Below are 72,089 nucleotides of genomic sequence, written 5' to 3' on the forward strand. Positions count from 1 at the left end.
GAGAAATAATAATATCACACCACAGAGAATTTTAAAGAAAACACATTAATAGGGACAAAGAAGGATCATATGTGTGTGTCATATTAAAAAGAATAATCCACACTCAGTAACATACTCAAAATATATAAAGTGTGAAAACTCAGAATAATGTGGAAAATTTGATTTTTTTCCTTAATGATAGGAAATTTTAATGTACTTCTTTTCTATATATAATCCTGCTCCCCCCAAAATACATAATGGATGTTCCATGTGTATTTGAAAAGTTGAATATGCATTGGATCACGAAGGAAGTCAAAAATTCAACAAAGTTAAAAAAACCAGTGTTAGACTAGGGACTATATTCTCCTGCCATAGTGCATTTGAATTAGAAACCAAAATTAAAAAGATATTTTTAATGTTTGGAAATACATATACTCCCAAATAACTTACATTAAAGAGGAAATCACAATGTAAATGAAAAAATACTAAGACTTGCACCGTATCAGAATGCTACACAGTGAAGCTTATAGGAAATGACTATAACTTGAAGGTGAATACAGAAACTTAAATTCACTTACTTGAAAAAAATTAAAATTAAATGGGTTAGATATTAAGCTTAAGAAGTTAGAAAAGGCAGAGTAAAAGGAAGTTGATAATATACGAGCAGAAAATTTATTGAACTAGACAAAAAGGAAATGAGATCAATACAGCAAAAGCTATTTTGAAAAATGTAATAAAATAGATATTTATTTGGTAAAACTGACTACAGAGAGAGAGCAAGAGAGAAATTTCAATATATTAAGTTGGAAAAAGAAGACCTAGGACAAAGAATTTTTAAAAGTATAAGAAAACCTATGAACAACTTTATGCCAGTACATTTGAAAACTCTGCGAAATGGACAAGCTTTTTAAAATTATAACTACCAAATATGAGTCAGGAAGAAAAACAAAACATGACTAGTCCAGTAACTATGAAAGAAATGGACTTGGTGATCAAATCTCAGTGCCTAATCCACTCCCACCAAAAAGAAAGAATCACCAGGCCACAGGAATTCACAGGTAAGTCTTGGCAGAGCTTCACTGGCTCCCCAGCTTTAGACACACTGAAGTGGGTAGGTACAGAACTGCAAAAATAATGCTGTTTCCTCCAGTCAAGGGATTTTTACAACTTGAACTCGGGACCCCTTGAAATCTCTACCTTCAAGGGGTCAGTGAGGTCAAAACTGTCTTCATAATAAATTAAGACATTCTTTGCCATTTTGCTCTCATTTCTTCCCCAGCATACAGGGCAATTCCAGAGGCCACGTGACAAGTGAACCTGCAGTAGAAACAGAATGTAAATCCAGCTGTCTTCAGTTAAGCCAGACATTACAGAGACTTGAAAAAATATCAGAACAATGCCAGTCTTTTCACAAATATTTTTGGGAAAACTTGAGGTTTTTTTCCTTTGTTGTTAAAAAAATATGTATGTTAGCATGTAAAACAAAAATTTATGTTGTTTTTTTTTTCCTGAGGGCTTTTTTTAAGTTATTAATTGAACATTTAATGGTGCTGTAGGGCCAATTATTATCCTTTTATAGGTGGGGAAACTGAGGTGTGAAGACATTTAGTTACTTGCCCAGGGCTACACCACAGGCAGTGCTGGGCTGGACCCCAGCAGGCTCTTTACCCGCCAGGGGATTTCTAACGACCCGCAGAGCCTACATCCAATGGTGGAGCCAGACTGAAGTCCCTGATTCGTTTCTCCTCCCTTCTTTCCAGCGGTCCCTCGCGCGGGCTGTCCTGAGAGCACCACCCCCACCCCACCCCCTGCTCCTGGAGTCTCTGCCCCATATCCTCCCCTTTCTCAGTCCCCTCTCTCCTTCTGTGGAAGCATATCCTCAAATAACATTCTCAGGAAGGTAGATCAGAGGAAATGCGAGTCCTTGTGTGGCAGAAGCAGCCACAGCATCCCCTGTCCCAGCACCCTGGCTGGCCCTCGGCAACAGGACTTCCCCTTATTCACATCAAGAGACAGGGTCCCTTTCTTCCCCCGGACGCTGTGGTAGCGTCGGGATTCACTCGGGTCGGAGGGCTCTTAATGACACGTCGTGAACAGCGGACTGAACAATGCTGGTGTGCGGCCTTGACCTCTGTTTCTGCTCTGAGAACCGCTTCTGTGCCGGGAGGTGCGGACTTGCTCTAGGGAGGCCCGCGTCATCCTGGCTGGCCACCAGCAGCCTGGAGGTGGGGTGAAAAGCCCAACAAGACCTGCGGTAAACAGCCCCCGGGGCCAGCCAAGGCACAAAGCCTCAGGCCAGGTCAAGGGTGTCTCGGTCACTACGTTTTGGGGTGGTTGTCAGGTGGGAGTAGGCAGGGAGACAGCTCACAGGCCCGGAACCTTCTTACGCTTGCTGGATGGCAGGCTGGGGGGTGCTCGGCGGGCGTTTCCCCCTTGGGAGTCCGCTGGGGGCCGTGCGGTCCGCAGCTGCCCTGAGCAGGCCACGAGCCACGGCTGGTCTTGTTAATGTCGGCACGCGTGTTTTACATTTCTGAGGTATTGCTCGTTCGGGAGCCCCCGGTTCTTTTTTCAGAGCACGCAGTTCTGTTTTAGGGGCAAAGTGGCTTTGCAGGGAGGGGGCTTTGGGGTCCTGCATTTTCTCTTTTTTCTTTGTGGGTTTTTTTTTCTTTTCAGTCGTGGGACCTCCTAGCAGGCACTGTCTTCGGGGTCTGGTCTGCTCTCCTTTCCGCTCCTGTATGCGAGGGAGGTCGGAGGTCAGGAGGAACCCCCAACACGCTCTGTCCCCGTTAACTTCCAGAGCTGTCCGAACATCCGAACCTCAGGCCCCTGCAAGGAAGTCCTCTTGCCTCTGAGCAGACCGGTCCTGCTGTCGCTCTGCCATCTGGAGGGACAGCTGGGGGAGCCCCCGTGTCACCTGCCGTCCTGCCCTTGTGCCCCCCTCTCTGTGATGCTGGATCGGGGCGGCCATGCCAGGCCATCCCTGATCGGCCTGTTTTCTGGCCCTCGCTTCATCCCCACCCAGCCGTCCTGCCAAGTCAGTCCTGACCTCCGCCAGGAGTTGGTCAGTCCCTTGTCTTCAGACTGTTATTTCTCCTGTCCTCTTTGCCACATGAGGCAGATATGCTGCAGGGGCTGCAGGTGGACGGCTCACCAAGAGGCCATGGTGTGACGGGCCACAAGCTGGGCTGGCTGGACACGTGGGGCCCCTGCCTGTGGAGGCCCGTCTGGCCTAGGGCCGGGCGGCACCTGGCAGCCTGTCACTACAGCTCTGGCTGGAAATGAACCAGGAGGGGCTGCATCCGGAGCCCAGCGCAGGCATCAGCTGCAGAGCCAGCTCGGGGTCCACTCGGCCATTGGAGGGAGGCACCCCCGGCCTCTACCCTGTCGCCCCTTTCTGGAGTCTCATGGTTCTCAGCACGTGCACAGCTCAGAGCATCCCTCTAGGGCTGACCTGGGGCGGCAGCCAAGGAAGGCTCCCCGGAGGACCCTGAGGCAGGGAGGCCCCAGGAGGCCGGTAGGGGAGCGGCAGGGTGTGGGGGCTGAGTCCTGCGCCCCATGCCTCCCAGCCTGCCAGGGGCCAGCAGAGGCCCAGAGATGTTTGATGAGGAGAGAGAAGAGGTCCATGTTTAGTGTTATTTTAAATTAATAATTTTTTCTTAATTTCTCAGTTTTAATGTGTAATATGATAAATATTATTCACTATAACCCCCATTTAAAGAAAAATTCTTTGGGGTCCTCAGTAACTTTTTAAGGGCTGAGATTAAAATATTTGAGCTCTAGTCAACGTCTCTGCTTTTTTTCCAACCTTGATTTAGCATTTTTCCATGAATTAGTAGCAACAATTCATTCTTGCTCCAAAGTGTTCCTAAGGAAGAACTCTCACCTATTATGTATTTTGAAACCCTTAGTTCTTCAGGGATGGAGTTTAAACTGGAAGGAGGGGGCAATGTCTTCTCTAATTTTGCCTTGAAGTGAGTAGGTATTTAACAAATACTGAATGAGTGTCTCCTCTTTCAGGTAATTAGTATTTACATGGGGATCACAGTGAATCTAGCAGATGCTTGGGAACCTTACAAAGCTGCAAAAACTGCTTTAAACAATACTCTAGACCTTTCAAATGTCAGAGAACAGGTAGGTCTGGCTAATCGAGAAGGATTCTGTAAAAACTGTAAGCCTGCTTTCTGGGGTAGGAAATGAGTTAAGTACATTTCCCAAGGAATTTGGGTGATGTCCACATAGACATTTCAGTGCAATGATTAATGAAAGGTGAATTTTTCACATCCAAATAAGATAGGTGATTACAGGTTTTTAACTTACGTGAGTATTTGTAAATGAGAGACTTGGGTTCTAAGGAGGAGTCAGCATCCTAAGATGAATCAGTAGGTCATATGGCTCCAGTTGGCTTCACTTATTCTTGTTAAACACCTTCTCCTATGGATAGAAGTGCTTTCACAATGAGCTGGAATTTTAGTCTTTTCATTAGTAGGACAAATGTTGAGGATGGTAACCGAAGGTGTACAACATGCCCTACCATGCCCTGTCATTGTAATTTCAGTTCATTTCTGATGTGCAAAATAAGCAGCAAGACTCAAGACATTGATCTCTAAATGGCTGCATTCTGTCCCTTTGATTAGCGCACAAGGCAGAAGAAAATACCTGAGTAAACAGAGGAATAAAAAATAAAGCCTTTTAATAGGGAAATACCCTTGACATTTCTAAACAGTTGCCTTCCTCAGCCTGGCTGCCTGAGTTTTTCAGTTTCTAGTGGGGATGGAGCAATATTGACTCAACTTCAGCATGTTTTATTCAAATAACTTGAATTCCATAAATAATTCACAAAAGACAGTATCACCGTTGGCATATCTCCTAGAAATATATTAGAGAAAGTGTCACTTCCTATGCTTACTGGCATCATAGCATTAATTTTTCATTACTTAAATTACTTTCTAAAACTGCAATTGCTTATTGGCAACATTTTAAGAGGTTCTCAAAGTCTTCTGATGAAACACCTTATAATAGTTTTAAACTAAACTGACTAGGTTAAGGCTGTTTTAACATTTAACTCTTGCTTCAGGTAAAGCAGACAACCAAATTTTTAAAAGGCTGGTTTGAAAATTCAGTTTTGCCCTCCCGCAGTGTACTTTGTCAAGCTTTCCTATGCCTGCAGAAGTCTCATCTCCTGAGGTTTCTGCTCTGCTCTGCTCTCTCATCGGCAATAACAGGGAGAAAGGCAATCGAGCTGCTCCCTTTATGTCTCTTTTCTGTCCAAGTTAAGAATAGAAAGGGTCCTAGGAACCGCTTGATTCTCTTCTCCAGTTTACATTTGAAGAAACCAACATGCAAAGGTTAAATCTGAATTCACACCAATAGTTAATGTAAGCACAGCCAGAATTCGGATTTAGAGTTCTCTTAATTCTAAGTCCAGTGCTCTTTCAAAAGTGTCCAATAAACCACTCGCCTTTGAGCCTTATCCACTGTAGCCTGTATGTTACTCATCTCATGTAGAAATGTTATCTGTCAAGGGATCAATTTGAATGTGATTCACTTTCAAGATAAATAATTTTCTTTTTTCATGTAATTCAAGTTTTTTTTTAATTTTCAAAGGCAAGCAGATATGCAACTATCAGTGAAAGAGTACATGCTCAAGTGCAACAATTTCTGAAAGGTTATTTGAGGGAGGAGATGGTTCTGGACAATATCCCAAGGCTTCTGAACTGCCTGAGAGACTGAAATGTTGCCATCCAGTGGCTAATGCTGCATACAGCTGACTCAGGTAATGGAAGAAAGGGGTGGCCACTTATAGCACCCTATAGAAAGGCCTTCAGAATTAAGATCTCCTGCATGATGCAAAGCTGGTTAGCCCTTGGTTGAGAATCAAGTTGCTTTTCTAAGTTGTTTGTGTGTCTACTTGGAAAAGTCAACAGCCCACCTGAACAGCCCCCTATCACATACTGTTAGGTGCTAGGGAACATGAAGAAATTTACCTCCACATTCAAGGAACTTGTCACTGGTCACATTGGGGAGATTGGACGTATATGTATGAAAAAGTATAGCTGCAGATCTGCAAAAGGCAGAATAATGCATTCCCACCCCCTCTCTCAAGCATGCCCATGGCCTAATCTCTTCAACATGGGGCATGGTAGCAAAGGGGGAGTAAGGTTGCAGGTGCAACTAATGTTGCTGGTCAGCTGACTTTGAAGTAAGGAGATTATCCTGGATTTTCTTAGTGGGTCTAGTATATTCATATAAGAATCCTTAAACTGAGAAGGAAGCAGAAGAGTCAAAACTAGAGAAACCCATCATGGAAGAGACTCAGCAGGCCACTGCTGGCTGTAAAGATGGGACAGTCCACGAGCCAAGGAGCACGGGCAACCTCTAGATGCTGAAGAAGACAAGAGAACAGATTTTCCCCTAGATGCCCCCAAAGGAACCCAGCCCTGCTGACTCCCTGATTTTCTTTAGCCCAGTGAGACCAGTGGCAGACTTCTCATCTCTGGAACTGCAAGAGAATAAATTTGTGTCATTTTAAGCCACTGAGTTTGTGGTAATTTGTTGCAGCCACCATGGAAAACTAGTCAAAGGGCCAAGCCAGGAAACAAAAGCCAGATGTGTGAAACAGACGGTTGATGGGATCTGAGTCCAGAGCAGGAGAGACAGTGGAGGGGCGGAGGTGACTGGGGCAGGCTCCACGCAGGAGGCAGGAGCTGACCGCCCCTTGCTAGGACTTTGAAGTAAAAAGAATTCTAGACTGGAGAAACAATAGAAAAAAGGTGTGATTTTGGAAGTACAAAAAACATGGGCCCATTGAGCTAGACAAGAGTGCTTAATTACAGAAAGTTGGATCTTAGTGTTTTCTGGGTCATGGTCCTCTTTGAGGCCCCATGGGCCATCAAGTCTAGTTGTTTCACAGATTACATGAGATGCCTCCACAGGGTCTGAGAGACCATGACTTTAAAGCCCCTGGTTTAATAGAAAAATAAGTGGGTTAAGCTAACCGGAGTTTGTTCAGAGCTGATGCAGTTCCTTATATGTAGTAAGTGCTTGATCAACATAACTCAGGGATTCGTTCATCCAGAGCTGTGTGCCCCTTCCCCTAAGACCCCTAAGAATCGTGTTGTTCAGCATCCCTGGAGAGCCTCTGCTTTACTTTTTTCATCAACGGTTTTCTTGAGAACCTACCCTGAGAAGGGTACTGCTTTCAACACTTCCTTGTTCTCTCAGGTAAAGCTGTGTCTCTAAAAAACTGTTCACACCAGACTATTCTGCAGCCTGCCCTGTAACACAGTAGCCCCATCTCAAGACTCTCAGGCAAGGTGTTCTTCAGTCCCCCTCGCTGCCACGTGTCCGCTTCATGGGGGTGGGGCAGGGAGGACAGGGGTTGGATTTCTTCATCCCTCACAGCTGAAAATGAAATTTCTCCTCAGCCTTCTCTCTTCATGCTAGAAATCTCCGTCTTCTAAACTCTTCCTCATAAGCGATGCTTCAAGTTTTGTTTTGTTTTTCTGCCTTTTGCATGTTGGCCTAGAGCTTGCTCCAAATTAGTTTACTCAGAGCATGAATACCATGGCTAAAGTTCTAATCATCTAATGGACCTGTTTTTAGTTGAGTTTATTTTTTACATAAACTCCAGTTCTAATTTGAGGATTTTACTACGTTGACTCAGTTTGTAATCTTCTTTACCAAGAGTCTTACTTTCTCAGGCATATAAACAACTCAAGCCCTTGATTTATCCTATCATAAAACTAACTGCTGTTTTACAGTGAGTCAGCCTCATCTTCATCTTCCTATGTCTGTGCCTGACAGTCGAGCCTGCATTCGGGGAGCCAGTGTTCTCCTGGATTGCACCCCTCCAGGGGCAACCTCAGTCTGCCAGAGTTCTCTGCTTTTATCTTCAGCCACATCTGTTTTCCGTGTTTGTCCCTGACCACTGTCTGACCTGACTGCGCAAGGTCATAACTTACCAGAAACAAACGGTTTACCTATCTGGTTGTGAGTCATATGTGGGAAAAGTAACTGCTTATTTAGCTTTTCTGGTGTTGTGATCATGGTGTGCAGGAAGAAAGGCATATTTCTCATACTCCCTCTGGTTGACCTGCTACAGGCATTTCACACAGGCTCTGGATGCTTCCGCAGTGCCTTGTAGCTGCTGAGGAAGCACACTCGGAGTCAACATCATCTAGGCAAGGCCGGCCTGCTGCAGTCTGACCCCAAGGTCGCCAGGATTCCCGCCGTTCTCTGGGTGTGAATTCTAGAGGGTCAGATCTTCTAGGGGAGATCAGGCGTGACAATTGGAACCAAGCCTGGCTTCTACCACGGAATTAATTGTCAATGTGTAGAGCTGTCCCCTGTCCAAAAATGAAAGCCAATTAATACCAGAATGTTTCTTGAATTACAAGTAGTATATAGACAGGTGGAAGTCCTTACAAGGTTGCCTTTTGCTTTTTAGTTAGGCAAATGTGAAGCTGAAAAAAATTGTCTATGTAAATAAATACCTTCCCTGATAAGTCCTGGAAAACACATGGTAAGTCGCCACTGCAGTTTCCCTTGAAAACTGAGCCCCTCTCCAGGTTGTCATGGTCTCCTTCTGATGGAGAAACTTAGAAATCAATATATTAAATGGCCTTCTGCAGGCTTCCCCGTAACTGAAGCACCAGAAACGCCCCTGACATACACTCATACAGCATCGTCATTCTGGACATGCCCGACACCCTGAGGTACCAGACGGAGGGCCGGGAAAGCAAGGACGTGCATGTGTGGTACTAGAACAGCTGCCAGGGACCTTGGACCTTATCAGCTGTGACCTTTTTGACAGTATTTATGGTCTTAAATTTTTGATTTTGACTATTTGTACTTTGACTTCTAAATATTTTTGCCTTATCCTATTTTCTCACTCTTTCTTAGAGAAGTAATTGTGCCCATAAGCCAATTGCAGCAAATAATGGCAGTTTTTTATTCTCTCTACTTTTTCTTTTTTAACATGTTGTTTATTTTGTTTGAAATAGTTTAGCTTGGCGGCAGCTGGCAGGCTGAACAGGGAATCAGGACATCAGTGATACGGTCACTCACTGCTGTTTTGGAAGCTTGGTCTAGTCTCCCTGGGCCTCGGTAGTGGACAGTCCAGAAAACTGAGTGCCGGCCATACCCTCTGGCCTTTACAAGGAACAGAAGAGTCCCAGGTCTGGTTGGCAGTGCCACATGTTCGTGTGGGTATCCCTTTCTTCTGCTGTGTCTGGGCACCCCAAGACCACTCCAGCTTCAGTAATTTGCTAGGAGGACTCAGCATATACTAGTACTCATGGCTATAATTTATTACAGCAAAAGGATAGAAAGCAAAACCAGCCAAGGGGAGAGGTGCAAAGTCTGGAGGAAACCAGGCAGAACCTTCCAAGAGGCCGCACATGGGACACGTTTACTTACCCCAGCAGTGGGTTGTGACAGCATGAGTGAGATGTTGCCAACCAGGGAAGCTTGTTAGCAGCTCAGTACCCAGGGCAATTATTGGGAGCTGGTGTGTAAGCCTGGAACCTACCCAAATTTCAGTCTCCCCAAAAGGAAAGCAATGGTTGATCATAAGCCACATTGTACAAACAGAAAAGCCATTATCAGACCATTTTTATCGGCTCTCGAAATGGCAGAACTTCAAAAAATCCAAGTTCCCACATGTCAGCCAAGGGCTGCTCTTTTTTCAACTGTATATCACAGGCGACATTTCATGTCAGATCCAGTTGTCATATTTAGTAGTTTAGTTGTACTTAACTCTGTAGCATACATGTCCTATAATTTATCGTGCCGTTACCAATACACATTCTGCTTATTACTTCATAAATGCTTAAAATAAATGAAAATGAAGGAAAGTATTTAAGAACTCACACTTCATCAATATTTTCTACACATTTAATAAATTGGAAACTCTTCTCTTCCTATGTCTAGCCTGTAACCCAAACAATAAACATCTTCGTCAAATCAAGGACCAGATTCTCAGACTCTAGGTACAATCCCAAGATCCTCTTTTAGTTGCTGTTGGATACTGCACAATTTGAGTTTATACTTAAGGAGGTAAAAATATTGAATGAATAATCAATTCTTAGGTTTGTTCAATGCTTAAGAAGATAAGGATTCGGTAGCTTCGTCTCTGATTCATGCCACAGATTCCAGCTGTCTAAGATAGTTCTTACAGAAAAAGGACAGGTTACACATTTAATGAGCATTTCATACCTACTGTCCTTGGGGATACAGTGATGGAAAAGTGCACAAGATTGTGGAGTACAGGCTAGTGAGGAATATGGGCATTAATCAGAGAATCACGCTGATGAAAAATAAATATAAACTGAGATACACACGCTCAAGGAAAGGAACCTCATTCTGCGAGTACCAGAAATAAGGGGTGTTGTACTAGCCTTGACGACTTCCCTAGGAGAAGCGAGAGCTTCCGAAGGGACCTGGAGAAGCAGCCTGCGAGGGTTAGCAAAGAGAAAGGCTGGGAGCATGATGAACATTCTGGAGAGAGGACGAACATGTCCAAGTCCTGGGTGGGAAGCAGCATGACCAGTTCAAGGACCTAAAAGACCAGCTGGCTGGAGGGAAGAGAATAAGAAATAAAGGTATGAAATGAGAGTTGGGGAAGAGTGAGCCCCCTGCCTGCCCTTGCAGGATTCCAGTCTTCACCTGAAAGGCCAAGAGAACCTATTAGAAAGGTTGTAAGTAGGATGGGTAGTTTGCATTTAAACAAGGTCAACTTAAGGACTTTAAAGATTTTGAATTCACTGGAGGAAGTTCTGAGGTTATTCTTATCCCGCAAGAAGCCTCTTTGGATATAAGACTGGTAAATACCCAGGAATGCCAGCACCAGCAACCTTGGGGGTTTGGGTCAGGTGGGCCCAGGAACTAGCCCCAAATATTAATGCCCATTTAGGACCAATACTCACCTTGACTCAGCCTGGTTAGTGGTATACAACATGTTTCTTTATCTTCTAAGTATGTGAGGACACTGTTTTCCCTATTTAGTAGCCCAGGAAAAGTAGATACTGATTCTTAACATAATGTTAATGGATGTGCTGAGTGTTTTCAGTGACTTGTTTAAGTGTAATTTTATAAGATCAGAGAAGTGCTATCCCTTTTTTAAAATTTTTATTTATTTTTTTATTAAGGTATGATTGATATACACTCTTTTGAAGGTTTCACATAGAAAAACAATGTGGTTACTGCATTTACCCATATTATCAAGTCCCCACCCATACCCCAATGCAGTCACTGTCCATCAGTGCAACAAGATGCCACAGATTCACTATGTGAGAAGTGCTATCCCTTTTTATCTTTTTAATAATGTTAATGTTTCCCCTGTGAATAGCAAAGTATTATTGAATACCTACTCTGTTCCCAACTAGGTGCTAGGAATCTAAAAGTGAACAAGGTATATCCGTACCCCCAAGGAGCTCTCAGTATAGTCAGGAAGAGTGACAGATTAAGCCAAGATAAAAAACCAGTAAAGATCCAAGAGCTGGAACCAGGCATCTTATTAGCTGGTCAAAGTAAAACTGGCCTTTCAGAGGCAGGTGAATTGCCCCCAAGGAAGAAATGTGCTCCAGTTAGCGTCCTGACCTAAGTTAATGCTAGTGACCCAAGAGTTGTTGAGATCAGGACAGATCTGGGTCATCTGCCTGAACAAGCCTGCTTTCCAATCATAAATCTTTACCTGGAATCTATTGGAATAGAATGGGCAGCTCCCTTCTGTCTTTTCAGGTAGCAGAAAAATAAAAGCCTACAGATCAATCCAAGTTGTTGTCAGAGATCTTTGAGGAGAGAAAGATCTAGTCGAAAGAAAAGAAAACCAACTACGCAATACAAATCGATCAAAACGAGGATACATTTGAATTTCTGACATTACAGCTTGGTCCTTTAACTTGTATTTTCATTTGTCCCCCCGACCCCAACCCTTTTTCTAGAATCCCTTTCTGATTCTCCTATAAACACACCAATTGGTTCCATGTTTTTTCTCATCTTTATATGAAGATGCAGCTCCTAATTTAAGGACCATCCCCTATCCCAAATCCCATATTACAAGATAAGAAATCTGAGTTCACTCTGAGGGAGTATTTGAAGAGCTGAAGCCATTTGGTCCATAAAGAAGATCTCGGGGTGAAGTTTTTGCTGCTTTGTCCAATGGCATTGATTGATCCCAGGCACTCAGATAGAGCAGACTGTATAAATAGTGCTCACTGTTCCCATCTTATGACTTATCATTTCATTGATTAAGCATCCTGCCTGGTTACTAAATTCCTCTTCACTGGCCTTGCAGAATCCCCCCAATTCTGATCCTTTCATTGGCAGATGGAGTCTGCTGCCCCGTTGCTCATCTTTTCAATATTCATTGTGAGGCTGAGGAGCAAAGGATTTAAGAGGAAAATGAGCACTTACGTATACTTACCTCTTAGGAGCTCAGTGAAATAAACCTCCATACCTTTGTACATACCTTAGATATGTTTTTAAATTTTGTTTCCAGAAAAACAAAAACCAACTAACCCTGAGTTATACCATTTCCTCCTCTGTTCGACTCTGTAAGTTTAAATTTTATGAATGAGTGAATTAATAATCAGAATTATTGGATAATCAAAGCAAGGAAGAATTTTTTTAGGTGACTTAATTCATTCTCCAGTTGTCAGACAAGATAATACTCAAGTCTTCCCTGACTAATTAAATTAGAATCATAGAAATTGTTACCTAGAAAAGACCTTAGAGCAATGGTCATCAAGTTTAATTTCACATTGGAAATGCTGCTTCCTGGGCCTACACAAGACCTGAACCAGAATCCTGCTGGGTGGAGCATGGGATTCTGAAAATGTTAAGGCTGTCCAGGTGATGGACAGCCTTAAAGCTCTCAGAGATGCTCTAGCCTTGCCCCTCAGTTCATTTGAAGTAGTAAGGCTTAAGAGATGGCCTCGGGGTAATGTTCAGGCATATATTTTTGTAAGTTGGGTTTCACACAGGCTTTCTCAGGAAACTGCCCAATCTGGATTTCTTCTTAAGTAAATCTCTTCTGTCTCTTCAACAGATGTTCAAGCAAATGCTCTCAGAAAAGCAAGCCAAATGGGAGCATTACAAGAAGGAGGGCTCAGAGCGGATGATGGAGCTTGCTGATGTCTTTTCAGGAGTGAAACCCCTAACCAGGGTGGAGAAAAATGGTAATTGCTAAAGAGGCATATCTGTGTTCGGAATGTATACACAGACTGTTGGAAACTGGCAAAGTAGAAAGTCATTATGTTGGTAACATCTTTGTATTGATTTTAACATTGCAAATGAAGGTGGGAAGTTTAGTTTGGGCTGCCTCTAGCTTTGTGCTCCTTTGAGTGGTCTGTGTCACGCCCCTATAGTTTTCTATAGTTTTCTTGTCCTCAATATATGTTAGGCTAAATCAGGGTTTCTAATTCTGTGGTTTTTAGATGCCTTATAGAGTCATAATGCACCCTCCCCCACACTTACCAAAGTATGCAAAACTCATGTGTCAGCTCATGTGCACTTGAGGGAAGGGGAAAACCTCTTAACTCTCACCATCTCAGAAGAATATACTTCATCCAACAATAATCGCTAGGTGATAAAGGTTCTTTTTCATCTACGTGCCTGCCATCTACTGGCATAAGAGGGGACATGCAGACTGGATTTGAAACTAAACGTAACTCATTTACTTTTATTTTAATCCTGCTGCTTTTAGGAAATTTTATCTACATGAAAATTGTTGTATCACTTAAATTTTTCACATAGGTAGAAACCTTTCAAAAATGCCCCTGAAAGATCATTTTGATTTTTAAGATAATAAATCGAACTATTTTTTTTAATGCTCTAATAATAGTTAAAGCTGTCAAATTCATTTCCAATAGTTAATTATGCTGTGAAACTGCTTAATAATATAGCTTTTTATTTTTAGAAAATTACTATTTATAATCAATATGAGCTTGCTTGCATATGTCAGTAAGAACTAAGTGTGTAAAGGATTAATTAAATTCAAAGCCACAGCTATGGGAATTATGGGATTCAGTAGTCTTTCCTTGTCTCTGTATTAATAGAAAATCTTCAAGCTTGGTTCAGAGAGATCTCAAAACAAATACTGTCTTTAAATTACGATGATTCTACTGCTGCAGGCAGAAAAACTGTGCAACTGATAGAAGCTTTGGAGGAGGTAAGGAAAGTCTTTTAAAATGACAGTTCTTGAATCAGAAATCATACTTTCTGACCAACCCAGCAATCTGCTTCTGGAAATATATCTAAGGGACTATTTCGTCAGAAGCAGAAAAGTACAAAAAAAGCAAAATATGCCCACTGTGCTACTATATACAGTGTCCTAAAATTGGGGAAATAATTAAATGACTAGCATGAAGAGAATGGTAGTGAAAAGTTACATTTCAACTGGTGGAAACATGTAATCTTGGAAAATTAATTATGAAAACAACATAGAAACATTGGCGAAATTGTGGTAAAGTAGTAAAAGCAAAAATAAAATTGCACTGCATGTCTCATTTTTAGGTTGGTAAAGACTGTAGACCCAGGGCAAAACTGTAAAGGAATCCACAAGAGTGAAGATAGTTGTATAATGATCATATTCCTAAAGTTTTAATTGTATGCTTAGCTAAATTTAAAATAGAAAATAAACCAAAGTATCAGAACAATAACCATGAGGTCTGTTATTTAAAACATCATTCAATACTTATCTGGAACCCTGTCCAGTTGATGTACATATATTTTTAGAAATATAATAAATATTGTTTTCATTTGATGGACTTTCTTAGCAGACGTTTTCTTATTTTTATGAGGTTTTTACAATCATCACTTGTTAATGGCAGCACAATATAGTACTCCGTTGTTAGCATTTCAGCTTCCCAAGCCATTCCAAACAATCCCCACTTGTACTATTTGGGTTGTTTTTTGGACATTCTAGTCTATAGTACAACTACAAATAACTTTGTAAATCTCAGATGCTTTTATCTTTTCCATTATTTATTTTGGTAATAGCCCAGACCCTTTGAATCATATATATTAAAATTTATATATGAATAAAATATATATAGCATTATATACATTAAAATTTCAGTGGAATGTTTTGATTTAAATACATCAAAAACTTAAAAATGTGCAAGTGCCAACACCCCACTTGTGAGTTGACTTCGTTTTTTAGCAGTCCTGCAAATCTTCAGAATGAAGAGGCTTCTCCAGTATACTTTTATTGATACTAAACTGGAAAGTGGAAATAGTCACTTATTATGTCATATATGTACAGGAAAATAAGCAGTGGGACATTTCCTAATTCTAGAACTTTGTGTCGCCTTTTCTGACCTGGCTTATACAGTTCTGAAATTATAATTTGAAATTAAAAATTTGCCAAAAAATTCTTAGTAAGTAGTGTGCTTTATTTTAGGTGTTTTGAAGGAAAAATAAACACCACAGAGGCCACTCAGAAGTTTTAATTAAATGTATTTATGTAACACAGGTTCAAGAATTTCACCAGTTGGAATCAAATCTGCAAGTATGTCAGTTCCTTGCTGATCCTCGCAAGTTTCCCCACCAAATGATTTGAACCATTAACATTAAAGAGGAGGTCCTCATCACAATGCAGATTGTTGGGGACCTTTCTTTTGCTTGGCAATTAATTGACAGGTAACGTGGACAGCCTAGCATTTGCCATTGATGAGGGCCACGATGAGCATCTCCTTACCATTTATCTCTTTACAGTTTCACATCTATCACGCAAGAGAGTGTAAGGGTAAACCCATCCATGGTTACTAAACTCAGAGCTGCATTCCCAAAGGTAAGCAGAGAGCAGTGAAAACAGTCTCAGACACCAGGGGAGAGTTGGTCTTCGTTATTACTTCATTAATTCAGCCCAAGAATTTTATCCTTTCAGAAAGTTAGATAATTTGAGTATTTTTATAGACTGAAAAGTGATCGTTGGTCCTGGAGCCCCCAAAAAAAAAAAAAAAAATTTTACCAGTATACTAAAAATGTGAGTCCCAGAGTCCTTTTTCTCTAGACATGAATTGAGTCCTTTTATTTATTCATTTAAAACATTCTTGTTGAGGCTCTGCTCCAAAGTAGGATCTCCTCTGAGGTCAAGGAGTAGTGGTGAACAACACAAGCATGGCCCTTGCTCACGAGGTAATTGCAGTTTGTGATAGGTGAACAAATAATTTACTCAGCGACTTCTGATGGAATTACCATGAATATCAGTTCTGAGGTACACTTTCTTTCATGTTTAATTGGGGTTACGCTTTATAATTGATGGAATATCCTAGTTGAATTGTCAACATGTTTTTTCTTTGTGAATAATGCATAAAGTAATGAATGGCACTTCTTATTTGCCATGATGTCTTAGATTGTACTCAGTACAGTAGTCTCATCAACCAAGACGTCTGATTTTTCCAGAGACGAATAGCTGTCTACCGTAGCACCGAGAGACGAGCAGCTGTCTACCATAGCACAGAGGCTGTCAAACTTGAGGGGTGTCAGAGTCACCTGGAAGTCTTGTTAGAGCCGATTGCTGGGCCTCTCCGTCAGTCTCTGATTAAGTCAGTCTAGGGTGGGGCGTGAGAACTGGCATCTCTACATCTCTAACAAGTTCCCAGGTGATGCTGATGGTGCTAGTCCAGGGACCACAACTTGAGAAGCACTGTCATCCAGATGACATTTTTTTTTAATTATATTGTTGTGAGAAACCATTAATTGGCATTGATAAGTTCAGTGATCTTTGGTCTGAGTAAAGCCCAGAGGCATTGTTGTACGTTACTATTCCTGGAAAGAAAGAGATTTCTAGGACTTTTTGAGAAACGTGTATATGTGATTTTTCTTCCAGCTTGCCTCTGCCCTTGATCTTCCCCTTCTTCGTATTAATCAAGCAAATAGCCCTGACCTCCTCAGTGTGTCGCAGTATTATTCTGGAGAACTGGTGACCTATGTGAGAAAGGTAAGAAACGTATCAAGATGATGTTTATTTTTTGCACATGTGTTTTTATTTTCAAAGAACTTTTACACCTGCTTTATAAATGCTAGTGGTAGTAACCCCATTTTATAGGTGTAGAAACTGAGAAACAGATTACAGTGGTTTCTTCAAAGTCACAGAGCTAGTTGGTAAAAGACGCAGATCTAGATCCAATATGTCCTAGTCACAAGTTAAGTTTTCAGGGGAATTTTGGTCCTGGTTTCAGTTACATATGGTGTAGCATGGAAGCAAATAGGCCTGGATTCAAAATTTACCTGGGTCACATACTAACCTTTGTGACCTTTGGCCATTGTACTTAACATCTCTGAACCTCAGTCTCCTAAAAATGTGTCATCTGAAAAAGATACATTTTTTTGCAGCATTTCTATGAGGATTAGCTTTATATCCTGTGAGCAAATAATATTTGAAGGCATGTAGCCCTGGACCTGATAGCAGTTATGAAAAAAACTCTTTGAAGTCCCTCAGCATCCCTTGCAATAGACCAATGGCTGTTTGCACACACTGGTACCTTTCCTCCTGTCATCCTAACATTTTTTAGCAAAGAAAAATAAATGTTCAGATCACGGGAAGATGACAGCGTGAGTAGTTCAGAGGAAATCTCCTCCCAAAAACATATATATTTATGAAAATACAATAAATACAACTATTCCTAAAAGAGACACCAGTGGATGCAGTAAAACAGCCAGGACACATCTACATCTGCGAGAACTCAACATCACACGAAGGGGGTAAGATACAAGCCACGGCCAGGAAGGACCCAAATGCTCCCCCTCCCCAAAACCCAGTGGGAAGGAAGGAGTCGGAATGGGGAGGAAGTGAAAGCCCAGTACTGCTAAACAACCAGCTCTAGAAATCCGCACCTCGAACGCAGACACAAGGTTCACGGGGTGCTGGATATTAGAGAAACGGAAAAGCAAAACCTGTGGGCAGTTGCCCGCAACTGGTGCCCCTGAGACAAAAGAAAAGCGAGTGCTTTCTGCAAGTCTTAAAGAGACAGGGACCCCATAGATGGATGAAGTTGTCCTGGCACACTTAGCCAGCAGCTGGGAATCCTGGGGAAACTTAGGTGCCCTAAATCCTGGGGAGGCAGTGCAGCTCTGAAGCCCCTCATGGCACTAAGCAACCTGCCAGTCGTTCCTCCAACTGGTGTGAACTCCGACACACCGGCCCAGTAGCGGGAGAGTGGCAGTGCGTGCCAGGGATGGCGGTGCCAGAAGGGACTGGGAGCAGATACATGTGCCAACGGTGCAGGAGGGGACCAGGAAAGGCTTGTGCGAGCCCGCAGCAGTGCAACCGAACAGCCCAGGCATGGCTCGCGCACACCAGCAGCAGTGGAGCCAGAGGAGCCCGGTAGAGAACCGCGCGCACCTGCAGCAGAGCCAGAGGGAGCAGGCGCACTCCCAGCAGCTGACCAGAATCCCAGCCCAAGGCACAGCTGCCCAGGGCAGACCCAAAGGCCACTGCTGGCACAGAGCTGCCTGGCAGGGGCGCTGCTAGCACGGAGGAGCACACCTGGCGTGCCTGCCACTCCTCGCAGGGCTCCGTGCTGCTCTGACAGAGACCCTGCCCACAGCAGCTTAGGGGACTCACCCGGTGGCTGCTCCAGGAGTGCAGGTAACCATCAAAGGCAGTGGGGAAGGGCAAGGGAACCAGCAAGCAGGAAAGGACTTTCTTCTCCCAGCTGACACACCCGCAAGCTGCCTACAGCCACTGCTATCACCATGAAAAGGCAAATAGATTTAGTCCAGTCCAAGATAGTTCAAACAACACCTGAGAAAGGATCTGCAGAGGCAGACCTAACGAGTCTCCCTGAAAAAGAATTCAAAATAAAGTCATAAACATGCTGACAGAGCTGCAGAGAAATATGCAAGAGCTAAGGGATGAAGTCCGCAGGGAGATTACAAACGTCCAGAGGGAGATTACAGAAGTGAAACAAACTCTGGAAGGATTTATAAGCAGAATAGATTAGATGCAAGAGGCCATAGATGGAATAGAAACCAGAGAACAGGAACGCATAGAAGCTGATGCAGAGCGAGATAAAAGGATCTCCAGGAATGAAACAATATTAAGAGAACTGTGTGACCAATCCAAAAGGAACAATATCTGCATTATAGGGGTACCAGAGGAAGAAGAGAGAGAAAAAGGGATAGAAAGTGTCTTTGAAGAAATAATTGCTGAGAACTTCCCCATACTGGGGGAAGAAATAGTTGCTCAGACTATGGAGGCACACAGAACTCCTGAGACACGGGACCCAAAGAGGACAACAGCAAGACACATAATAATTAAAATGGCAAAGATCAAGGACAAGGACAGAGTATTAAAGGCAGCCAGAGAGAGAAAAAAGGTCACCTACAAAGGAAAACACATGAGGCTATCATCAGGCTTCTCAACAGAAACCTTACAGGCTGGAAGAGAATGGCATGATATATTTAATGCAATGAAACAGAAGGGCCTTGAACCAAGGATACTGTATCCAGCATGATTATCATTTAAATATGAAGGAGGGATTAAACAATTCCCAGACAAGCAAAAGTTGAGGGAATTTGCCTCCCACAAACCACCTCTACAGGGTATTTTAGAGGGACTGCTCTAGATGGGAGCACTTCTAAGACTAAATAGATGTCACCAGAGAAAATAAAAACACAGCAAAGAAAGCAGACCAACCAAATACTAACTAAAGGCAAAAAATAAAATCAACTACCCACAAAAGCAGTTAAAGGAAGCACAAAAGAGCACAGAATAAAACAACCAACATATAAAGAACGGAGGAGGAGGAATACGAAGGAAGAAAAATAAAGAATGACCAGACAGTGTTTAAATTAGCTCAATAAGTGAGTTAAGTTAGAAGATACTAAAGAGGCTAACCTTGAACCTTTGGCAACCACAAATCTAAAGCCTGCAATGGCAATAAGTACATATCTTTCAATAATCACCCTAAATGTAAATGGACTGAATGCACCAATCAAAAGACACAGAATAATAGAATGGATAAAAAAGCAAGACCCATCTCTATGCTGCTTACAAGAGACTCACTCAAACTCAAAGACTATAGGAACAAAGAAAGACAGAAGGAACAAAACAGCAGCAGAATCATAGAACCTAAGAATGGACTAACAGTTACCAAAGGGAAAGGGACTGGGGAGAAAGGGAGGGAAGGGAGGGATAAGGGTGGGGAAAAAGAAAGGGGACATTATGATTAGCATGTATAATGTTGGGGGGGGTGGCATGGGGAGGGCTGTGCAACACAGAAGACAAGTGATGATTCTACAGCATCTTACTACACTGATGGACAGTACTGTAATGGGGTTTGTGGGGGGGGTTTGGTGAAGGGGGGACCCTAGTAAACATAATATTCTTCATGTAACTGTAGATTAATAACAACAAAATTAATTAATTCATTAATTTAAAAAATAAAATAAAATAAAATAAAAAAGGTAGGGAGTCAGTAGTTGAGAATTCTTCTGGGACCACAGTAATGCATATTATTTAACAACTGGCTGATAAAAATATAGCTGTACCCAAACATGTGACAAAAATTTTGCACCAGTCCACAGATAAACAAGTGTGATCTACAATCTGTTACACAAACGGAAATAAAACTAAAAGATGACTGTTAATTATATATAAATACATACAAAGTGAGAGTATAACTATCCATAACACAACCTCCATACTTGAATTACCCCTCAACTGGCTTTAAAGTATATCACAGAAACTGCTAGTTCAAACTAGATTATCTGCAGCACAGCAGAAAGCTGAGTCCCCAAGTCTGGCCATTCTTGTCAGACTCTACTAAGCCTTTCCTTCCTATATATTTGTCTTTACTCAACCATTAATTCAAGTATCTCACCAATTTCTAGGTGCCAGACCCTGATTCAGCAAGAAAAATGAAAAAAACAGAAGATAGTCTGCATTCAAGGAGTTCTAAATCCATGAGATGAGATAAATTATAAGAAGGAAGTATACAGTAAGAGAGGTAAAAAGAGCAGGGTGGTTAAAGTCTGAGACTAGTCTGAAATACCTGAAAGCTACTTCTCTGACTTGCTAGCTATGTGAACTGAGTAAGTTCTTCACCTGTAAAATGAGGATAATAGAACCTACCTAATAGGAGTTTTTATGAGATAATACCCAACAGAGAAATAAGCACTGTGTATTATTTACTGCTATTACTAGTAAGAGTGCTATTACTGAAATATGACCAAAGTGCTATGGGAAAATGAAGCAGTTAACTGCCTAGGGAAGATTATCAGAGATGTTATCAAACTGAGGCTTGAAGAATTAGTAGGAATCCAGACAGGTAAGAGCATATGCAAAAACAGTAATAAAATAGCCTAGCATGTCCAGAAAACAATACGAACAAACTACAGAGAAACAGGACAAAGAGAAAAGAGAAAGGATAAAAATAAAGAATGACCAGACAGTCTTTAAAATAGCTCAATGAGTGAGTTACAATGGCATCAGATGCTTAAGAGTCTTACAAGCCTAGTGAATTTACACAAGACAATCAGGAACCACAAGAAAAGGCACACCTTAGGAAAGATCAAGGTTCAAATCTAAGTTTACTGTGAAATGGATCAAAGACCTGAAGGTAAATCATGAAACCATAAAACTCTTAGAAGAAAGCATAGGCAAAAATCTCTTAAATGTAAACGAGCAACTTTTTTCTGAACACATCTGCTAGGGCAAGGGAAACAAAAGCAAAAATGAACAAATGGGACTACGCCAAACTAACAGGCTTTCTGTACAGCAAAGTATACCATCAGTAGAACAAAAAGGCATCCTACAGTATGGGAGAATATATTCATAAACAAACAAGGGTTAACATCCAAAATATATAAAGAACTCACAAGCCTCAACAACCAAAAAGCAAATAACCCGATTAAAAAATGGGCCAAGAATATGAACCGACACTTCTCCAAAGAAGAAATTCAGATGGCCAATAGGCACATGTAAGATTCTCCTCATCGCTAATTATCAGAAAAATGCAAATTAAAACCACAATGAGATACCACTTCACACCAGTTAGGATGGCCAACATCAAAAAGACAAGGAACAACAAATGCTGGCGAGGATGTGGAGAAAGGGGAACCCTCCTACACTGTTGGTGGGAATGTGAACTAGTTCAACGATTGTAGAAAGCAATATGGAGGTTTCTCAAAAAAACTAAAAACAGAAATACCATTTGACCCAGGAATCCCACTCCTAGGAATTTACCCAAAGGAAACAAAATCTCAGATTCAAAAAAACCTATGCACCCCTATGTTTACTGCAGCACTATTCACAATAGTCAAGACATAGAAGCAACCTAAATGTCCATCAGTAGATGAATGGATAAAGAAGATGTGGTACATATACACAACGGAATATTATTCAGCCATAAGAAAACAAATCCTACCATTTGCAACAACATGGATGGAGCTAGACAGTATTAGTTAGGCTCAGTGAAATAAGTCACACGGAGAAAGACAAGTACCAAATGATTTCCCTCATTTGTGGAGTATAACAATGAAGCAAAACTGGAGGAACAAAACAGCAGCAGACTCACCGACTTCCCAAGAAGAGACTAATGGTTACCAAAGGGGAAGGGTGGGGGAGAGTGGGTGGGGAGGGAGGGAGAAAGGGATTGAGAGGTATTATGATTGGTACACATGGTGTGTTGGGGGGTCACAGGGAAGACAGTGTAGCACAGTGAAGACTAGTAGTGACTCTGTGGCATCTTACTACGTTGATGGACAGTGACTTCAATGCGGTATGGAGAGGACTTGATAATATGGGTGAATATAGTAACCAAAATGTTCTCATGTGAAATCTTCATAAGAGTGTATATCAGTGATACCTTAATAATAAAAAAATCTAAGTTTACTGTGTAGCCTCAATTTCTCTGAGTCTCAGTTTTCTCATCTGTAAAATGAGGGATACCATTATCTGGTTTGGATGGTGACTGGGATTATTTAAATATCTCCAAAATGCCCTGGTGTAGGGCCTGGCATGTAATACTTAAACAGCAGGTGATAGTATCATCACTATATGTGATAGTAGTCAACTTTTGATGCTGGAATAGTCAAGGATAAGTTCATAGGACCCTAGTTTGACAATGTCTACTAGACGTGCCATTCTCCTGTCCCATCTACTCTTTTACTGAAACAAATGAACAAAACAGACTGATTTTATATTCTCTTCTTATATTTTATGATGCATTCTAACAGATGGACGCTCAAAAATATATTTGGGAAACAGAATGAATTGTCTGGTATACCTGTTCTTAGTGAAACGGCCAGCACGAAGTCATAAACAGCCAATTAAGTTTATTAATACTGAGATGTTTCCAGAAGCATACCAACAATTTCCTACCAGTTACTTAGCTGGTAGAAAATGCAATGCTTTCCCTACTGTACACAATACCAACACTCCCCTCTGCAAAAAAAAGCCCACTTCAAAAGAAATCAGAAGATAAAAGTTCAAAAACTCAGCTTAGTAACTGGGCCTCAGTTACTTCATCTATAAAATAGAGTTACTACCTATTCTATTTACCTCGCTGAGTTACTAGAAGCATTAGATAAGAATGTATATAACGGCACTTTAATAAGTACACAACTATACAGTATTATCATTCTGACATCCAGTTAGATGATTTTAGAACATCCTGGAGTCTCAGTTCCTAACTTCCTTCCCTATAATGATCCTGTCCTCCATTCTCCCTTAGCCTTTTAACTCTCATGGTCAATACCAACCATCTCAATCCTTCTATAATCTCTATTTCAAACACTGTGCTCTGCAACCACAACCTTCTACCTTTCCAGTTCATTTCTTCTAGCACCTCCAAAATTCTTAAAACCCCATCAGAACCTACAATCCACTGATCTAATTTTTCACTCCATTCCCCTACCCCTCCACCCCGAAGTCCTCACCAAGTTTAAAATTACATAGTCCATTATTACAATCACTCCCTTGTCCCCACTCACATTAACTCTGGTTAGTGGAGACTGGGTATCACAGTTTTAACAGTATGTATAGCACATTTAATACAACTGTATCCAAATTAATCTTCCTGTAAGAAAAACTGCATTGATATTTACCCCATTTAAATACCTTAAACAGTTAGTACATTCCTACTTAGAACATTAAAATAAAACTTATCTTTGTAGCCCTAGATTTCACTTTTTCCCTATGCCCAATGGCTTGTATAATCATTGTCCTGAAAAAATCAAGAGCTTCAGTTGGAGCTATTTTCTCCAAATGAGTATCTCCCATTCCTTTCCTTTGCAAGGATGCAATCCCATCTTTCAAGATCCAGCTTAAAAGCTGACTTCTTCTTAAAGGCACGTCCAATCATCCCACTTTGAGGGTTTTCTCCTTTCCTTACAATTTTGCATTTACTAACTATATGATCCATCTGATAATTATGCTGGTGAGGAACAAATTATTGTTACTTTTATTCTCTAGAACAAAAGCTCCTTGAAAAACACTACTTCTTAACCAACTCCCACCACCAACGTACTCAATATATCTGTCTTAGTACAACCACTATTCCAATATTGTTTTATTTAACAATCCTTCCAAAAATTAGTTTGTTTTCTAGAAAATATTCTGAAGGTATATATACCCCTTGGCATCTCTTGTGCAGATAGTACCTTAAAGTAGTATGAAACCAATTAAATTTTCAACTACTTCTGCCCTTTCTTTTAGGGTAACTGGCAAATTTTACTCATAGCAACAAGAGAAATTACTGATTCTACAGCATACAATCCACAAGCATCAGCATTATTATCTTCAATAGTCAACACCCACATTAACAAGTTAATTTCTTGTTTTATCAATACTGCCTCAAAAAGGATGAAAAGTTCTCTCTACTCCCTCAACTCTGAAAAAACTGTTAACATGAACAGTTAAGATATGAGTACTGACTTTTCCAACAATCATTACTTAAAACCAGTCACAAAACATGACCAATGACTGATTTTTTTCCTTTTTTTATTAAGGTATCATTGATATACAATCTCATAAAGGTTTCACACGAGCAAAACTGAGGCTATTACGTTCACCCATATTATCAAGTCCCCCCTACACACCCCACTGAAGTCACTGTCCAGCAGCATAGTAAGAAGCTACAGAGCCAATGACTGTTTTTCTATTACAACTTAACACATGGAGAGCTGTTTTATATTTCAATTTTATAAACTACAGAGATAAGTTGAAATTCCTTTTTGAAATCAATGTAATTGCCAAAAGAGTGGCAAGAACAACAAATAATTGGAACTTCATGAGATGAGACCAATTGTAATACACCTCTGGTTGCTTGCGTGACACCCATAAGATTTATCTTACCTCAACAACGTCAGTAAAAAGAATAACTAAGGCAAGTAACAGGAAATGCCTGTTTTGATCCTAACTTTAATTTCTTACTATCTATAGTCCTTACTAAAACATTATGTGCTCTTAACCTATGTACAGTGCCAAAGCAACTTCAACTTTTTCTTCATCCATTCCTAAATTAGGTGTAAAATGCTAAATGTATTTGTTAAATCCCAAAGAAATAAGCCTGACAGTACAGTATATTCTGTCTTTCACCATGGGCATATTTAAGTTTTTGCACTAATACAATACGCATTAAGTACATTTGGTTAGAATTCCACAGTTAAATGGTCAATTCACTTCTTATAACTGAAAGATCACTGCAACATCTTCTGGTATTCACTGCAATATCTAATCAATGCCTTCTTTCAGTATTTATGGTGGTCTTTTGTAATTCCTTTGGTAATTACCATGAGTCAGCTTTCACTTAATACTAAATGGGAATGCTAATATGAAGAAAGAATTAATATCACACACACAAGCAAAAGAACCAAGTTGTTTCAGGGAATAAATTTTAACAGAATTGAAGAACTCAAGCTGGAATCCATTTTCATTAATAAAATAGTAGAAACTTACTGGTTTACAAGAAAAAAATGAAACTTCTACATGGGTTTCAAATTCAAGATCTCATGAACCTGTTCTTTTCAGAAAATGGTAATACTGACCACATCAAGACAACAGTCTTTTTTTCATTTTGCCATGTACCCAAATAAATGAACATGTATCTCAGCTATGAAGCAGCACAATCAGGACAGCTAATTATATATGTGCTTTAATAAATTTTTAAGTCACAAATTTTAGTTTAGATTATGTAACTTATCATAAAGACCTGAGAAAATGATAATCCCTCTGCAGTACTCTAATGAGAATTATGTGACACACTCAGAATGAAAGGAAAGAATATAACAGGGACACCTATTTTGCTCTAATGCTGCAGCACTAGAACAGCCCTGTAATAATCAGCCTTACAGTATATTTGGATCTGTTTCTTCTTGGTCCCCACGCCCACTTTGAAAACAGTGCATCATCACATGAAGTCCCATGATCACAGTCTTGCCAACCCCATTCTCCCTTCAATACAACGTATACATTTTTCTCCTGTGACATTATTCCTTGACATGTTCCAAGTTTTTAAGAGCCTTTTGCCTTAGATACATACCCTGTACCCTTTAGATCACCACTAGGTAGCCCTCCCTTATACTGACCTTATTTGGTCACTCTTGATCCCCAGAACATGTAGTAACCAACAACTTTATATTTGCTAATGATCATGTCAATTCATCATCATTTTGAAACCTATACATCATTATTTTGAAACCTTGTTCCAATCCCTTCCACCTATCATAATATGCATGGGAAAGGGAAGAGCAATGATTTTGCCTTGTTTCAGCAATCCAAGCAAAGGTGACACTGACTTTCATAGCTAGTAGCATCTCAGGCAGATAATGGGAGAGAGACCCAGTTAACAGAGATTAGAACACCTGCTAATGTGTCTTCTCTGGCATGTCTGCAATAGAATGCCAACTCTATTACAGTACCACACAGAAAATTTACTAACATGCTTCTGTGACCTGAATATTTTTAAACTGTAAACTTCCTCACTTAAGATCTTAAGATTTATCACATCCTGGTCACATACATGAAACACAGAGAGAAATCCTACAAACATACTACATAAAAGTAATACATGACTTGCTTATTGCTATTTACCATTATGAATACTTACACAGATTTTAAAAGTTCTTGGGTACTTTTTATATTTTTATTATGACCTTTACAGTAATATTTGTTTCTCCCATTACTTCACCATTCCTTGATCTATCATCACAGCTCCTTTTTATCAGAACTCTAATGAAGACATTCAGAACAAGAAAGAATGGAAGACAAAGTACTTTAAGTCACCAGTTCTCTGCAGTTACAGAAGCTGAAGAACATTTCCTCACTAGCATTCAGCTACATCACCATTAACAGCTGCACAGCCAATAATGCTAAACAGTGTATCTTAACACTTTAGAGCTGTACATCACTGTACAAATAAAACTTTCTTTAGTGAACATATAATTCAAAGTGCTAAATAATCTCTATCTTAAGTTATCCTATGTATTTTCCAGTTTTTGTGTGTAACATTTCAATCTATCAACAAACACGCCTTAATCTGGCAAATGTAGGCAGAAATCATGTCTCATTCAGAAATTCAGGTCAGATTCTTGAAGCAGTTAAAACTCTTAAGACATTAAAAAAAAAAAATACTTCAGCCTATTTCACAAAGCTTTCCAAAGATCAAATATCACTTTCAAGGCTACACAGAAGAATATCTTAGCTGAAACAGTTAACAATATATGCTCTTTGACACAGTGTAACTAATGATGGTCAGAAACCTCCCCCAGAAGCCCTTGGAAGATGAACCCAAAACAAATCTGAACAGAACAGAGTAAAAACTGTTAACTGTCACACCTCTCTAAAAACTCATTAATTCTTTGTGACCTGTAAGTTTATCCTCCATATTTGATAACTGAACTACAGTTATATAAAAACATAATTGCAAGCAGAGATAATGGTCAGGAGCACAGCTTCAAGAGTCAAAGTACTAGAGTCTGAATCCAGGCTCTGCCAGTTAGAAACTGTGTGTACTTGGCCAAGTTATTTAAAACTCTGTGCCTCAGCTGACTCTTTCGAAAATGGGAGTAACAATATCTACTCATAGGGTTATTGCGAAGATTATGAGATAATACACATAAAGCCTACAGAACAGTACCTGTTTATTATAATGAAGTCATCAAAAAATTTTTAATGTACACTGATAAAGATCACTCTTTATATTCGGAAGTGCTTCGAGTGGCATAATACAGTTAAACTCCTCACTGTATTATACAAAACACATCTGAAAGCTTAGGTGTTCACCAATCTAACAGTGTACCAATTCTTGACTCAGTTCAAGAGACAGTATTAAAACTCCAAAATTTGAACTTAATGGTAAATTGGCAAAGAATAAAATTCTATAATTCTAAATTATCTTGCCAAATAAAAGGCAAAGAAAATGATTGTCATCTAGAACTTACCAGAGAAGATTGCCCCCCCAAAATTCCAGTGCTATAAGAAGATCTGTTTTAAAACAACAGGATTTATGCACTGTGTTTGGAAACCTACTTAGGGTTTGTTTTCAAGTGTACTCAGTGACTTCACCTCATTTGTCACTTAAAACCTTAAAAAGAGGCCACATTTAATTTTTAATAACCTGACCTTAAAAAATGTTTCAGATACACTACACACAGAAGCATCCTATTACTTCTCTCCAATAACTTTAAATCAAAGGACACTGATAAAAATCAATTTGTATTTTCCCTTTATTAAAACATCCAGAAAAGACTACTACTCGAGTATTTTTAAATGAATGTTTTTTAGAACTATTAGTACAATAATTTACAAAAGCTTTAAACATACTGTCTGAAAGTCTGTCATTCCCAATATCCTACTGACACATAGTATTAGGACAACTGAAGTTAAAAAGCCAACATTTTCCAGGCTGGCCTAATGCAGCAGGAGTTGGTTATTACAACACATATGCATTATCTTCAAAGGAATACCCAGCGACTTGAAGCAAGTTTTACATAAACCCAACTAAAGCATTGGAAAAGTCATCTTATTTGAAAAGGAAGACTTTCTCAATTTTTTCAAGTAACAGCATTTATACTCTGCTACCCAGTTTTCAAAATCTTTCAAGACCCTGCAAATCCTGTTTAAGCCTGCTAAAATTCCATGGGTGACAGCCATTTTCCCTCAAAACTTAATTGTCCAGATTACCTATTTTCAATTTTATTAGGTCACCTTGAAATCCTCTCTTCCATAAAGCACTTAAGGGTTTTAGTTATAAACATGTCTCTAAAAATTAACCAATAAAGCCCACACATTTTGCAGCCTACTCATGTTTTAAAATGCTCGCTAAAAAAACCACCTTTATCGGGGACCAAATACCTAAAATGAACTGCTTCAAATTTCCCTGGACCTGCATTATACCCTTTATACACCTTGAGATCCTGTATTATGCTGCAGCTATACAGCAGACGCACGATCACAAGGTTTTCAACAGCCTCCAGATCCCTTACTGCTGCAAAACTTCTGATAAACCTTCCATGCAGTAGACCGTTAACAGTGCTGGTTTAACTGCTTTACCTGTTTATTTACCAACCCAATCATCTCAGGGAATTCAAACTGCCTTCTGAACCTTATCTAGAGTATTCCTGTGTTCTTTTGAGGAAGATCTGCACCTGGAAAAAACTTTTGAGTTTTAGTGTTCATTCTCTAGTCCAAATTCCTGTTGCCAGGATATGCGGTAGTAATGCAAGAGGTTTCTTTGAGACTCTAAAATTGTATTTTACCCTAGCAATAGCCAACCTCTACTAATCCCTTTTTAGTGGCCGAGATTGCTGCGGATTATAATGCTCAACAGGAAGGTTTTTTAAACATCCGAAAGACGAGTTATTCGAATTCAGGCCTTAATTTTTTCCTAAATAATACTTGTCATCACAAGGACATGTTTCCATACATTTGCAACTTAAGAAAGAAAAAAATCAAGCTTTTGGCACTATTTATCACAGCTTGAAAAGTCCATCACCATCACGCTTTTTCTTTCGAAGTAGGATTTCAGACAAAGCTTCCATCAACCATAGTCCTGTAACATGCTTTCCAAGCCAACTGACGGCCTGCTAACAGCAACATTTACACCCGGGGAAATCTTTATAGTTGACTAATCAAGAAGGCGTCTGATAACCAAAGCACCCTTTCTCGAGGAAATGTAAGAAGCAACAACTAAAGGGATTTATTACAGTGAGGAAAGAAGGACTCTCCAAGCAGGGCCATGGAGCAAAATTCAGGGGTTCGGAAGCCCTGGTCTCAGCAACACTGGCCCCAAGGCCTCCCCACCCAGCCCGCTATCCCCCCGGGAGCCAGCCCTGCACCTCCATAGGCCCGGCAGACCAGAGGGGAGCACCTCCCCCACCCCACGCAGCGGCCAGGCTCGAGTTCCGAAACCTGAAGCCCAAACAGGCCAAAGCCGCAAACGCGGCAGCGTGAGTTTAAAAGGTATGAAAACACAGGGTGAGAGGAGATGCGGCCTCGCCTCAAGCTGGGAGGCCCCCTGAGGAATCCGAGGCGGGAGAAGAGCGAGCCGGTTGATAAGCCGGAACAGTCTGGAAGAAAAGAGAGCTGGGAGCGGGGGATGAGGAGGTTCCTGCTCGGCCAGCGCCTTCTCCGGGTCCTCGGCGACGCCCCGTTTACCTGAAAGGCTCGGTCCTCGTTGAAGCGGGAGAAGCGATCCGCCATTTTGCCTCCCTCACTCCTCTCAGGACGACGCTCTCCGGCTAGCTCCTTCCCTCCCGCGACACCCGCCCCCTCGCTCCCCTCCTCTGTTCCCCGCCTCCTCCCACGCCCACCCGGTGCGCACAGGCCGGGAAAGGAGGATGCGCGTCCAGAACGGAGCCCAGCGGACGCAGGCGCCTTTCGGCCCTGGAGGCGGGACATTCCTCCACGCCCCGCCCTCCTCTCTCAGCCTAGTGCGACCCCCGGCGGCCGCGCGTGCGCGCTAGTGCTGGACAGCTGCGAGCGCTTCCGGAGAGAAAGGTGACGCGGGGCGCAGTGCGTGTGTGTATGGATGTGTTCCACCTGCTCTCTTCCCGGAATGCATTATCTTTTTTTGCCCTCTTGCGTCCCTCTGTATGCGAAACCCATCCTTTGTTTTATTCACCAAATGGCAGCATTATGTAGTGGCCAAAAGCGAGGATTTTGAAGCCAGACTGCTCAGTTTCGAATCCCGGTTTGCTTTGAACGTTAAACCGTGAACGAAACGGGAAAAGGCCTTTCTCTCAAAGGGTTTACATTCCACTGTGGTAAATCAGATGAATAATAAAACAATTGAGTAATTTTTAATATTAATGAGTGCTACAAAAAAATAAAACGGTGCAGTGATGAGAGGGACTTCTGAAATGACCTTTGACCCGAGGAACAGAAGCGGCCTGCAACCTTGGAGCAGGGGAAACATTAGAGCAAAGGCCCAATGACTGCTAAGAACTTGGCATTCTCAAGCGATCATTTTAGAAAGCTTTTTCTCAAGAGACCAAAGTTTCAAATCAATTCAAGTTCTCTGGGCTCTTCGGTTTCCATTTTATAAAGTAAGGAAATTGAGTTTGGTAATCTACTGCCCCTGTCACTGACTTTGTATGGGTTATGAATCAGGTTTTTCCACCTTATGACGTTCCTGAAGGACCCCACCCAGCCCACCAATTCCCTTAGCCAAAACACATAAAACACACAGGAGTAGCAGAACTTCCCTACTTTTGAAAGAGTAGTTGACAAGAAATCACACAATGAAAAAATGACCCTTACTGCACCCTGAGAGTCAAACGGAATGTAATTTTTTGGAGGAAGGGTGTGTATCTCCTATTCCTATGTTACCTTCTGCAGTCCAAGGAGAATACAGTTCTAAGCAGTGAAACGAGCTCCCTAACTAGGGAGAAGCAAAACACACAATGTAAACATTGTAAAGAGACCTGAGGATACATGTGGCAGATTGAATCACATGGATACCCATGACACATTTACCTCTTTTCCCTCTCCCAATCCCACTAAAATGATAGTAAAAGAATCAGAAGGACATAAACTTACATGGACAAAGAGACCTGAAGAAGGGACAACAGATGTCAACAAAATTTTGGAAGCTAAAGAGCATAGATAAATGGAAATGCACTAGTAGAATGGAGAAAGCAAAGTCCTGGAGTGAGGAAGCCAGGAAACATGTTGAATTAATGCAGAGGAGTATCAGAAAGACTCAGGAATTGGAATCACCAGGTTTCCCTGAAGGTGAGGGTGTGGATGGAGCCAGAAACAGGAATAGTTACAAGGCAGTTTAGAGAGAAGTAACTCTTAAATCCCTTTCCCACCCAAGTAGCAAACTGGAGAATTCTCTTGGATATGCTGGAGAGACTTTGACATATCTGGCTCAGCTAAAGAAGGAGATAACAGGCTGAAAATGGCAAGGTTTGGTAAAAGCCAACATTCTGGTCAGAGAATTGTTCTCCCAGCAAAAGACTACAGGATCTCTCTCTAGGAAACTGATCCCTCTCTGGTTTAATGGGAAAAATCCTACACGTCCAAAAACAGGAATAGAGAGTGAGGCCTCCCCAACATAAAGGTCATGTTCCTGTCCAGATATTCCACAGAGAAGTCCATCATTCAGGAAACCCCATCCACAGAGTTTCCACTCAGCTCTTATGCATAGTCGGATAGAAGGAAACCTGTAACAAAGACAGACATCCCCACCCAAAAAACAAAAACGGAAAGGAATTCAGAGGAACTAGAGATAACAAAAGTAGCAAAAGAAACCGTAAGACAATTACAATCAACATCTATGGAGATAGAAGATCACCTCAGGGAACAAGGGACCACATTAGGGAGCAAAGAATGCCGAAAAAGAAAATTCAAAATTAAGAAATAACTTTTGGAAATTAAACAAATAAAATTAAAAAGAAATTAAACAGAAATAAAAAATTCAATTGAAGAGTTAGAAAATAAAGTCACAGAAATCTCCTAGAAAACAGAGTATAAAGACACCCTGGTCTCCTTAATTATTGCAGTAACTTCTAAGTGTTCTGCTTCCACCCTGACCCCTTACAGTCTTCAAAGAAGCTATGGTGATCCTGTTAAAAGGTCAGTCAGATCTCATCAGTTCTCTGCTCCAACCCTCCAGGGGCTTTCCCTGTCATTCATAGTAAAGTCCACCTACTACTGAGACAGGGACCATGGGCTTAGACTGAGTAGGGTGAGGGCCTCTGGAAAAAGCAAGGCAAGATATTTACAGTCAAAGCAATGTAACAATGTAAAGTCCCTATCGAAACTCTGTGTTCAGCATTATGCAAAGGCAAGGTCACACTAATTCTCTAGGGTAAAGATACCAGACTAGGAATATAGACATATTCATTGAGATCAGCTAAAAGTCAAAAGGCCAGGAGCAACTTGGCCTGGAAAGTTTGAGTGTTCCACAAGGGTATCTCAGCATAACCCATGACTTCACTGTAAACAGCCCTAGCAAACAGACAATAACTCAGCCCACCTTGAGGGCAGGGCAGGTGGTACAAATCCACACCCTAAGCCCTCAGTTCCCAAAAGTCCTCAACTGCCTATAAATCCCCTAGACAACGCACCATCCTGGGTTCTCTTGTCCCCTCCTGGTGTGAGCCAGGAGCTCTTTCCTCTCACTTTATTTCTAAATAAAAGCTTCTGCCCTAGCTCTACTACCTTGGGTGTTTGCTAAGTTCATTCTTCGACTCAGCAAACAAGAACCCTGGCATCACTACCACCTCACCTCTCAGATCTCCTTTTCTCTCTGCACCCTGCTTCGCTACTCTCTGGACACACCACCTGGCTATACCTTAATCCCTAAGTCTGTTCCCACTTCAGTCTGCCCTACTTGGGAGATAATGTATATGCTGTTCTTTCTGCCTATCATTCTTTCCCAGATATCCATCCACGTGGCTCACCATCCACCACTCATACTCTGGTCTTTATTCTCAGTAAGATTTTCCCTAATAATGCTATTTAAAATCACAGAGCCCCATATTCTGAACTCCCTAGCTCCCTTCCCTAATTTTATTTTTCTCCATAGTACTTATCACTTTCTAATGTGTAATGTTTGCTCCTTGAGAGCAGGGATTTTTCTCAGTTTTGTTCCCCTCCGTATCCTAGTGCCAAGAATAATGAATGGCATATAGAAGGCACATGAAACATTCTCCAGAATAGACCACATACTAAGCCACAAAAAGAGCCTCAGTAAATTCCAAAAGATTGAAATCCTACCAACCAACTTTTCAGACCACAAAGGTATAAAACTACAAATAAATTGTACAAAGAAAGCAAAAAGGCTTACAAACACATGGAGGCTTAACAGCATGCTCCTAAATAATCAATGGATCAATGACCAAATTAAAATGGAGATCCAGCAATATATGGAAACAAATGACAACAACAACACAAAGCCCCAACTTCTGTGGGACACAGCAAAAGCAGTCCTAAGAGGCAAGTATATAGCAATCCAGGCATATTTAAAGAAGGAAGAACAATCACAAATGAATAGTCTAATGTCACAATTATCAAAATTGGAAAAAGAAGAACAAATGAATGAGGCCTAAGGTCAGCAGAAGGAGGGACATAATAAAGATCAGAGAAGAAATAAATAAAATTGAGAACAATAAAACAATAGAAAAAAATCAATGAAACCAGGAGCTGGTTCTTCAAGAAAATCAACAAAATAGATAAGCCTCTAGCCAGACTTATTAAGAGAAAAAGAGAGTCAACACACATCAACAGAATCAGAAAACAAGAAAGGAAAAATCACGACGGACCCCACAGAAATACAAAGAATTATTAGAGACTACTATGAAAACGTATATGCTAACAAGCTGGAAAACCCAGGAGAAATGGACAACTTCCTAGAAAAATACAACCTTCCAAGACTGACCCAGAAAGAAACAGAAAATCTAAACAGGCCAATTACCAGAAACAAAATTGAATCAGTAATCAAAAAACTACCCATGAACAAAACCCCCGGGCCAGATGGATTTACCTCGGAATTTTATCAGACATACAGAGAAGACATAACACCCATTCTCCTTAAAGTTTTCCAAAAAATAGAAGAGGAGGGAATACTTCCAAACTCATTCTATGAAGCCAACATCACCCTAATACCAAAACCAGGCAAAGACCCCACCAAAAAAGAAAACTACAGACCAATATCCCTGATGAATGTAGATGCAAAAATACTCAACAAAATATTAACAAACCGAATTCAAACTACATCAAGAGGATCATACACCATGACCAAGTGGGATTCATCCCAGGGATGCAAGGATGGTACAACATTCGAAAATCCATCAACATCATCCACCACATCAACAAAAAGAAAGACAAAAACCACATGATGATCTCCATAGATGCTGAAAAAGCATTCAACAAAATCAACATCCATTCATGATAAAAACTCTCAACAAAATGGGCATAGAGGGCAAGTACCTCAACATAATAAAGGCCATATATGATAAACCCACAGCCAACATCATACTGAACAGCAAGAGACTGAAAGCTTTTCCTCTGAGATTGGGAACAAGACAGGGATACCCACTCTCCCCATTGTTATTCAATGTGGTAGTGGAGGTCTTAGCCACGGCAATCAGACAAAACAAAGAAATACAAGGAATCCAGATTGGTGAAGAAGAAGTCAAACTGTCACTATTTGCAGATGACATGATATTGTACATAAAAAACCCTAAAGACTCCACTGCAAAACTACTAGAACTAATATCGGAATTCAGCAAAGTTGAAGGATACAAAATTAACACACAGAAATCTGTAGCTTTCCTATACACTAACAATTAACTAATAGAAAGAGAAATCAGGAAAACAATTCCATTCACAATAGCATCAAAAATAAAATACCTAGGAATAAACCTAACCAAGGAAGTGAAAGACCTATACCCTGAAAACTACAAAACACTCTTAAGAGAAATTAAAGAGGTCACTAACAGATGGAAACTCATCCCATGCTCCTGGCTAGGAAGAATTAATATCGTCAAAATGTCCATCCTGCTCAAAGCAATATACAGATTTGATGCAATCCTTATCAAATTACTAACAGCATTCTTCAATGAACTGGAACAAATAGTTCAAAAATTCATATGGAACCATTAAAGACCCCAAATAGCCAAAGCAATCCTGAGAAGGAAGAAAAAAGGGGGGGGGGGGGGGGGATCTCACTCCCCAACTTCAAGCTCTACTACAAAGCCACAGTAATCAAGACAATTTGGTACTGGCACAAGAACAGAGCCACAGATCAGTAGAACAGAATAGACTCCAGACATTAATCCAAACATATATGGCCAATTAATATATGATAAAGGAGCCATGGACATACAATGGGGAAATGACAGCCTCTTCAACAGATGGTGCTGGCAAAACTAGACAGCTACATGTAAGAATGAAACTGGACCATTGTCTAACCCCATACACAAAAGTAAAATCCAAATGGATCAAAGACCTGAATGTAAGTCATGAAACCATAAAACTCCTAGAAAAAAACATAGGCAAAAATCTCATGGACATAAACATGAGTGACTTCTTCATGAACATATCTCCCCGGGCAAGGGAAACAAAAGAAAAAATGAACAAGTGGGACTATATCAAGCTAAAAAGCTTCTGTACAGCAAAGGACACCATCAATAGAACAAAAAGGTATCCTACAGTATGGGAGAATATATTCATAAATCTGATAAAGGATTGACATCCAAATATATAAAGAGCTGACACACCTCAACAAACAAAAAGCAAATAATCCAATTAAAAAATGGGCAGAGGAGCTGAATAGACAGTTCTCTAAAGAAGAAATCTAGATGGCCAACAGGCACAAAAAAAGATGCTCCACACCACTAGTCATCAGAGAAATTGCAAATTAAAACCACAATAAGATATCACCTCACACCAGTAAGGATCACCATCATCAAAAAGACAAATAACAACAAATGTTGGCGAGGTTGTGGAGAAAGGGGAACCCTCCTACATGGCTGGTGGGAATGTAAATTAGTTCAGCCAGCCATTGTGGAAAGCAGTATGGAGGTTCCTTAGAATGCTCAAAATAGAAATACCATTTGACCCAGGAATTCCACTTCTAGGAATTTACCCTAAGAATGCAGCACTCCAGTTTAAAAAAGACAGATGCACCCCTATGTTTATCGCTGCACTATTTACAATAGCCAAGATATGGAAGCAATCTAAATGTCTATCAGTAGATGAATGGATAAAGAAGACGTGGTACATATATACAATGGAATATTATTCAGCCATAAGAAAAAAAATAAATCCTACCATTCACAACAACATGGATGGAGCTAGAGGGTATTATGCTCAGTGAAATAAGCCAGGCAGAGAAAGACAAGTACCAAATGATTTCACTCACGTGTTGAGTATAAGAACAAAGGAAAACTAAAGGAACAAAACAGCAGCAGAATCACAGAACCCAAGAATGGACTAATAGTTAGCAAAGGGAAAGGGACTGGGGAGGATGGGAGGGAAGGGAGGGATAAGGGTGGGGAAAAAGAAAGAGGGCATTATGATTAGCATGTATAGTGCTTGGGGGGCACGGGGAGGGCTGTGCAACACAGAGAAGACAAGTAATGATTTTACATCATCTTACTATGCAGACGGACAGTGACTGTGAAGGGGTATGTGGGGGGGACTTGGAGAAGGGGGGAGCCTAGTAAACATAATGTTCTTCATGTAATTGTAAATTAATGATACCAAAAAAAAAGAAAAGAAAAAAGTAAAATAAATGTTCAACTGCTTTTCCTCTTTTCCCATTCACTAAAGGTTTTGCAGATCATTCCAGAAAGCATGTTTACTTCTCTTCTAAAGATCATAAAGCTTCAGACTCATGATATCATTGAAGTGCCGACCCGCCTGGACAAAGACAAGCTAAGGGACTATGCTCAGCTTGGCCCACGATACGAAGTGGCGTGTCTCTTTGACTTTTCTGCCTTTTGATACTTAAAACCCAAACCATGGAATGTCCCAGGTCTGTGTCACCTGCCGTGTCCCCAGGACCACCAGACCAGTTTGGATTTATTTTTTCCCACTCTCAGTGTCCAGTCACCACATTTTGAACCATTGTCAATTTCATGTCCTCTGACACAACTCCAAACTTTACATCAGAAATTTAAATTTCCATGCTTATTCTAACTCAAAAATATAGCATCTGTTTACCTTATCAATATCTCCTTGTGTTGCTTGAAAAAAAATAGAGGGCAGTAAAGGGGAGATGACCTCAGAGTCTTGATTAGCCTTTTCTACTCAAAAGGGACCATCCGTGTTACTACCTCCTGCCCTCATATCTACATAAGAAACTGAGGCTCAAAGAAGGGGAATTGATTGGTCAAAGTTTAAAAAAACATTTAATGTCTTCTGACTCAGTGTCCCAAAATGTCTAATAGTGATCTCTCAGTTATACCACAAAGCCTCATTTCTGCCTGGGGAAATATATGTAAATAAATACATTTATATTTACATTTATATAAATAAAGCTGCATACTCATTCCTGTTGTCTTTGCCCATTGCAGGACTATTAGCCAGTTATCTTAGCTTCCTCTGGAAATGATGGGTCTGTTGTCTGAAATACTTCATTAACCTCTTTTTTCTTTTTTAAAAGTTGCCAAACTTACTCATGCTATTTCCATTTTCACTGAAGGCATCTTAATGATGAAAACGACTTTGTTGGGCATCATCAAGGTAACAGCTTAGATGCTGGTCTAGGTGGTCTTGTAGTGAGGTCCTTACTTTGGGTTATGGTATTTATCCCTTGGGGAACAGGCAATGACCTTATCATCTTGTGTCCCTTGCTGTTTCATACTCAGCTTTTAATCATCATTTTGCTCATATATGGATGGAAGAAGGCAGTTTAAAATCCCTATTTTTCATTATACCCAATAGTTAGTTAAATCTAAGAAAGAGCCGTGTATTGAATTTTTGTAATAACAGAACAAAATGGTTTAGTCCCCTTAGGCAAGTATCAGGCTCACTCTCTCCCATCCTTCTGTGGTATCTTTAAATTGCATTCAGGCACAGAACAGTGAGCTAATCGCAGGCCATCGTGATCACTGATGCACCCAAGCTCCTCTCTGCTCTTACTGTTTCCTTCTTCCTCTTCAGGACACCCTCACCCATTCCCATCCCCCATACCACTCACTCTGTACGTTTGATTGCTTTCCCTAAATATGCAGCTATCCTTATTTTAAACATGGTGTTATGTGTGCATGTGTTTTTTATTTATTTAAATCATATTGTGCTCTAAGTCTCATTCTTTTTCCAACTTTTCTCACTTGTTAATGCTTTTGAAATGTATTTATGTTGCTATGAGTCAGGTAGTTGGTTACATCCTACTCCTGCATGGAATTCCACATTTCACTTAACCATTCCCTGTTCACAGACCCCTGTGTTGCCCATTTTCTACCTCTGCTCCCCGTTATCATAAACAGTGTCAAGATGAGCATCTTCAAACATGTCCCCATTGAAGACCTACAAGAATTTCTCTGAAATGTGCCTTCCTAGGAGTGGGGCACTGAATCTTAGGGCATATTTGTACTTAATTTGTCTCAAAACGGCCAGATTGCCGTCTGAAATGACTGTTTCCTGAGTGTCTACCTTTATTTTTGCCAGGACTCATTATTATCCACTTTGTAACTTTTGCTCTTCTAAGAGGTATAAAGCAATATATCATGGCTGTTTTAATTTGTAATCCTGTGACATCTAGTAATGTGCTCATTCACATAGTTCCTGGCACTTTTATTTATTTTTCCACTTACCTGGCATCAGTAGAATCTGCACATTGCTGATTTTTAAAAAAATTATCAGTCAAATTGCCAGATTAATATTTCTGTTAATAAAACCCAAGAAAATACAAGAAATGAACCTAAATAGAAACCGAACTTCAGTGTATGGTTTTTGTAAGTGTGCTGAAAAAAATACCATTGTATTCCTGAAACAGTAATAGTCCATTAAACTATGCAGAGAGCACACATGCAGATTACCACTTCTAACTAATCCATAAATAGATGGTAAATCCTAGAACCAGATTAAGCATTTTACATGCAAAGTGACCAGTATAGGAAGGATGTAATAAAACCTAATAATGAGCGATAATTCTCAAAAGAAAGACTGCTTTCCTTTGTGAGTCTTTAGCCACAATCTTTCAGATAAAAAAAGAGCAGAGGAACTATCATCTTGACCCCATTCAGCCCAAGTAGACTAACAACGCAGGGCTTTTTGTAAAGAATCCTGTGACTTCCACTAATGTTTAACCTCCAAGTATTAAGGCTCTATTTCAAGTACTTAAAACATTAAGTTTCCTTTAGTCAATATGACTCAATACCTATTAATGTTCATCATTAGAGGTAGCCAAAAAATGGGAATAATCTAAACATTTATCAGTAAGAGAATGGCTAAATATATCATGATGTATTCATACTATGGATCATTCTGCTGCCATTCCAAAAGAATTTGCCACTGGAATATTTTTAAAACTTAAAGGGAAAAAAGAAAATTGCAAAATGTGTGTGTGTGTGTGTGTGTGTGTGTGTGTGTGTCATATTATGATCCCATTTAGATTTTTTAAAATTAGTATGTGTTTAAGGACAAATATTTACATACATAAATTAATAGAGAAAGGTCTGGGGGATCCACATGAAAACTTAGCTGTTATTAACTTCAGGGGAGGGAATACAGTTGTGAGGGAGGGGCTTTCTCATAGCTATGAATGCTCCATGGATAGGTGAACATCTAGGAAGGATTGGAAGGGCTATTAAGACCTTTAGATGTATGAAATTTAACTCTTTTCACTAAATATGTTCTTTTTTTTAATCAAAGTATTATTGATATACAATCTTAAGTTGGTTTCAAGTATACAACACAGTGGTTCAACAGTTGCTGACATTATTAAGCCCTTACGCCCACTAGTGCAGTTACTATCTGTTACATAGGAAGATGTTACAGGATCATTGACTATATTCTCCATGCTATACTACCATCCCTATGACCAACTTATATTATGATTGAGAATTTTTGTGCCCTGTTATACCCCTCACTCTCCCCACCCACTTTCACTCCAACCCCTCCCCCATGGTAACAACTAGCCACTTCTCAGTGTCTGTAAGTCTACTGCTGTGTTGTTCATTCTGTCTGCTTTGTTTTTATATTTCACAAATAAATGAAATCACATGGTATTTGTCTTTGCCTGGCTTTCACTACGTCTGTTCTTACAGGGAATGTTTCTTTGGAAACTTTGTGTTCTTTCTTTGATTTTGTTTTCATTGCTTATGCTTATCTATAATTAACCTTTTTGCTGTAAAATAGAGCAGAGATACTAAAAGCTACAGAAACACTTGTGTAGTTTAATGGATTATTATCATCACCACTCAAGAAATACAGTTTAGCCAGGTCTCAACCTAGTTCCTCCTCATGTGCCCCAACCTAATATCGCTCTCTTTGTTGATGGTTTTATTAGCCAAAATAATCTCTAGATACAGGAGGTTTAGACTTGCCCATTGAAAAAAAAATATGTTAAGTCTTTTTTAATTTTCAGGTTTCTCCTCCATTCCTGTCTCGCCAAGGCCTTTGACCTGTTGTTTCTCCAGAGTCTGCATTTTGCTAATCACTCAGTCATGATGTAGTTCAACGTGTTTCTCTGGCTTTTGTGTCTTCTGCAACTTTCATTGCAGCTGTTTCTCTTGAAGTTTAAATATAATCAAACACAGATGGAACCCATCAATTGTCTTTATGACTTTTGAAAATAATGGTTCTTTGCAAATTAAAAGTGAAAGAAACAAGTCTCAGGGATTCCAAAGGAGTGGGTTAAAACTATCTGATAGGATGCTGTCTTTGAGAGAGCAACAAAAGTTTTCTCATTACAGAGAAAAGAATCAGCAAAATAAGCTTACAGAGTTAGATAGCAGATCTGCTTTCCTGTCCTCTCTCCCTAATTACAATCATCATTCCGAGAATGCTGGAAGAACAGAGAATTGCTAAGTCTGCAGAGTGGTCCTGCCCAAAGCTTGTTGGCCCCTAAAGGTACAGATGCCCTGAGATGACATCCGGAGACAAGACACACACTGAAACCAGATGCAGGCCCTTCTTTGCAGTACCTCATCCTGGTGATAAGAAAAGTCAAAGTCACTTGTTAACTTTCAACAAAATGATTAAAATGTGAGGGCAATTTAAAACTCTCTATACCCACCGTCTTTGAAATATCACATTGTAAAATCATCATCACGGATTTTTCTGAGATAAACCAACTCCTAAAGAGGTGACAGCTTTATGCGTTCGGTCCAAGCTGCACAAGGTGAGAGGGGGGCCACAAAGGGAAAAGTCCCAATCATTCAGAAATGAAGTAAGAAGGGTTCCACCAGGGGTTCTGGAAACCTTCCCCCCTGGATCTCTTCAGAACTGAACTTTTCCTCCCTGCTACTTACTTCTTTCTGATTTGTACTCAGGTGGATCCAAAGCAGTTGCTAGAAGATGGAATAAGGAAGGAGCTAGTTAAATGTGTTGTTTTGCTCTTCATAGGGGCTTGATATTCAACCCTCGAGCCAAGGTACCAGATGACCAAAATAGGGCTGTCCTTTTTCTCTATTCTGCTTGCGAAAGGGACTAGAACACCATTCGAAACTCTTGTGAAGCAGACCTTTCCTCCTGTCTAATGTATATCTAATATATAATGTTTGGTACAAATGATGTGCTTTTTGATTCTATACTGTAATCCATTCATATTATAAGAAAATCCCTTTAAAACCAGCCTTTTGTAATTGCTGATCCCCAAGTTTAGGAATTGAACTGATGTTTATGATTCAGAGTTACTTCTTATCATTGTAAGAATTTGTTAACCCGAAAGCAGATAGGAGCATAAAGTCTTAACTTTTTATTTTGCTCAATCTTTTAGGGAATATGGTACTTTTTCTCAGGAGAAAAATAAATACGCCTGAAATTTATATCTACGGTACTTTTCACCTCAGTAAATTCAAGGTAAAATATTTTAAGTGTTTTAGGATTCAATATATTCATCAAGGGACATGAGAGAAATCATCAACATTCATTTTTTACATTCTTTTGTCTGAGGCTTCCTTGTGAAGTCTATTGTTTGCTTAATGCCTGACACAGGTTACCACCCACCCTAGATGAGGTAAGAAATGAGTATTTCCAAAGCTGTCTTTAACTGTCACTGTGATCTCTCAGTTGGGGTACCACTTAAAGTCTAATGTAGATATTAATGGTTGACAGTCTATTCTAATGTCATAGATTTGTTTCCCGTTTTGCACAGCCAAGTGAATTGATGCCCAAGCTGAAAGAGTTGGGAGCTACCATGGGTGGATTCCATCGTTCTTTTGAATACATACAGGACTATGTTAACATCTATGGTCTGAAAATCTGGCAGGAAGAAGTATCTCATATTATAAATTATAATGTGGAACAAGAGTGTAATAACTTCTTAAGAACAAAGGTATCTAAATCAGTTTTAAATTCTTGACGATATTTGTTATTTCTGACATTTAAAACACACTCCCCAAACCTCAGAAATGCCAACAGAAAAGCTTGTTTAAATGGCTATACAAATCAGTAAGCACTATTTAGTCATAATACTTTCAGAGTACCTTCAGGAGTTGTGAGAATTAGAGAAAAGTGTATATGACACCTGGCCTCTGGGAGTTTACGGTCCTAAGGAGGGAGCAGACATAATTAAATGGCTGCAGAACAAGCTGGCTGTTGTAATTGTTAGAACTCAAGTGATCAAGAATTCAGAAGACTTGGGAGTTCATTTGGGCCCCATCAGAGGATGTTCCTGAAAGCAGAATTGCTGATCATGTGGCGATTCTGTGCTCAACTTACTGATGAACCGCCCAACTGTTTTCCAGGGTCTACCGGCAGTGTCTGAGGATTCTGATTTCTACACATTCTTACCAATACCTAACCAATATTTCTTTTCTTTTAATTACAGCTATCCTAGTGGGTGTGAAGAGGTATCTCATTGTGGTTTTGATTTGCATTTCCCTAGTGACTGTTGATGTTGAGCATCTTTTCGTGTGCTTCTTGAGCATTTATGTATCTTTGGAGAAATGTCTCTCAAGTCTTTTGCCTATTTTTCAATTTGGTTGTTTGAGCAACAGATTCTCAAGTGTTACACTGGGAAGGTTGATTTTAATCAGTAGTAAATAAGGAGCCACTCTTTAAGTTTTTAATTAGGGACATGATTCAGGTGACATTTTTGAAAGTTTAAGTATCTTCCACCTTATGACATTTTGGGTTTTTATTACTACACTGACATATGGTAACATAAAACAAAATATGAAGAGTCTCTTCTCCTTTCCTCAGTCACTTCACTTTTTCACAAATATTTCTTTTTTTATAAATTTATGTACACCATTTCTGGGAAGCTATTAATGCATTTTTTAAAAGTTTTCTCTTTAAAACCAAGGAGCATTTATTGTCACTGTTCATGTAACATTATCATTATAAAACCATGTGGAAAAAAGATGAACTAGACTACCTTATCAAAGATGACTAAATATGGTTTGGTTTGGTTTGGTTTGTTTTTTTCTAGATTCAAGACTGGCAAAGTGTGTACCAGTCCACTCACATTCCGATATCAAAGTTTACACCTGTGGATGAGTCTGTCACATTTATTGGTTGGCTCTGCAGAGAAATCTTGCAGATCACAGACCCAAAGTAGGTGTATCTGAATTCCACTGGGCCTTGAAAACTGGGGGCAATAGAAGTCCCTAAACGTGTTGCATATGCTCAGACCACACGCTTGTTCCTGCCACCTGTCTAATGCGTTTACTAAACTCATTTTTTCAGGCTGCTGTTTTTTTCAGTGTGACTGTGGAGTCACCAGTCCAAAGAAATGTAAATTACAACCACTATAAGGCTGTTTGGCCCCCTTATTGTCTATGTACCTCTTGTTTTCCAACTAATGTTCTGCTCACCTGGGCAAGACTCTCCTTATTGTAATTGCTCACCTGTACCTGTGTAACTGTGGCACTCTCCCCCATTCCAGTCACTGGGTTTTGCACTTGTCAGCTCTTATCCTGACCTTTTAAGATTACTTCCTTATTTCTTAGCCCCACACCCAAGCACTTGCACTACCAAGAGCTCACATTTATTGAATGCTTGCCTTAAGTGCTTCTCAGCACATTACGCACATCCCTTCATTTACTCATTACAACAGTCTGTGAGGGAGGCATTGTTATTCTTCCCACATTAAAGTAACTGAAACACAGAAAAACTAAGTCACTTGCCCAAGAGCACAGAGTCAAAAAATGGTGGACCCAGAATACACACCAGGCCCTCTGACACTGGAGCCCAACTCTTTTTTTTTTGGTATCATTACTGTACAATTACATGAGCAACATTATGGTTACTAGACTCCCCCCATTATCAAGTCCCCACCACATACCCCATTACAGTCACTGTTCATCAGCGTAGTAAGATGGTATAGAGTCACTACTTGTCTTCTCTCTGCTATACTGCCTTCCTTGTGCCCCTCAACCCCCACATTATATGTACTAATCATCATGCCCCTTTTTCCCCCGTACCTCCCTTCCCACCCATCCTCCCCAGTCCCTCTCCCGTTGGTAACTATTAGTCCATTCTTGGGTTCTGTGAGTCTGCTGCTGTTTTGTTCCTTCAGTTTTTCTTTGTTCATACACTCCACAGATGAGTGAAATCATTTGACACTTGTCTTTCTCCACCTGGCTTATTTCACTGAGCATAATACCCTCTAGTGAAGCCCAACTCCACTTAAGCACTGTGCCATTCAAGGGCAGACAGCATAGCTTAGTCACATGGGTGAAAGTCTCATATAATCAGAACTGCCCTTAAGGATATTTTAGGTGATATGATGGAGAGGCTTGGATGTGGCCTCTCTAAGCAAGTTCAACTAAGCTACTTCCCCTTTTACTTCCATTGAGCCTCTGATGAAGCAGTTGGTACTAAAACCACATGAAGGAAGAGCAGGTTCATGTCATATGTCTCAGGTTTACCCCTGGGCACATGTCCACTGAGTGGAATGATTGGTGGAATTACCCAGGAAAAGAAGGTTCTCTTTTCTTCTTTGCCCAGCTGTGCATGCATAGTTGAATTTGTAAGTTAAATGTCTTAATGACATGGCTTCTTTGTACTGCCCTTCAAATTCAGGCTTATTGTGTCTCTCAAAACTTAGGAACTTAACAAGCTATATAAACTTATCCCACAAATTCCAGAAGAAATAAGTTTTATCTCTGACTCATGAGCCAAAAAGAGTAAATGATCCAAAATGTTTTGTGACTGTTCCTTTCCTGGTACCCATGAGTTGATCACTGAAGCCCTTCTAGAAAACTATCCCTCATGCCATGTTAATACTTGCAGAAAGGATTGAACATGGTTGGGATTTCCCTGTCATACATGTATTTCATCTACATATTGGGAGCCTCTCAAGTGACACAGCCAAAATGCCAGCCCTGGGTGCTGGAAGCAGGACACTTTGAAGCCTGAAAATAGAATGTAGTTCTGGAAATCATCTTGTTCTTCCTATTTGCTTCCATATTTAAGCATCCCTAGCTCCTGAGTCTCTTTTAACTTCCTCCCAAGCGTCACTTCAGTAAAATATGTGCTGGTTCCTGGCATTGGGGACCTATCATGTGTGGACCTTATTAAAATTGTAGAGTCTAGGCCTCCACTCTAGACCTACCCAAACTCTCTGGCATCTGATTTTTAACACACTTTATGGTGAGTCAAGATTCTTAGGCCAACATTTGAGAACCATTAAAATGGTGGTTAAGGATATGGTGTTGGAATCAAGCCCACATGCACCTCAGTTATCTCATCTGTAAAATGAGAGTCAAATGCCTTGTAGATCAAAGAGCAATTATGAGGGTGAAAGAGAGCACACAGGAAGGCCGTCGCCCCATACCTGACACAGAAGTGCTTGTTAATTTCATCGGTTGTTATCCTTGTCGTCCAGGCTCCCAAGTCCAGAGGAATCACAGGCTGCTGACCAGACCTGGGAGGAAGGAGGAAACAGCTTTGTCATCACAGTCTCAAACGTTAGGTAGAGCTCGAGGATTCAGAGCTCCTTTCTTATCAAAATGGAAATGACCCAAGGCTCTGGTTATTTAAAGAAATCTAAAGAAAGGCCCCGTGGAGAGACAGCTGGGCTCCAACATCCTCTGGCCTGACAGTCGAAAGTAGCTTTGTCCTCTCAACATGACTCTGGCATCGGATCAGTTCAGTGGAAATGAATTAGTTAAACCAGACATGTAGCACACAGGGCACGAAAAGGTAATTTAACTGAATTCTCCCTTCTTGGCCCATTGGGCATTCACCATGAGATATGCTGAGCACCTCCAGACAAAGATTATTAAACCCAAGTCAGGTAACTGTTGTTCTTCATTTCTGGTGCCCCAGATCCTGTTGTGTCCCACATCCCGTTAGGCTGAGTTCTGAGCTGCAACTGGGCTTTGAGTTTGTTTTTCTTTTGTTTTAGAATGACATGTCACATTGACCAGCTGAACACTTGGTATGATATGAAAACTCATCAAGAAGTGACCAGCAGCTGCCTCTTCTCAGAAATCCAGACCACGCTGGGGACTTTCAGTCTGAATGGATTAGAGAGGCTTCTGTGCTTTATGATTGTCAAAGAATTACAGGTGAGCCTTTTGGCTTTTGCACAGGTTTTCTGCTACCCTGGGAGAGACAAAAGTAGATGAGTTAACTGTTCCTTCATGCTTTCTTATACTGACATCAAGCCCATGAATATAATTCTTATTAGGTAGTGAGAGCTGGGAATAAATAAGAATTTCTTTGGCCAGTGTACTATGGCAAGGGGTAGACTGTTTTTATGAGTTTCATCTTAAGACTCTTTGAAACCAACAACTTCTCCTGGCAGGGGATGTTTCTAATAGGAACCAGAATTTGCTTCTTCCCTGTCATCCTATTTGTAGAGTTGTGTCATTTAGACCAGTCTGTGTTCTACATAGCAGTTTAGATAACTGAAGTATTTATTCATTTTATTCATTACGTTTTATTTTCTTGTTCTAGAATTTCCTCAGTATGTTTCAGAAAATCATCCTAAGAGACAGAACTGTGCAGGATACTTTAAAAGCCCTCATGACTGCTGTCATCCCCCTAAAAAGCATTGTAGGTAAGTGTTCTGAAACTAGCCCGAGGTAGAGAGAACACTGTGGCCTTTCCCAATTTACTAAATAGAAAACTGTATTTTACCCTTTCAGCAAATTCAAATAAAATTTATTTTTCTGCCATTGCCAAAACACAGAAGATCTGGACATCTTATCTTGAGGCTATAATGAAGGTATGTTGTGGGAGAGGGTGATCATCAATACTCTATTTTTTAATAATTATTTCCTTATAACTTTGTTGCTCAAAGAAAGCCACTCTTTGTTTTGTCATCAAACCAAAAATACAATATTTCAGTTTCTCATTATTTCCAAATTGATTTTTCTTTAGCTTCCTTTCTGGGGCCATTTTTGATTATGCTTTTCATTGGCCTAGTGTTTTTCTTTCACTAAAGAAAACTTCTTAAAATGCCTCTTGGCAAAAGATGCTTTCATACAAAGAAGTAGAATCCTCCCTTAGTGATCCTCCATCCTTACATTCATGTAATAAACTGCTCTGTGAGCTTTCAGCCCTAGGATGCTCTGAGGAGCGGTTAGAGTACAACATTTGTCTTCCTCCCCTCTTGCACCTGCAGATATTAGAAAGACAGGTTCTTTGGACATAAATTATCCTTCACTGTGAATAGAGCACTATGTGTCTTTGGGAGTGAGTGAAAAAGTGCAATGAGGAGATTAATTTGTTGGATGGAAATCCCAGTCACTTTAGAACCCGCTCATCTCCTCTCTTGCCTTTACACCCTGCATTGGCTCCTGGGGACTGTCTTCTAGATACAGGGGTTATTAAAAATGTGCGTCTTTCCAAGACATTCAATAAGCTTTGTTGAACACCTGCTGTGTACAAAGCATTGTCAGTTGGTGTGAGACACAGAGTTAAAGGAAATGTTAACTGTCTCCTCAGAAAGGCTCCTTACAATCTGATAAGAAAGAGTAGACTTCCTGGTAGAAAGCTGATTCTTGGTTACAAGTATCACATACCATGGAAGAGTCTGGGCTGCAATGGGGATTTGGAGAAGTTCCGTTCTCCTATTCCCAATTAAATGTGTCACTCATTAGGACAGTACTCATTGGTGCCTCAGCCAAATTTACAATGTATTTCCTATAATTTTAGTGAGTTTGGGGGCTTTATTTCAATTTGGAAACATGAATGGAATAGGTAACACAAGGAGCCTTTGGCCCTGCCCGATGTCTGGATCTTGTCATATATGCCTGGCATTCCCTTAGCCAGGTGATTTTCAGAGATTGAGAGCTTCGCAGGCCAGCTTTCTAACTGCTGGGGAACCATTAGGGGAAGATTGAACAGTTGCCTGAAGTTGGACGGGCCTGAGTCTCACCTCTCTAGGAGGCTGAAGTTGACGTCAGGGGTGCTTTGAGGAGGCGTGGGGTTTCCCAGTGGCTGTTACAGGCCTCCCTTAGTTGTAATTGCTGGTAATTCAGTAGTAGCCAAGCATTGGGTCTAAGTCAATTGTTTTTACATGAAACCCCAGGGACAAATTTGTCTTGAATTAGGGCCCTTGTAATCACCAAACCAGTGCTAATGGCCTGGAACAGCAATGGAAATAATTCTGCATTATTAAACAGTGACAGTAGCCACATGGAGTTACTGAGCACTGAAAACTGAGTTTGCGGGCATGAGGAAGTGAATTTTATATTTATTTCACTTTAATCAGTTTAAATCTAAGTGGCCATTCGTGGCTAAGTGGCTGCTGTATTGGTCAGTCAGACTCTAGAGAAAACATGGAGAAAGCAATCGAAACATCTCTAAATGGGCAAACAAGTAGGTAGAGTGAGATTATCACCTCCAGGCTCCTTAGCCACTCCAGAATCTTTTTAAAGGCTTGTGGTAAAGAAGCCTTAAAAAGAAAATCTTGGCCACCAAGGTTCAACATGCTTTAAATAAGAACAAGGTACATTAAAGTGCCTTTGTTTCTGCTTCCGTTTCTAGACTGGTATCTTCAAGAGAATTCTTGACCCAGAGTATCTAGAATTAAGCAAGGAGTTATATGGGCAGATACAAGTTCAGAGGAACATTTTTGAATGGTCTAAGAGAACCCACTATTTTCTTGGCCTTGCCCTATTCCAGTATTTAAATAGTGTTTTTCTATTAATAAAAGGTTTCTTACTTAGAAATAGCATTCTTTGGATTGAGTTTTATTTTCTTCACATAAGTAGAATAATAGTCTAGTAAAAATGGTAATCAAAGGTCCTTTGAGGCCATTTAACACTTATAAATGTTACGCTAAATTTATCCAAATACCTTTTCTTTGCTCTTAGAGAAGGCCACTTTTTTTAATTGAAGTATTATTGGTATACAATCTTATTGGTTTCGTATACAACACAGTGGTTCAACAATTACCCGTATTATTAAATCCTCACCCCCTCCAGTGCAGTTCCTATCTGTCAGCATAGGAAGATGTTATAGGATCAGTGACTATATTCTTGCTGTGCTACGTGCTACTCTCCCTGTGATCAACTTATTTGATGATTGAGAATTTTTGTAAGGCCACTCTTTTCTTCCTTTTTTTTTTGATCTGCTCCCAACAACTCACAGGAAATGTGTTCATTTCTACCTCATTGTTACTGACATTATCAAACAGCCTTGCCTCCTATTCCTCTTCTCCCCCTTGCTGACCTTTTAGGGGTAGCTTGCCTGGAATAGAAAAGGTGAAATTTACTGGCATAAAAACTTAGAGTATACTAATGGCTTTATGATGCCAACAAATTCAGCTGGCTTCAATCATATCTCCAAAGTTTATGCTCATTACTACCTGGAAATTATGGTGGCTGAGCCATCAGAGTCACATCACTGTCACAAGTCTGTTTTCTTCATAGTTTGAGAATTATATTTTGTTACAGTTGGCTCCCACTATTATGTATGTTTCATTTTGTATATTTAAAAGAATTACTCTAAGACAGTCTCCACCAGACAGGCTTTGAAAGGAAAGGAGTGACACATAGCAGCGATTCACCGGAGAGTTCCGCTTTATTAGGGAAAGGTGCTGGGTTATACAGGAGGGGGCATGAATTGATTGAGGTGTCACTTCTACGGGCCAGTGGCTGTTGGCTAGGTGCTGGGATTGGGAGGGGGGCGAGAGGTGATTGGGCTTCAGGTGGCGCCGGCGGGAACTGAGGACCCCGAAGAGAAGCTGGAAGTTTGCCATCTTACTGGTGGGGACCCTTCATTCCCCTTTCTCCTCTATGGGTTTGTGGACGTTGCTTTCTCTCTGGCTGCTTCTTGCTGAACAGGGGTGGAGAAGGGAGTGAGGGCTTGAGGATTGGGAGGAAAGGGTTGATAGGACTTCCCACAGTAAGGATGAGTAGATGTGGACTTCTTCAGGTTTGGAAATCAATGAAGGTTCCTTGTAACCATAGGTTGGCTAAGAGGATATGGGTGTCAGGAGCCAGGTGTCTGCGGCCATTGTTTCCAGGAACAGTTTCTAGTGGAGAGAGGGGTCCATCTCAGCGTGTGGTGAGGAGGTCACGTGAGGGTGAGGGATCTTCTGTGGCTAGAAGCTGGTAGTTCCTGAGTAAAAGCTGGTTGAAAGCTTGATTAGAGATTTTACTGACTTGGGATTTGATGAACTTTATTATACAGGGTAAGAAGAGACAGGCGAGAAGAATGATTATTATGGGGCCTGCAATGGGCCAGAGCCAGGTGAGGAGGGGGTTTGTTAGTATTGAAGAGAATGGGTTGGAGTTGGAAGCAGAGTGGAGACTGGAGGCAAGGTCAGTGAGTTTGGTGATGTCAGTTTCTACAATGCCGGATTCGTTGATATAATAGCAGCACTCTTCCCGGAGGAAGACACAGGTGCCGCCTTTCTCAGCTGTAAGTAGATCTAGGGCCCGCCGGTTTTGAAGGGTGACTTTAGCTAGCGAAGTGACCTGTCTTTGGAGAGAGGCTAGGGAATAGGCAGTGGATGTCAGGGCTCCCTCAAGTTTGGCGTCGAGATCTCTAACTGCCCATAGAGAGTGACCCAAGGCTTCTCCCGAAAACCCTGCCCCAATGGCTGAGGTGATCAAAGAGCTACTGACCATGATGGGAAGGAAAGCAGCTCTTTTTGTGCGAGAGGGCAAGGGAGGTTGGAGCTCAAGAAATTCTGCCATGCTGTAAAGTGTAAGCTGTGGGATTAGGGTGACAAGAATGCAGGGTGTATCGGAGTTGAGAGGCAGTGAGTTGAAAAGACTGCCATTACACCAAAAGAAGTGTCCCGGTTTCATAAAAGTCTTAGAGCCGGAGGTAGGGGTGTAGATAGAGAGGCAGTGAAGTGCACTGGAGGGGGGGTGGAGTTGGGCCTACACAGTGGTGGATGGTGAGATTATCTGCGTATTCTGGTTCCCATAGGGGTATGTCTGCCAGGGGGCAGAGGGGTTGTCTTTCTGCATGGAAGGAGTAGTTGGAAATATTAAGGGGCACGGCGGCCAGCAGTGGGCGCTGTAGTGATGCGCACAAGAAACAACTGGCTGTGTTAAGGGTGTGGTTGAGAAAGATGGTGGTGCCCTGAATGAGCTGTAATGAAGAGTAGGAGAAATGGGAAGAGGGGTGGGGATAAGAAGATGAAGAGGCGCCGTCAAGAGTTTGGATAATGACTTTTTCGGAATGTCTGCTATCTGATGCAACTTGAGAGATCTGGGAATGAGAGGGAACATACTTTTGAGAGATATGAAGGGTACCGTGGGGGGTCGAGGACCCCCCCCCCCCCATAGTAAACTGAGGCTGTGACTCTGGCAGCTCATCAAGAGTCCCAGGGATCTGGGATTGATAAGGAGAATGAGCCGTTGGGATATTTCATGAAACGGTTGGAGGAGTAATACTGTGGGTACTGGAAGTTACTCATGTAGTGAATGGCACAAGACCAGTAGGGACATCTCCTGTAGGTGTCTGGCCATCGCCTGCAATAGGCTTGTTTTTGGCTATAGAGGAAGCAGAGGTAGGGAGAATAAGGGTAGCTGCTAGTGAACACTTGGGTGGAGGGAAGAAAGTGGAGGTATAAAGGCTCAGAGCAGCTTTTCAGAGGGCAGTCTGGTGTGGCAATGAGGGCAGTAACTTTTGTTTGATGCTGTGTGTAAGTCTGTCTGACTTTGAATCGCCATACAAAGGAGGCTGGGGTGGCGGGGAAGACAATAAGAATGAGGAAAAAGCGAGAGAGCAGTAAAGGGGGAAAAAGTCATGATTCGGGTATGGATGGCAAAGGGGGTGAACGGGATTTTGGAGGAAAGAGGACAGTAAGGTGAGGAGTCTGGAGGGAGGGAGAGTCTGTAAACTTTTGTAGGTTAAGAGATCTTTTAGGTGATGTGGGGACAGAATGGTAAGGGGTGCCTTGAATGTCAGTTTATGAGCTTTTTTCTGCAAGAGCTGTCTAGCGGCTAATGCTCGTAGGCAGGGGGCCCATCCCTGAACTGTGGGGTCTAATTGCTTGGAGAGATAAGCTACTGGGGCAAAGGATGGGCCATAATATTGGCTTAGGAGTCCTAGAGCTTGACTGGACCTCTCATGAATGTATAATGAGAAGGGCTTCGACAAATCAGGAAGATGGAGAGCTGGGGCTTCCACAAGGGCTTGACGGAGCTTAATGAAGGAGTGTCGGGGTGAGGAGGATAATGGTTTTTTAGGGGGGCTCTTGTTGAGGTCGTATAGGGGTCTTGCCAACAGGGAGCAGGGAGAAGTTAGGGATCTATGCTCTAAAATATCTAGCTAGGCTTAGAAAGGAAAGAATTTCTGTCTTGGTTTTGGGAATGGGCAGGTCAGAGAGGAGCTATTTTCTGTCTAAGGTAATGGACTTTCTTTGTTGAGATAGAAGGAATCTGAGGTAAGTGACAGAAGGGGAAGAGATTTGAGCTTTGACGGGGGATACTCGGTAACTTCTGGAAGCTAGAAGGTTAAGTAGGGAGGCAGTGTCAAGTTGAGACTGTTCCCACGAGAGACTGCAGAGTAGAAGATTGTCTATGTATTATAAGGTGGACTTGGAGTGATCATGATGAAACTGTTTGAGGTCCTGAGCTAGGACCTGTCTAAAAATATGGGGACTATCTCGGAAGCTTTGTGGCAAAACTGTCTAAGTGAGTTGTTTAGAATGTCTTGTGTATGGGTCCGTCCAGGTGAAGATGAAAAAATCATGGGAGCAGGGGTCTAGAGGAATAGAAAAATGGGTCTTTGAGATCTGGGACTGAGAAGTGGGATGCTGAGGCAGGGATCTGCGATAAAAGGCTGTATGGATTTGGAACTAAGGGATGGATAGGGACAACGGCCATGTTGATGAGGTGAAGGTCTTGGACAAGGCGGAAAGATCCGTTGGTTTTTTTAACAGCTAATATGGGGGTATTAAATGGGGAGTGAGTGGGTCTGAGGTAATTTATGTTTAAGAGATCTTGAATGATGGGTTGGAGGCCTATGAGGGCTGAAGTGGTTAGGGGGTATTGGGCCTGACAGATATACTGAGAGGGGTCACATAATTTGATAGAGGCAGGGGGACATAGGGCCACAGAGGGGCTTGTAATGTCCCAAACTTTGGGATTTACAGGGTGTTTGAGGGCGGAACCGGAGCTTTCATTGGGTAGAGGGGGGTTGTCGGCTATGAGGGCCATCAGAAAGGGAGTACTGGAGGCTGTGGGAGTGGATATAGTTATGGAAACGTGGAGGAGGGAAAGGTTGTCTCGTCCTAGTAAAGGGATGGGACACTGGGGCATAACTAGGAAGGAGTGGGAGAAAGGTATGGGACTGTCTAGGATTGTGCATAAAAGGGGGGGAGGTTTAATGGGAAAATCTGTTTACTTCCTACCCCGACTATAGGAGTAATGGCTGGCATGGTAGGGCCCCGGTATTCTCACAAGACTGAGAAGGTGGCTCCTGTATCTAGGAGGAAGGAGATGGGGCGACCATCTACTGTTAAAGTAACCCTGGGCTCTTGTTTGGTGATGGAAATGGTCGGGCGAGAAGCCCCCGGGCCCCGTCAATCTTTTTCTGCCAGTCCCAGTACGGCGGGCTTAGGATGGGGGTTGTTCGTCCAGCCTCCCCTTTGGGTGGTTGGGCAATCAGACCCCCCAGTGGCCCTTTTTGTGGCATCTGGGGCATGGGGTGGTAGGAGATCTGGGGGAGGGGCACGCCCTTGACCAATGTCCCTCTTTTCCGCACTTGAAACAAGCTCCTGGGGGGGGCTTGTCTGGAGAGGGGAGCCCAGGTTGTGGTTTTATCAGCTGGGCCAACATCTGGAAATTGGCCTGATCAGCCTTTTGTTTACCGCGTTCTTTCTCCTCCTTCCGGTTATGGAAGACTTTAAAGGCTACTGTTAGGATCTCAGTCTGTGGGGTAGTGGGGCCCTGTTCTAACTTTTTGAGTTTAGCTTTAATGTCGGGGTAGCTTTGAGCTAGGAAGTATGTCATAAGGACATGTCTTCCTTTAGGTGTTTCTGGGTCTAGGCTGGTATGCTGTAATAGGGCTTGAGTGAGTCTAAGAACTCGGAGGGGGTTTCATCTCTCTTTTGAATTGTCTTGGAGCTTTTGAAAATTGACTACTTTACGAGCTGCCTTTTTCAGACGTGCTATTAAGCAGGAGGCAAAAATATCTCGAGAGCGGAGACTTACGGCGGTGTTATAATTCTAGTGTAGGTCTTGTTCGGGGACAGCAGTGGGGCTAGGGGGATAGGTGGGGTCAGTCCTGTGGGTTTCGGTAGCGTGCGTTTGGGCGAAGTCCTAAACTCATCTATGCTCTTCAGGGAGAAGAGTATTGGCCAGGAGCATGAAAATGTCATGATGCGTGAGGCTGTAAGACTGGAGGGTCCATTGAAACTCCCTGATGTATGTCGTGGGCTTAGTGGAAAAGGAACTTAGGCATTTCTCTAGTTGGGCTAAATCTCTTAAATGCCTTTGGATCCTGCTACCTCCAGGAGGGGGGCGATAATTTTGGCAGGCTCTCGGGACCAAGTCTGAGGGGGACTGAAGGGTTCTGGCTCAGTCTGTGGGGGAGTGACGTGGTCTAGCTGCGCCTATTCAAGCAGGTCCTGAAGTGTGGAAGGGGGGCAAAGAAAATAAAGAAAGATAGAATCAGACCCACGTGTTGCCAGCCTGCAGCCCAGCTGCTTGCCTCTGTTGCTTTAGTTGGGCTTGAACTCATGACTCTGAGGTTAAGAGTCTCATGCTCTACTAATTGAGCTACAGCAGGGCTTCAGTTAATTGTTTATGGAATGCGTTGTTTTCTATTTCTGCCACATTGGCAAGTGGGGGAAGGGCATAGCTAGAAGCAGGGGCGGTGTTTCTACACATCTTCAAGGTCTCCCTATTTTCAGAGTGAGGAGTCTTGGCAAGATATGTTTTTGTGGACAGATAACTTCTAAGGACTGCACCGGTTGTTCTCTAGCTTGTGCTTTCCCATGCTGCGTTCAGACATGGGGGGAGGTGCTTTCCCATTCTCCCTACAAACATGTGAGAAGACAAAGGCGGTCCCTAACAGGGGAGAAACAGGTGATGAGGGCAAAGACGGAGGAGGCCCTTGGGACCTAGTTAAAGGGGGGGCTGAAAGGCTCAGGCTTAATCTGCGGGGGACGAAGGCAGAGGAGGTGAGATGGGGGAGGAGATGGTGGGGGAGGAAGGGAGAAGGGCTGTTGTAGGAGAAGAAGGGGAAGGGAGTGAACAGGAGGCTTCTGCGGGGGCAGCGGCTTGCAGGCTAGGAGAACTTGGGAGGGGGCTGGGGGAGGAGGAGGTGGAAAGCTTCCATATAGGGAATATCCTTCCATTTTTTCAGGCGGTGGCAGTAGTTAAAAAGATCGCGAGTGATGTTAGGATCAAGAGTTCCCCCTGCGGGCCATTGGTTGTTATTGTCTAGGGGGTATATGTCGGCCAATCTTGGGAGCAATATTTACGGAGAAGTTTTGGTTTTATATCAGGCGTCAGGGAGAGGGTAGCCAGATGCTTAAGCAGGCATTCAAGAGGTGAACTTTCAGGGAGGGATGAGGAGGCTCCCATGGCTAAAGGACAGAGAAGGAGACAAACAGGGGAAGATGAACGGAGATCCTCGGACTGGAAGCAGACCGCAAGGAGACAAAGGGCGTCCCCGATGATCTTTGGTGGTCTGCAGAAACTCATATATGAGTCGGAATTTCTTAGGAAGTGTGGGTCGTCACCCAGACTTCCCTAAGAAGGCAGAGTGCCAGAGTCACGAGGTACCTAGCACTAGGCATTTTCGGCGGACGGAGCAGAAGGAGGAGGGTGGGAAAAGGGAGCGTTCTCATCCACAAAGGAGTCACCTCATTTATGGCTGTTGGAGAGGGGGTGCCTGAGAGTCGGCCGCAGCCATGAAGGCCTGAGGCGGGGAGCGTTGCCTCCTCATCCCCGAGCGTCAGGGCCTTGCCGGACGATCACGGTCAATGGCACTGCGATAGCTCGGGGAAGAGTGGCCCACTCCGGGGGGAAAACTTACCTAAAGGCCAGAGAGGAGTGGTGAGTGTGATGAGCCAGCGCCGGAAAAAGAGGATGAGGGCACGCTGCTGCTGGTGTCGGGGGGAAGATGGGGCCCAGTTGGGGTGTCCCGTCTCCCGGGTTTCGGCACCAATGAAAGGAAAGGAGCGACACATAGCAGCAATTCACCGGAGAGTTCTGCTTTGTTAGGGAAAGGTGCTGGGTTATATAGGAAGGGGCATGAATTGATTGAGGTGTCACTTCTATGGGGCTGGTGGCTGTTGGCTAGGTGCTGGGATTGGGAGGGGGGCGAGAAGTGATTGGGCTTCAGGTGGCGCCGGCGGGAACTGAGGACCCCCGAAGAGAAGCTGGAAGTTTGCCATCTTACTGGTGGGGACCCTTCAGGCTTCACCAGGTTTCCAAAGAGGTTCAAGGTCAAAAAAAGAAAAATGGGTGAAGAACCCCTAGATTAAGGGTTATCATTAAAAGGCCTTCTTGGAAGATTTCATGTAGACTATCTTATAACCCAGATTATTACATGATCTGTAATCCTGAGTGATTTTAGAATATTAGAGTAAAATGGCAACCTTAGGACTTAAAGAAAATTCAGTTTAGGACAAAGCAAGTGGGACTTCTCATTAGCAGCTACTAAATTTGGACAACTTATTCCAAAAGATCAAGAGTTTCAAAACAGACATCTTTAGTACATGAACAGCTGAACATTAGTGAACCCACTTTGTAAAATATTTGATTTTGGGGAATATCTTGAGGTTGGCCGGAGTCTGTCCAGACGTGCCTTGAAGGGTCTCTTGGGCTCCAACAGGGATGATGCTTGTCTTAGCCCTGGATCCAGTCCAGGAAATCCTTAAATTTCTCTGCAGTGTTGTAATCCTTCCAATAGAAATGATCATTTTGTGTCTGCCTCCTACAATCACTTTGAAATGCTTATGTTCTCCATGTTCTTTCTCTTGCTAATTTGTAGGTTGGGCAGATGCAGATTCTGAGACAACAGATTGCCAATGAATTAAATTATTCTTGTCAGTTTGGCTCCAAACATCTGGCAGCTGCTCTGGAGAATCTCATTAAGTAAGTGCTAGTGTTTGAAATGGTCATCTGTGGGCCTGGATTGTTATCATAAATGGCACCCCAGTTTCTTTAATACCTACTCTTTTACATTCTTTTTGAGTAAGAAGTCTTTCTGAATTTATAGGCTTCCTTCCCAAGAATTACCAAATTGGTCTTTAAAAGACTCCTTCCTCAGTATTGTCCCTTGGTGCCTCTCTCTCCTTCCCTCCACCCCACGCTGCTGATGTATTCATTTATTCAGCCAATATATTGATCACTTAATACACACCAGACACCGTGCAGAGAGTTGCACTGACTGAGAGAGCAATTATTACCCATTTCCGTAGGACAGTCACTAGCCATCCAGAGGGCAGTTAGAGGTGTGTTAATTACCTGGAGTGGTTGGGCATGCAGCCTGTGCCTCACCAGCAATTGCTCTCATTTCAAGCCTTCTCCTTAAATAGTCTGTGCTTCTCGGCACAGGACAAAGTCAGTGTAAGCAAGTCAGTGCTTTTGACAAGCTAGGTATTGAAAACAGTAAGTCAATTCATAAAAATTTGAATGGTGAAAGCACTTGATTTAACTCCAAAAGACAAAGTAATTCTGGATCAGACTTTCCACTTAAAGCCAATCACAGGTACAGAAATTGAAAATTAGAAGGATCAAGCCCTCATTTTACCGATGAGGAAACTGAGGCCCTGAAAGATTCTTTCATAGCCTGTGGTAACTGCTGTCTGAATTCAGTTACTCTCTAATGCTTATCACTCTTGTTTTTTCTCCTTCGTTTAGGGCTCTCCTAGCGGACATCGAAGCCCACTATCAGGACCCTTCACTGCCTTACCCCAAAGAAAATAACACACTCTTATACGAGATCACAGCCTATCTGGAGGCAGCTGGCATTCACAACCCACTGAATAAGGTTCATAATTAAAATACATAATGGTGTGGTGGGGAACCGTGTGGCACAGAAGGTGATTTGGCCCAGGTACATGAGACACTGGGAGAACCTGGGTCCCAGTCCCGGTCCCAGAGGCTCCATTCTCCCAAGTCCCCCCTTGCTGAGTTCCAGTTTCCCTGGTGGAATATGAGGGTGATCTTACCTTCCCTGTGTGATTCAGAGCTGGGAGAATCAAGTGATACAATGTTCAAGCTCCCTAAAAAGGAAAAGGCACTGTATCTGTAAGAAATTAGTTTTAGGTTTGTCTGGCATTTGGTGTTTGAACTGCAACTGAATGGTGGCCGTGATCCTTCTTGCCCAAAAATGCTTCCACTGGTGACTGGCAGCAGTCATAATCATAATCTGGGGCTAAATACTCTTTTCTGCAATTCTGATCTCCACAAACCTCTGAGAGCAGAAAGATTTTTCACAACTTGGTGTTAGGTCTCATTTGGTGGCAAAACTTGTCATGACATAAGACTCTTTGTACTTCTGTGAATATTCGTGTTTTAATGCAGCAGTACTGGTGACTTTGATTATAGGGTGAGACCCTGGGCCCTCTTTCCCTTTTCACGAACTAGGAAAAGTGAAGTTCTGAAATCTCTGCCATCCCCTGGGTTTTGGGTGAAGGATTATGAGCCTGTGTAGCAGCTGACGTTATTCTGAGGGCTTATTACATGCCAAGCACTGTGCTAGCCCTGACCGTGGGTGATTCCACCTGAGCTCACAGCAGCCGCGTCAGATGTGCCACTGTCGGGTTGGCCCGGAGGCTGGGAGGCTGGCGACTCCCCCGGGCTCCACACTAGCAAGCCTTGGAGCCCGGCCGTCACCCTGGACCCGGACCGGTGTCCACACCGGAATGCCCTCCTGCCTCCCAGGGAATTGGGGCTGGCTGGGTAGACCCTGACTGCCGCGGGAACCGGGCAGGAAGCTGCTCTGTGACATTGCCCAGGGGTCAGCAAACAGCGCCCGAGACGTCACCCGCTTTTCATGACGGACTCCTGCTCACTACTCTGTGGACTGCCGCTCCTCCTTTCTGCCTCTGCCCTCCCCTCACTTTGCCTTGACTGTGGCATCTGGCTTTCCCCCCCTTGCTCATCACCCTTTGTCCCCATCCCATTGTTATAATCATAATCATAATCTGATTATGAGGATTAAGAGGATTCAGAGGGAAAGTAACTGCTAATCTCTAAGCAAAGTTGTTCCCTTCCCAGAAGGGTTCATTATTTTATAGGTATTTATGTTTGGGAGGTCAGTGATGTTACACAAAACTCAGAAGTCAGTAAGTCAATGGAACCATTCTAGTCTTAGGTAGTGTGAAGAGTAAACTGAAATAAAATAGAAGCTTTCCACTTGAAAATGTGTTCTGCAGTATTGTGCAATAACTTTTCTTACCTTTGTCTTTTTAGATATACATAACAACAAAGCGCTTACCCTATTTCCCAGTTGTCAACTTTGTTTTTGATCTCCCAGTTGCCAAAACTTCAGTACAACAAAAACCTAGGTACTGTATGACATTTATTCTTTTCTGTATTGAATTTATTCTATCCAATAAGTAATAACAGGTTAATAATCTAACCAAACAACTCTTGTATAGAGTGCTATTCACATATGAGATCTTTGTATAGAGTGCTATTCACATATGCATTTAGTTAAATGCATGTTTATAAAATCCATGTCTTTGGGCCTCTGAAACATGTATCCCTTCATGAAATGTAGATAGTGGATTTAATAGCAACAACGTATAATCCACCTTTAATTTCCAACAGATTAATTATCCAACTTGTAAAATGTGTGGAAACTTTGCTTCTCTCCTTTCTTTAATGTATGAACAGCTGATTTTATATAAAAGAAACTTCTTTTGGTTAATATCTTATCCACTTAACAAGTGTCAGGTGCCTACGGTGAATATGGAACTGTGGTGTGAAGAGTAACAGTACAGCAACAATACAGGAGTGAACACTAAGACAGGAATATCTAGGACTTTAAGATACATCTGATTACATGCGAAAATAATACAAACAGCAGATGACAAGACTTCCAGTGTATTTCTGTCCAGGAATATAACCCTAATTGTTTTGTCATTAATCAGTTTATCCTGAACTCTTTTATAATCACTTTTCTAATAGATTCCCAAGTACTTCCCCATCTCCAAACTTTTTATCTGAGTTTTAAAAAACCCACTGTAGAGTGTAATTTAGCTTAAAAGCATTATAAGAGCTTTCCTGTAAATGTAACCATGTAATTTTTTTTTGAAGTATAGTTGACATAATATTATAATAGTTTCAGATGTACAACACAGTAATCCCAAATTTATTACATTACAAAATGCTCACCACTGTCAGGGTAGTTACGTGACACCCATCTGTCACCATACCAAGTCATTACAGTATTACTGACTGATTCCCCGTGCTGTGCCTTCATCCCCGTGATTTATTTATTCTATAACTGGAAGTTTGTTCCTTTTGATCCCTTCATCTTCACCCTCCTGGCAACCACCAGTTCGTTCTCTGTATTTATCTGGGTTTTTGTTTGTTAGTTTTGTTGTATCCATGTTATTTTTTCAATCAGCAATTTCAAAGTGTATTTCTTCCTCGAAGTATTTCCCTTGCTATTTCATAAACCTTTTAAGGATAAAGATGTAGAGTCTCTGTAAGGTTCTTACTCTCTCATATGAAAATGTTTCTTGAAAAAATAGCTCTCATAGCAACCCCTGTTGGTGCTACAGAATGCAAAGCCCAGGACTTGCTGTAGGAGGGAGGGAACAAATGTGTGTTTGGATTCTGGATTCACCACTTAATCACCTATGTGACTTTGGCCAAGTTCCTGAACCTCTCAGGCTGGTCAGATTTTTTAAATGCCTGATACAGTACCTGGTACAGAGCAAGTGCTCAACTGATGCTAAGTCCTGTTCTGTATATTGGTCAAAATCAATGTAAAGAACCATCCCAAGGTGAATTTAAGGTTTCATCTCAAGATTCAGAGAACCATGCTCCCCCTCTGTGGTCCCTGTGTTATTACTACATAAGAATATATGATCCTTTATAATGATGGCTCGTCAGTGCATAAACATACCTTGTTTTTATTAAAGGCTAGTCATTTACTGGTGTCATTCTTAGGTAATATATCTTTCATTGTACATATGGTTAAGATCAGGCATGTCACAGGAAGCATGTCACTATTCCATGGAATTGCCAGATCTTTAAATAAAACAAAGCTTTTAAATGTCTTAGAAATGTATCTGTACCTGACTATAGTTCTTTTCATGGATTAGTCTGCTGTGGTAACTTGAGAATCAGATTAACAGTAGAACTGAGGAAGAAACATCAGCATGTTTGTATACCCTGAACACATGTATTTAACCTTGTGAGCATTACTCTCAAGAATTGCGTGCCTTCCTTGGTCTGTCTTAAGAAAGAATCTGTGGTGCTGCATTCATAGAAGTTTTTGTTGTAAACGTAACTATTGCTCTCTACCTGGGAAGGATTATTCCTCAGTGTTCTGAGTACTGGCAATGCAGTGGGCATTAAATAATTCAGAATTTCCAAAACCTATGTTGGGTTAATCAGGATAACTTGTTTTGGCATCCTGATCTAAGTAGAGATCTCCCAGTCATCACAAGAACCCAAATGTAGGATATGGGGGGTCTGTCTGACCAGTTTAACTTTAGAATAAGCTGCCAATCCTTTTTCCAAAGTCGTACCATATTACACACCCATCAGCATTTGTCAATGTCCATCTTTTAATATTTAACCATTCTAATGGGTATATATGGCATCTCATAGTTAATTTGCCTTTCCTTGATGTTGAGTACTTTTTCATGTGCTTTTTGGACTTTATATCTTTCTTGGTTAAGTGTCTGTTCAAGTCTTTCACTTGTTTTAAAATTAGGTTGATTGCTTTTCTCTCACAGTGTCATAGGAATTATATATTATAGATATAAATCCTTTCTTAGATTTATGAATTATGTATTTTTTCTCAAGAACTGTGACTTACCTCTTCATTTTCTTACTGATGACTTTAATGAGCAGAAGTTTTTAATGCTGATGATGTCCAATGTATCCATTTTTTCCTTCACAATTAGTCCTTTCTGTGTCCTAAGAAATCTTTGCTTACCCCAAGGTCCTGAAGATATTCTCCTAGTTTTTTTTCCGGAAGCTTTGTAGTTTTAGCTTTAACATTGAGATCTGTGGTCCATTTCATTACTTTTTATGTACAATGTGAAGTAGGGGTCAAGGCTTATTTTTTCTTCATGGGATATCCAGTTTCAGTGACATTTGTTGAAAAGATATCTTTCTCCATTACATTGTTTGAGTATTGGTGTGTAATGTAACGAATCACACAGAAGTTTCCACATGATACAAAGCTTGTAAGCCTTTAATTCTCCCCTCCTCCTCACCATGTGGCTTTTCTGGGACAGAAAAAAAAATGTATTTACATGAGGCGATGGGTCCTGAGCCTCCTTCTCTTTTACCCTGAAGGGTTAACCCAGCTAAGTAGATTTTCCTGTTGTGTTACATATTCAAAATGTGGAAGATTACCACTTGGTCATTTTTGTCAATATAACTTAAAGACACTGCTAATCAGACATGACTTCAGAGGCCATTGAATTTACCTCCCACCAAGGGCATGAACAAGCTGTCAGATGACCCTGGCAGGTGGTCATCCAGTCTCTGCAGGGACGAGGTACTCTCTGCCTCTCCAGACAACACAGAGCACTGGTAGAGTCGTTCTCATTGTTAGAAAGTTCCTGGTTGCAGTGAATGGAAAATTTCATCCCATCTCTGAAAATTTCACACACGGGCCTGTTTGTAGTCTTTGCGGTGAGACGGAATAAATGCCGCCTCCTTCCTCAGCACCACTCGGCGCTCTTCGAGTTGGCTGTAGTTTCTAGAGCTCTCTTTTTAAGATAAGCCCCTCCAGCTGTTCTGCGGTGCAGTGGCTCAGAAGCTGCTCCATATCAGGGGTTCCAGTTTGTTACCAGCCATCTTAAAAGTGTTCTCTCAAACTTGTACCAAAATTCCAAATACAGCCCTCCCCTTAGAGTGGAGGAGTTCCTATCCTCCTTCGTTCTGAGTCCTAGGGAGCAAAGTACAACGAAGGCTGCAGTGCTGAGATCTGACGTCCATTGTATAGGAGTGGCTCTGAATGATTTTGCATCATCTTTAAATCCTGACATCTCTCTCCCATGAGCCTCAGTCAGGCCAGTTCTTCCCCATCTTAATGAATGGATTAAACATCAAATAAACAGGGAATTTTCTTTTTTTAGGACATATGGTCCAATTTGCTTCAAAGAGTAGATTTTCTTAACAATTGAAGAGCTCAGAAGGAAGGGGAAGTCTCAAAATGAAATTGTAATAATCACGAAAAGGTCAGTTGCAGAGGAAAGCAGTAGGCACCTAAAAATCTGGTGCACCTGCTCGGGACCAGGGAGAGGAGACCAAGGACTCCAGTCCAGGCATATGAGGTGGTCAGAGAGCAGCTCCACACCTGGCCACCCCCAGCCAGTGCTCCCCATCTGTCAAGAGCTGGCAGGTCCTTCATCCTCTGTTTTTCCTTCTGCAAAGGATTTAGTGTGGCCTTAGTCCAGGATGATAGTGGCAGCCCTGAGAGAGGCCGTCGGGGTATAGGAGTAGAGCAGAAGCTCGGGTTCCAATTCAGCTAAGTGAAGGGTCATAAGGCACCTGAGAAGCATGGACACTGCCTCCTTCCCCTCGTCCCAAGAAGAGCAAATATAAATACAGCCGTGGTCACACAATGACAGATGGAGAGCAGTGGAAACTTTTCCAGGTGTTATCACTCGTAAACCCTTTCAAAAGCAAGAAGTCACTAGAGAAATAGATCAGTAATACAGTACCATCTTATGGTACCATTTGCTAACTAGAGAATGCCGATATGTAAATTGGAAATAGTTTTAACAGTTAAAAATTCATTTTGATATAAAGTAAGAGTGTAAACTCCATAAGACTATTGTATACTTTGTGGCATTCCCAGTTCTAGAACAGTGCTTGGCAATACAGTTGTCATACAAATGAAAACTGAGTGGGATCCCGTGTGGAAAATTGCTAGATGCTGATTTTATTTGATACCCTTAAATATACAGTAATGTGCCAGGCACAATCTCAGACGCTAGACATAGGAAGATGCAGGTTTGACCCAAGCCCTCAAAGAAACCAGCGTACAAGCAACTGAAAGTTTAAGAGGCGTGGAAGAAGATCCTGAGGCTAATGAGAACATGAGAAAAGGCCACCTGCCCAGAGTATCAGGGAGGACTTCACTAGGTTATGTGCTGAAGATGTGCCCGCAAGATAATGACTTGCTATGAAGCAAGAAGTTGGTCTATAGGTTTGTTTCTTCTCTGACCTCATTTAGAAATCTGCCATTGATTTAGTCTGTCAGCATGTTGGCTGAGGGTCCGATATGTGCAAAGCAGTTCATTGATCCGGACTGTTCTTTTGTTACAGCCAGAAAATACCCGAGATGCCTGCAGATGTTGTGGGTGCCCTTCTGTTCCTGGAGGATTATGTTCGGTACACAAAACTGCCCAGGAGGGTAAGCAGCAGATAAAGACAGTGTTGATGCCCTTTTTATAAGGCCCTTTGAACTTGCTAGGAGTGAGTCCAGCAGCTCACTCACCTTGGCTGCCTCCGAGCCCCTTGCCGGGGCTCTGCCCCACAGCTCTAAAACTCCCCATCCTCCCTGGTAAGTGCTTTGCAAGGAGACAGTTTAACGCACCTTCCTTGCTCTTCTCCCTCTTTACCCCACCTTCCTCCTGTCAGCAGCTCACCCAGTTCAGGAGTTGGGATGGGCAGTCCAGGAGAGAATTTCTTTAGTGGCAGGGATAGAAAGGTAATTGTGTGGTTGTTTCCTTTCCCCAGTAATGGTTCTCAAGCAAGTTTGATTATTTTCACAGCATGGCGAAAATTATACCATCCATACTACTGTTCCCAAAAATGACAGACTGCTTTTTACCTTCTAAGATATTCTTCCCTTTTCCTTTCTTACTAGTGAGTCTGCTTTGGTAAGTTTTAGCTGAAAGTGGAAAGCTTGATACTAAAATATAAAAGACTTCCAATAGATGCTGAACAGCCATGCCGATTTTTTAAAAATTAGCTTAGGAATTGAACATCTTTGTTTATAACAAAAGCCAAAGATGATGTTTTAAAAATTAACTGCCATGTCATACTTAATAGTGAAATACTAGTGGCATCCTTATTAAACTCAGGACTGTAGTGATCATGCAGCAGTACTGATACTTCAGTGCTACTTTTGTTGCACAGGTTTGTTAAAGAGAGCAGTTGTATATTTTCCTTGGTTCTTGTCCCTGCTGCAACAAAGAATTGAAGGGCAGAGACACAGTAGTGAACCAGAATAAAAGTTTTATTTAAAGTTATGCACTTAAAGAGAGAGAAAGTGCAGGCGACCTCAGAGAGGAGGTTCCCAGAAAGGTTGAAAAGTTTTATTTAGTTATTGTGAGTTTGTTTTGGAGACACAGGGAAGTCCCAGTACAAGATGAGGAAGGGATAGATTAAAGCAAGAGTGTCAGGGAATGACAGAACAGAGTGATAAAAGAAGTTCAGTAAACTGCTGCTCAGCATGGGACCCATCCCCTGCTAACTCCTTAAGCCAGTGCCAGCTGGCATCCAGTGTCCACTTGGATCTGCAGGGTGTGGGAACTGAGTCCCTACCACCCCAGGATTTCGGGAGCTGCAAAGCACTGGATGGAGTGAGATTACATTCTGTGAACTTCCTCAAGGCAAAGAAAGGAGACTTTCTGGCAGGCTACTAAAAAACATGACAGTATAGCTGCAGTTTCATCCGGGTCACCCAGGCCATGGTAATTTGCAAGCCTGGATCTGAGCTCTCAGCAGCCCCTCCCTACTGACCTGAAATAGGACAGAGTGAAGATTTGAGCTTAAATCCAGAGTATTAGAATGAAATAGCAAAGTAACGAAGACACTACTGGAAAAGCGCAGAGACAAAACATTACAATTTGAGCAGTGAGAAGTTTATTTAAGGCAAAAAGATGCACACTTGGAGAAAGGAAAGTGTGGACAACCTCAGAGAAGAGGCGTGCTAAAAGGTTTAAGTTTTATTTAAAGAGAGAAAGTGTGGGTGACCTAGAAAAGGAGGCCTGAAAGGTTGAGAAAAAGTGTGGGTGTCCTCAGAGAGGAGGCATGCTGAAAGGTTGGGGGTTCTCCCTTTTAAGGATTTTTCAGGAATGTGACAAAAGGCTACAGGGTGTAGACTTGTTAAGTGGTCTCAAGATATTTATCTTTGGTGAGAGACATTAAGTTTCTTCTCTTCTATTATCAGTTCTCTAGGTAATTCTGCAAAATTAACACAAGCAGTGTACTGATCCAGTTCTTCCCCAGGATAGGTCCCAGGTTCTCTCTGGGACCATATCAATCAAGACAGCCTGCCCTGCCTCCAAGGTGGGCTGAGTTATTGTCTGTTTCCTAAAGAATAAGTTAAGAATCTTATTTCTTAACTTCATGGGTTTTAAAATGCAATCTTAACTTTAAGATGGAATCTTTCCTGTTTTTACTATGCTGTTTATATCTGGGCTTGTTTGCTAAATTAATCATAATGCTTGTCTCCTGCCCAGGTTAAGGATTACTTGATTAGGGGCCAGAGGAGGAAAAAATAGCATATATGTCAAGTTAAATAGTAAGCTAGGCCTTTTAGCAGACTAAAGTAAATCTTACAACGGCATGATCTAATTGACACAATGAAGACATGGGCTGCGCTCAGATACTTTTCTTTACCTGGGAAATATTTGGGCTTTCCAAGTTACTCCCCGCCTTTGGAGCTTCAACTGATTAACCCATTAACTCTGTGAGTCTTTTCTGGCTCTCTAGTTTTAACTGGTTAACTCTTTGAGTCCCTTCTAGTGGGTTTTACTGGCCTTATTCTCCCTCCACCGCACTTATATCTATCCTTCTACCTAACATGTTCAAAACAAATAAGAAATGAAAAATTGTAAATGTATTTGCAAAGAAGACAAATGTGTATTCTTTATCAATGATGTAATTGCCTACCTTGAGTGCCCAACAGAATCATGTGGAAAAGTGCTAACATGAGAGTTTATAAAATAAGCTGAGTACAGGATGTACTAAGTAAATCCACAAATAAGATCCTATTCACAAAATTAACAAGGAAATGATAATAATTAACAAGGATAATCTACAAGAAGTTATTTAAAAACAATTTGAAAAACTTTAGGAAAAAAACAAAACTTTTTAAGTCCATGTTTCTGAATGAGAAGTCAAATATTTGTTCTTCCTAGCTTATAGTTTTATTGTAATTATGATCAAAATCCATTATAAAAATTTTTCATTAATAATCATTAATATTAATAAAATGTTATTTTAAAATACAACATTTTTTAAAACTTCACAGAACTTAGGCTAAAGCAGAATTTTTAAAAAGAAGATATTAAAACTATCAAATATTAAAATATATTATAAAACTACAAAAAACAAAATAGTGTGGTACTGGTATGAAAGTCAATAGATGGGTTGAAACTAAAATATGTAGCCTAGAAACAAATACCAGTACATAAAATAGTATATAAGGAAAGGTAGCATCTCAAATTAGGGGAGAAAGGGAATATTAGTCAATAGTGCCAGGACAGTTAGTTCAATATGTGGTTAAAAATAAGAGGCAAGTTTGTCTTTTTATATTTTCCATGTATCAAAATAAATTACAGATAGTATAAAAAATGAAAAAAATTAGCAGAAATTTTAGACAAATACTTTCAGCTCTCAGAATTTCCTATATATTCCGAAAGCAGGAAACATAAAGGAAAAGATTTAGAGATTTGATCTCTTATAAATGTCAAATGTAATGAAAGAATTCTGTCAAATGTCTCTTGATTTAATAAAATGGGGGAAAATTACAAAGGGAAAATAACAAAGATCCGTTTCCTTGATTTATAGGATGTTCTTTTAGATCTATAAGGAAAAGATAAGCAATCTAACAGAGAGGAAAAAAATAGGCAAAGGCTATTAACAGGCAGTTATCAGGAAAAGAAATACAAATGGCTGGTAAATTTGTAAAGATGTTCAACCTTATTATATTCAAGGGTCACAATTCAAAATACCTGTGAAATTAGTTTCAACACATCAGATTGATAAAACCTACAATGCTGGGCCCCCAATGTTTAGAAGGGTTTGGAGCAATAGGACTTTTCAGTACTGTCAATGGGAATGTAAATTGCTTATCCTCTGGGGTGTGCAATTTGGCTTATCTATTAAAAAACTTTTGTAATACACTTTCCCAATCTCAGCAATTCCACTGCTAGGAATCTACCTGCTGGGTATAGGTGCAAAAGTTCAAGATATGTTTGCAAGGATGTTCATAAGATTTAGTAGGACACAAGATAATGCAATCCTAATTTTGAGGGTGTGTGTGCATGCAAACATATGTGTATAAATTGAAGGAATTCAAAGCAAAGTAACTATCAATTTTAGATTCTCCAAGGGACTGAGACTAGACTCAATCTCTGTTTTTGCTGAATTTCCTCTAATTAGGTAATACCTTTATAATCAGAAAAAAAGAAACACTGCTTTTAGAAAAAAAACTATTTTCAGCACTTGGAGATCACCTCGTTCTACACCCCATCCTTCACCTCCCTTTCCCCCAGCGCTTCCCCTAAGAACAGTGAAGGAATGAATGCCTTTAAGGGTCCTCCTCTCTTCCCCCTCTGGCCTGAGTCACTTGCCAGACATGCTATTATGCCTAGGTTATTCATCAATTAACTGTGAGGTGACCTGAGACTAACCTTCGTACTTCCCAGAGGCATGTGTATTCCTAGCCGATCCCAGGGCCTTTACGAGCCAAGGAGCTCACATGTAGAGACAGGTGGAACTGAACAGCATCCCCTCAGATGTCAGCAGTGCCAAGAAATTAAGACACCAGTACGAGGAACACCAGAAACAGAAGGTGGTGGTTCTAAGGAGTGTTCCACCCATGGGAGGCCAGCACTTCCCTGTGATACACCTTGCTCCAAGGTGGTCTTCATCTCTTTAATTTTCATGTGGCAAATGTTGAATTTGTTCTGAATTATGACACCATGAATAATTAAACTATTTTGATTTTTTAGGTTGCTGAAGCACATGTGCCTAATTTCATTTTTGATGAGTTCAGAACAGTCCTTTGAGTTTGATTTCTACTTCTTCAATGAAAAGGATTGTCCTTCTACTACCACTAAAATGAATTCAGAAATGAAAAGAAACTCAATGGCCCATAGAAACTGCATTTTTTCCCTTCATTGTGGGAAACATCAGACATTCTGGGTAAGATGTATCTCACCGCACTAGTTAATATAATTGTTTAAATCATGGTGTTATATACAATTTATATCATGTAGAAGCAGAACATATTTCTGTACTGCCTCTTATAAATGCTGAATGTAATTGTTATGTATAAATCCATTTAGTTTTATGTTCTAAAGAACTATTTGTGCAACTCCAGATTTTCAGTAAAATAATATTGCCAGTATCCAAAGTTGTCCTTCTTCCTGTGATTCAAAAACTATATATTCCCCTGCAAAAAACCTTGTCTGGAAGGTAAGATTCATATGGTAGGTCTGCTGTACATACCCATGACAGACTGGCAGGTGTATGGCGATAGACAAAGTAGCAGCGAATGTAAAGAACATGTACCATAGAAGGTAATTGGATTCGAAGGCTTGCCATACTCTTACAATCCCGGATATTCTGGGATTCCTAGAAGGGTTTCTAGCATCTCTTCTATAGGACTTATTTCAGCTGCTGCATCCACCCTTTCCTTCCTTCCTCAGCAGCCCGATCCTCACCCCAGCAGCCCTGCCTGGTCGAGGCCGAGCAGAAGTCTAAAAGTGATGTTGCCCAGCACCTAAGGAGTTTGGAAGTCAACTTTGGAAGTTCAGCAATCCTATATCCACATGTCAAAAATATCTTGCTATTTTCCATTTGTAATCAGGTAACAGTAACTGCATGATGAGATCTTTAGATCTCTGTGAAAATGGCTCCCCAAAGAAAGCCAGCTGGTAAAGAGGCCAGATCTAGGAAAGTGAGGAGTTTTTCACCGGGAAATAGAACTGCGGGACAAACTAGGGGAGAAAGTGTCCACCATACACTGTGCTATAACAAGGCAGCTGAAACAGGGCAACACATACCAGTTGGAATAACTGCAACTGATTCCACTCGTGATTTGGCTAGAGAAACTTAAAAGCTGAAAAAGAAATTTCTACTATGAAAGCTTTATAAGTCATTTTAGCCATAATCATTAGAATCTGAAGTAGCCCTTTAATATTTCAGGTTATGTATTACTACTCTTTCAGGGGGAACAAATTACTTCAATGGTATTACAGAATTTTCTGAAGTCTTATGATACCTTCTGAATGTCCATAATCCCTTCAAATATACTGTAAACTCAGTAAATTCAAACTGATTTTAAGGCATGGTGGCAGATACTGCAAGTGCTTATTTGTTCATTCACTGTTCCTTGAAGTAACCTTAGCCTGGGTTGTTAACATACAGAGTGAAACTTGTAAAGCCCTTGACTGCTTTCCTGTATGAATGTGCTATTTTCAGACAACTCAGAAAAGAACCTTATCAGATTGCCTCACTAGAAAGATGAGGAAAGGAAGGTCCAGAGA

At 41.3% G+C, this 72,089-nt stretch overlaps 1 protein-coding gene and 2 long non-coding RNA genes across 4 annotated transcripts; 1 reads left to right on the forward strand and 2 right to left on the reverse strand.

Annotated features, from left to right (window-relative positions):
• Positions 1-377: 377 nt before the first annotated feature.
• LOC140849298 (uncharacterized) lies at positions 378-15,906 on the reverse strand. The gene is made up of 2 exons (XR_012131041.1): positions 8,058-15,906; positions 378-4,410 (listed from the first exon to the last, which is right to left on the reverse strand). It is a non-coding gene; the product is annotated as an uncharacterized lncRNA (long non-coding RNA).
• Positions 15,907-16,129: 223 nt separating this feature from the next.
• LOC140849305 (uncharacterized) lies at positions 16,130-30,850 on the reverse strand. Of its 2 annotated transcripts, none has more exons than XR_012131049.1 (2): positions 30,753-30,850; positions 16,130-16,911 (listed from the first exon to the last, which is right to left on the reverse strand). It is a non-coding gene; the product is annotated as an uncharacterized lncRNA (long non-coding RNA). The 2 variants fall into 2 exon arrangements; XR_012131048.1 differs by lacking the exon at positions 30,753-30,850 and adding an exon at positions 18,551-27,451.
• Positions 30,851-46,877: 16,027 nt separating this feature from the next.
• On the forward strand, positions 46,878-70,748 carry LOC140849276 (WASH complex subunit 5-like). Its single transcript, XM_073236270.1, has 8 exons — positions 46,878-47,571; positions 47,963-48,065; positions 48,154-48,233; positions 58,424-58,527; positions 59,296-59,425; positions 60,853-60,947; positions 65,908-65,995; positions 70,551-70,748. Exons 1-8 carry the CDS (start codon positions 47,410-47,412, stop codon positions 70,605-70,607), a joined length of 819 nt encoding a protein of 272 aa, XP_073092371.1. The 5' UTR covers positions 46,878-47,409; the 3' UTR covers positions 70,608-70,748.
• The last annotated feature ends 1,341 nt before the right edge of the window (positions 70,749-72,089 follow it).

This window comes from Manis javanica, chromosome 4 (assembly GCF_040802235.1).
Source record: "Manis javanica isolate MJ-LG chromosome 4, MJ_LKY, whole genome shotgun sequence".
NCBI lineage: Eukaryota > Metazoa > Chordata > Mammalia > Pholidota > Manidae > Manis > Manis javanica.

Coding starts and splice junctions, on each gene's coding strand:
- LOC140849276 (XM_073236270.1), top strand. CDS start 47,410: ATGACATGTCACATTGACCAGCTGAACACTTGGTATGATATGAAAACT. Junction 58,528..59,295: donor GCTCTGGAGAATCTCATTAA/GTAAGTGCTAGT, acceptor TCCTTCGTTTAG/GGCTCTCCTAGCGGACATCG. Junction 65,996..70,550: donor ACACAAAACTGCCCAGGAGG/GTAAGCAGCAGA, acceptor TTGATTTTTTAG/GTTGCTGAAGCACATGTGCC.